General features: G+C 48.3%; 1 pseudogene across 1 annotated transcript; it reads right to left on the bottom strand.

Moving 5' to 3' along the window:
- Positions 1–23871: 23871 nt before the first annotated feature.
- On the bottom strand, positions 23872–24967 carry LOC307095054 (protein SET-like; annotated as a pseudogene). The gene is made up of 2 exons: positions 24218–24967; positions 23872–23891 (listed from the first exon to the last, which is right to left on the bottom strand). The product of its transcript is annotated as a protein SET-like (transcript).
- Between the last annotated feature and the right edge of the window lie 46365 nt (positions 24968–71332).

Here is a 71332-nt window from a genome sequence, read left to right as displayed (position 1 = left end):
TACACAGGTATTGCCTGATAAGACCAGTATCAAATCACTCATACTCCCTGTATGGCCGAAATCTCTTCCTACCCTATGTTCTTGACACCCACTCTACTGTCAAGAGGAAGTGTGGTGTACATGTGAATCCCAGAGGTCAGTTATCTTCTATCTGCTCAACTGCCTTTATTGTGGGAAGACAAATTGGCAGTAGAAATATAACATGACAGTGACTTTCATGAGATGAAGCCCTGGTATCTTCTCTGCTGTGTGGAGTGGAGAGAGCAGATTGATGTGGAGGGTGGCAATATGACAGAGTTGGAACCTTAGGAGTGAATCTGATTGTGGGCTGTACTGTCCACATTATGACGATATATGAACGTTGAAGATGTGGCCATTTTCTTCTCTCAGGAGGAATGGAGACTTCTTGGTGAGCCTCAGAGACTTCTGTTCTGCAATGTGATGCTTGAAGTTTTTGCATTTGTATCATCTGTAGGTAAGTCCTTCACATTCTCCCAGTGTCCTGGGATGATGTTCTCTCTTCCTTTATTCCTCTGATGTAGCTTTCACTCTTCTACAGCCAGACCATGGGCTCTGCTCATTTCCCGCACTGTCCTGTCAAATGTGCTGTGGCTGACATTGGTGAGGTCTTTGGAGAGCCCTGAGCGAAGGACTCCACAAACATTGCCTCAGACAGTGCAGGATGTGTCTGCGAGTAAGGAGTCTTACAGACAGCTTACTGGGTCCCACCAGCTATTCCTCTCCCTGGCAGGGTGACTATGTCCAGATCCATGGCTTCCATTTCTACCTCCTTCCTCTAGGCAAAGGTCGTTGGTGACTGCCTGTGTCAGGTTATGGTCTTTATTTACATGAACCTTGAGCTGTTCTTAAAAGATCCCACTTCCGTTGTTTGTAATATTATCTTCCTTAAATACGATTGGAATCCGAATGGCTCTAGGCCAGTGCTGGCTGCCCATCTCTGTCATATTTCATTAATACTTGGAATATTTCTGTTGTACATATTTGTATAGAGAAATATGCAAGATGAACCCTGATTTATTTTACAGGGTGAACATGCAAGATGGTCTCAGAAGAGGCCTAGCCATGTTGAATTGAACATGTGGGTGAGATATGGTATAAGGGTGGTGTTTAGATCATACCAACCACCTGCTCGTTTCCAACGGTGTTTAGGCGCAAATACCATGAGCAATAGCACATTTCTACCTTTTCTCTGCCATACTTGACGTTGTGCTTACTTGTCATTTAACCTGTGACCTCCTGGCCTTTGACTACCTTCACCTGTGTGGCCTTTTTGCATCACCTGTTCCTCTGCATTGCTCCGTCTTCAGTATTCTCTAACATTGACCTGTACATGTGTTATGAGATGTACCTACGAGCTTAAATAGTTCTTCAACACAAGCTACTAATTTATTGAATACTAGAGGCCTGGCGCATGTAATTTGTTCATGGGGTCCCTAGGCCTGGCCAGCGATCAGGGCCAGTCACATTCCCTGCCTCCCCACCTCCTCCATCCCTTATTGCTCGTGTACTGCCACGGCATAGTTCCCCCCACCTGCCCTCCTCCTCCTTTCCTCGCTCCCTCAGCGCCCTGCTGCTGCCATTGGTCACCTATCATGTTCCGCACCGTCCCCTGGTGGTCAGCGCACGTCATTGTTCTCCTGGTTGAACTCCTGAGGGGACAATTTGCATATTACCCTTGTGTATGTATATATAGATATAGATATAGATATAGAGATAGAGATAGAGATAAGATAGAGATAGATATTCAGAGAGAGAGAGAGAGAGAGAGAGATAGACACAGAGAGAGAGAGTTTACTTGCAATGAGAATAATCATATTTCAGCACAGCTTTCCATGTCAGCAGCGGGCAAACCATGCTGAACATTGTTAGCAGAAGAATGAGCTGACAATCCTGCTTCTCTTCCATGTGGTGCTTGCCATGTGTGTGTCATTTCGTTTGAGGTCTTCCTTGTTTTGTGATCTTCAGTAGCATGACCTTTATGAAGTGAATTATAAGTGTAAAAAATGTGGGAAATCTTTCAGAGAAATCTTTAACCTCATTCATCATAGAAGTATTTACACTGTATAAAAGCCATAGGAGTGTAGTGATCATGGGATGTCCATCATCCTGAGGTCCAAACTCATTCCACAACAAAGTCTACACTGGAGAAAGGCTGTATGAGTGTCGTGATTGCACGATGTCGTTTTTTTTTTTAATTTCTTTATTGATTAAGGTGTCACATATTTGTCCTCATCCCCCCATTCCCATGCCACACCCCTCCCCACGGATGCCCCAACCCTCTGTTGAACTTAACCATTGGTTAGGCTCATATGCATGCACACAAGTCCTTTGGTTGATCTCTCCCCCCTCCCCCCACCCTCCCCTATCCTCCATCTGAGGCCCGACAGTCCGATCAATGCCTCCTTGTTTCTGGGTCTGTTCTTGTTCATCAGTCTATGTTGTTAATCATTTCCCCTAGATGAGCGAGATCATGTGTCATTAGAGATATACTTATATGAACTGAATGTGAGTCGAGCAATAATAGTTATGCAGACAGGCAAATGAATCAGTCTATAGTGAATTTCTTTCTGGACCAACAGTTCTTTTGAGACCCAATATCAATGTCCACCAGTTCCTTATGTGTACATGTCGGCACTGACCCCTCAGCTCTGGATGGTGGACAAATGGTGGTAATGCAGGTTCGATTCCCTCTGGTTGGGTCTCGGCCGGACCCAGGGGCACGACTTCATCCAGACCCAGGGGCACGTGGCCTCACCCGGACCCAAGGGGTGCGTGGCCTCACCTGGACCCAGGTGCGCGCGGCTTCCCCCGGACCCGGGACCCAGCCTCACCCGGATCCAGGGGCACACGGCCTCACCCGGACCCGGGACCCAGCCTCACCCGGATCCAGGGGCACACGGCCTCACCCGGACCCGGGATCCAGCTTCACCCGGACCAAGGGGTGCGTGGCCTCACCCGGGCCCGGGACCCAGCCTCACCCGGATCCAGGGGCACACAGCCTCACCCGGACCCGGGATCTAGCTTCCCCCGGACCCAGGGGCGCGTGGCCTCACCCGGACCCAGGGGCGCCTGGCCTCACTCGGACCCAGGGACGCGTGGCCTCTCCCAGACCCAGGGCCGTGTGGCCTCACCCGGATCCAGGGGCCCAGGGCCTCACCCGGACCCGGGACCCAGCCTCACCCGGATCCAGGGGCACACGGCCTCGCCCGGACCCGGGATCTAGCTTCCCCCGGACCCAGGGGCGCGTGGCATCACCCGGACGCAGGGGCGCGTGGCCTCTCCCAGACCCAGGGTCGCGTGGCCTCACCCGGATCCAGGGGCGCACGGCCTCACCCGGACCCGGGATCCAGCCTCACCCGGATCCAGGGGCACACGGCCTCACATGGACCCAGGTTCCAGCTTCACCCGGACCCAGGGGCGCATGGCTTTACCCGGACCCAGGGGCGCGTGGCCTCACCCGGGCCCGGGACCCAGCCTCACCCGGATCCAGGGGCACACGGCCTCACCCGGACCCGGGATCTAGCTTCCCCCGGACCCAGGGGAGCATGGCCTCACCCGGACCCAGGAGCGCGTGGCCTCTCCCAGACCCAGGGTCACGTGGCCTCACCCGGATCCAGGGGCCCACGGCCTCACCCGGACCCGGGACCCAGCCTCACACGGCCTCACCCGGCACACGGCCTCGCCCGGACCCAGGATCTAGCTTCTCCCGGACCCAGGGGCGCGTGGCCTCACCCGGACCCGGGATCCAGCTTCACCCGGACCCAGGGGCGCGTGGCCTCTCCTGGACCCTGGGGCGCATGGCCTCACCCAGACCCAAGTGCGCGAGGCCTCACCCGGACCTGGGACCCAGCCTCTCCCGGATCCAGGGGCATACGGCCTCACCCGGACCCGGGATACAGCTTCACCCGGACCCAGGGGTGCGTGGCCTCACCCGGACCCAGGGGCGTGTGGCCTCTCCCAGACCCAGGGTCGTGTGGCCTCACCCGGGTCCAGGGGCGCACGGTCCCACCCGGACCCAGGTACCAGCCTCACCCGGAACTAGGGGCGCATAGCCTCACCCAGACCCAGGGGGGCGGCCCCACCCGGACCCGGGACCCAGCCTCACCCGGACCCAGGGGCGTGCAGCCTTACCTGAATCCAGGGGCGTGTGGCTTCGCCCGTACCCGGGACCCAGCCACACCCTGACCCAGTTCCCAGCCTCACCCGGACCCAGGGGCGCGCGGCTTCACCCGGATCCGGGACCCAGCAGGGTTTCGTCTTCTTGATCCCAATTCCTGTTGGTCAATTCCATCTCAGCAATTCCTTCGGCCATTTTCTCAGAGCTCCAGGGCAGCTGCCGCAGAACTCGTTGGGCGGCGGACTCGGCGAAGCTCCGGTGTGCCCGGTGCGCGGCGGTGGGCTGGTCCGGGGTGGCTGCGTCGGCCCTTGGGTCTGCAGCGGTGGCTGGTCGCCGAGTGTGCGCACCTGGACGCTTCCGGGCCGTTGAGATTCTTGCAGGACTCGGAGGTCAGCAAGCGCGGAGTCTCCCACCCCATGTCTCCCAGGGGCTCGTCTCTCCGTGCTCGGCAGCAAGTGGAGCTGTCCCCTCAGCCAGAGACCGCCGGGGGAACTGCGCCGATCACGTTCCAGGCCGCCATTGTGTCGCCTGAGCCGTAGTTCTTAAAGTGTGATCTTTGGGTCACCGGCATCAGCATCATCCCGCGTACCCCTCTCTTTTATTCTAGTTATAGAGCATCTGCTCAGCCAGCCCTCCGGTGGTTCTGGATGGTGTCTGCTCTGCTCTCCCGTCGTAGACTCAAAATTGTTGTGGTAGGCAACAATCAGGCTTCCGCCCTATGCCTCCATCTTGGTCCTCCTTTGTATAGTTAAGTCTTGATTGTTGTTGGTGTTGCTGGGAGGAATTGTCCTCCAGGCCAATTGGCCATGCGGCCCCTCTGTGTCTATAAAGGAAGAGTTGCTGTTCCTACTGACTTTATCAGAGCTTCATTCTCAGCCTATAAAATAATTGATGCAATAATACAGTCTGACAGGGATATAGCTTACTTTAAATATTTCCTTGGAAAAAAGATACTTTTGAAATCCCATGAATGCTATTCTAGCCTTCCACCACTATCTAAGTCATCATGATGGTTTTTGTATCTATCTATTCTCAGGTACATTATTGGGTTGTTACTTAAAATGTCACATATGTCTGACCGAGGCCAAACAGCTAAGTGGGTCAGCGATTAATTTCAATAACGGAAGATTGCAAGTTTGAACCCTGGTCACATCAATTACAAGAGTTAATCAAACAATGTATAAAATTAATGGAACAAAAAATAGATGTCTCTCTCTCTCTCTCTCTCTCTCTCTCTCTCTCTCTCTCTCCAGACAGTCCTCTTGTTACTTCGGACTCAACATAACGTCGTTTTGTGGTTTCGTCGCCATCTTCAATTTATTTATAAAAAAAAAAGTTCTGTCATTCGATGTAAGGCGTTTACACGAAGTTCGCCGGGGAACTAGTTGGCCAGCGGAGTGGATGAATAAGTCACCACGTGGCGCTATACAAGGAAGACGCTGTCATTCAGTTGCCGTTTATAAGCCGTTTTGGATCGTGCTTCATTCGCTCTCTTTTGTTTGTATTGTTATTTTGAACACTTTTTGCCCTTCCTTATGACTCCTAAGCATAAGGCAGATTCTTCTGATGGCAGTGCTACAAAAAGAAGAAAAGCCATGACAATGGAAGTGAAAGTAGACACAATAAGACGCTCGGAAAAGGGCGAAATACCTACGAACATCGAAAGTTTGCTTGGCCAAAGTCCTACAACTGTCTCAACAATCATCAACGATCAAAAGCGTATACTTGATCATGTGAAAGGATCTGTTCTTATGAAATCAACTGTGGTTACAGAGCAGCGTAGTGGTCTCATTATTGAGATGGAAAGATTATTAGTGCTTTGGCTGGATAAACAGTATCAATGGCGTATCCCAGTTAGCCTGATGTTGATTCAGGAGAAGGCTAAAAGATTGTTTGAGGCCTTGAAAAAAGAAAAGGGGGAAGGGAGTGAAAGGGAAGAGTTTGTGGCTAGCAAAGGCTGGTTTATGGGTTTTAAGGATCGTGCTAATTTGCATAATCTTAAGCTGCCAGGGGAAGCTGCTAGTGATGATGCTAAAGCAGCAAGTGATTTTCCTAGTGCGTTGGCTGAGATAATTAGGGAGGGGGGTTATTGTGATAAACAAGTGTTTAGTGTGCATGAGACAGGCTTGTTCTGGAAGCATATGCCTACACGTAAGTACATTGGCAAGGAGGAGAAGACAGCATCAGGCCATAAAGCCAGCAAGGAGAGATTGACTTTACTACTTGGGGCTAATGCTGCTGGTGACTTCAAGCTGAAGCCCTTGGTGTGTCTGGCCGAGAATCCAAGGGCAATCAAGGGCATATGGAAGGGTCTACTACCTGTCATCTGGAAATCTAACAAGAAGGCATGGGTGACACTCAGCGTATTTGAGGACTGGTTCACCAACCATTTTGTGCCAGAAGTCAAGGACTACTGTGCTTCCAGGGGGCTTCCCTTTAAGGTGTTGCTAGTGCTGGACAATGCCCCTTGTCACCCTGCCGATTTGAATGACATTCATCCAAATGTCAAGGTGGTTTACCTTCCACCTAGCACCACCTCCCTTTTACAACCTATGGACCAAGGTGTCATTGCCTCTTTCAAGGCCTACTACCTCCGAAGGACACTTGCTATGGCTTTTATGGCAACGGAGAAGGATAAAGAGTTGACTCTCAATGACTTTTGGAAATCTTACCATGTTCTGGCTGCTGTAAAAAACATTTCTGATTCTTGGGATGAAGTTAAGCAGACGACCTTGAATGGTGTTTGGAAAAAATTGTGTCCCCAGTTTCTTAATGATTTCCATGGCTGTGAGGATTCAGTTGAGGTTGTCATCAAGAATGTTGTTGAGTTGAGTAAGCAGCTTGATTTGGAGGTGGAGGCTGAGGATGTCACAGAGCTGCTGGCATCTCATTCAGAGAAGCTGTCTGCCGATGACCTCACTCAACTGAAAAAGCAGTTAATTGAAGAGGAAGACACACCAACCCCAGAGCCCAGGAGATTTACAAGCAAGCAATTAGCGAGGGCCTTTGCCATGATAGAGGATGCCTTAGCAAGGTTTAAGGCTCAGGACCCCAACATTGACAGGTACACTAAGGTTGCCAGAGAGGTTATGGATATCCTGGGGTGTTACAAGGAGATGTGGGAGGACAAGAAGAAGGTATCCTTCCGGAGTAGCCTCGAGCATTATTTTAAGAAGGTGGAGAGGCCTGCAACAGATTCCGTACCCTCTACCTCATATGCTTCTCCAGACTCACCTGACCCAGTATCTCCAGCACCTTCTTCAGGTTCTGCCTCTCCAGACTCACCTGACCAAGGATTTCCAGCACCTTCTGCAGGTTCTGCCTCTCCAGACTCACCTGACCCAGGATCTCCAGCACCTCCTGCAGGTTCTGCCTCTCCAGACTCACCTGACCAAGGATCTCCAGCACCTCCTGCAGGTTCTGCCTCTCCAGACTCACCTGACCCAGGATCTCAAGCACCTTCTGCAGGTTCTGCCTCTCCAGACTCACCTGACCCAGGATCTCCAGCACCTCCTGCAGGTTCTGCCTCTCCAGACTCACCTGACCAAGGATCTCCAGCACCTCCTGCAGGTTCTGCCTCTCCAGACTCACCTGACCCAGGATCTCAAGCACATTCTGCAGGTTCTGTCTCTCAGGACTCACCTGACCCAGGATCTCAAGCACCTTCTGCAGGTTCTGCCTCTCCAGACTCACCTGACCCAGTATCACATGCACCTTTTGCAGGTTCTGCCTCTCAAACTTCCTCCCCACCGCAGCCTAGTGTAAGCTTGTCTTTCCTCACTTTGCAACGTTCATTGTGCAAGCCAACAACAGTAGTAAAGGTAAGTATAATCCAGTATTTTCCCTTATATGTACATATGTGCTTTATGCTTTTTATTTTTTATTTACCACTAGGGGCCCAGTGCACGAAATTCGTGCACGGGTTGGGGGATGGGATGTCTCTCAGCCAAGCCTGCCCCCTCTTACATACTGGAAGCACTCAGGGTATGTCCTACATCTGCTTAGGTCCACTCCCTGTATGGAGGCAACTGGGCTGATCAGGGGAAGGCACCAGCCCCATCACCCCGCTGCTGCAGCCACAGCCAGCCAATGCAACCACCAAGGTGTTTTCATCAACATGGACTCCAGTCCCTTCATCATGAAAAAATGACAAATTTCTTTAGGCATTTTCAAGATGTGTCTTTCATAGCATATGACATTTCGTTCTTTTTTTTTTTTTTTGATTCTCACCTGAGGATATGTTTCCATTGATTTTTAGAGAATGTGGAAGACAAAGGGAGAGACAGAGAGAAACATCAAAGTGAAAGGAAAACTTTGATTGGTTGCCTCCTGCATGAGCCCTGACCTGGGCCCTGGCCAGGGAGGAGCCTGCAACGTAGGTACATGCCCTTGATCAGAATGGAACCCAGACCCTGCTGTTGGTAGGCCAATGCATTATTCACTGAGCCAATCCAGCTAGGGCAGGATATGACATTTCTTAGCCCTCCAGCAGCAGACCTTTTTTTTTTTTTTTTTTTTTTTCTCCAGGAGTATAGTGGAAAAACCCTAGATCCCCTTTTTGGATTCTTATTACCCAAGTTACTAAGAATATTACCAGTGGCATACAGGGAGCTTAGCCTCTGAGCAATCAGAAAAGGTACATATATCAAGTAGATTAGAAACTCAGTTCACACTGATCTCCGGCTCTGCCCCTGCTCTGGGACATAAAGTCTTGGGCCTGGGCAGGTGCCCTCCAGCACCCTCCAATCACTGGCTCTGCCCCTGCCCATGCCTAAAGCCTATGGGGCCCTCCAGCTCCTTCCAATCACTGGCTCTGCCCCTGCCCAGGCCTAAAGCCTATGGGGCCCTCCAGCTCCCTCCAATCACTGGCTCCATTTCACTCTGATCACTTGTTCCCTCTCGCTCCAATCTCTGGCTTCCTCTCCCTCCAATGGCTGGCTCCCTCTCCCTCCGATAGGTGGCTCCCTATCCCTCCAATGACTGGTTCCCTCTCTCTCCAATGGCTGGCTCCCTCTCTCTCCAATTGCTGTCTCCATCTCACTTCGATCGCTGACTCCCTCTCTCTCCTAGGCTGGCTTGCTCTCCCTCCGATGCTGGCTTGCTCTCCCTCCTATGTCTGGCTCCCTCTCCCTCCTATGGCTGGCTCCCTTTCCCTCTGATCGCTGGCAACCATTGGCTCTGATCACTGGCTCCCTCTCTCTCTCTGATTGCTGGCTCCCTCTTGCTCTGATGGCTGGATCCCTATCTCTCCGATCACTGGCTCCCTCTCTCTCCGATCACTGGCTCCCTCTCGCTCGGATGACTGGCTCCCTCTCTCTCCGGTCACTGGCTCCCTCTTGCTCCGATAGCTGGCTCTGATGGCTGGCTCTGATAGCTGGCTCTGATGGCTGGCTCCCTCTCTCTCTGGTCACTGGCTCCCTCTCGCTTCGATAGCTGGCTCTGATCACTGGCTCCCTCTCTCTCTGATTGCTGGCTCCCTCTCCCTCTGATGTCTGGCTCCCTCTCTCTCCGGTCACTGGCTCCCTCTTGCTCCGATAGCTGGCTCTGATGGCTGGCTCTGATGGCTGGCTCCCTCTCTCTCTGGTCACTGGCTCCCTCTCGCTTCGATAGCTGGTTCTGATCACTGGCTCCCTCTCTCTCTGATTGCTGGCTCCCTCTCGCTCTAATGGCTGGCTCCCTCTCTCTCTGATTGCTGGCTGCCTCTCGCTCTGATAGCTGGCTCCCTCTTGCTCAGATTTCTGGCTCCCTCTCGCTCTGATCACTGGCTCCCGCTGGCTCTGTTTTCTGGCTCCCTCTCGCTCTGGGTGCTGAGGATGTTCCCTGTTCCCGGGTGAAGGCTGCTGGGTACCTACTTATGCAAATTAGCTGCCATTTTAGTTGGGTTAATTTGCATACTCATTCTGATTGGCTCTGGGAATATCCAAGGTATGGTCAATTTACATGTTTGTCTATTATTAGGTAAGATAAGTAAAGGTCAGGAATTGTTATTTTTCTTTTAAAGTTTTTTTACTGTTTCACTTCATTTCTGCTGTGTATGTGTGCCATGTGAGTGATGTAGGTGCTTATGTAGGTGGGTTTTGACTTACAGCGAAAATTGCATTATGTCGCGCCATAGGAACAGATCTCCGACGTAACCCAAAGTCCTACTATATATATATATCAATTACAACAATGTATAAAATTAATGGAACAAAAAATAGATCTCTCTCACTCTCTCTCTCGCTCTCTCTCTATACATACACACACACACACACACACACACACACACACACACTCACGCACAGTGGACAGATTATTATGATCTCTGAATGCATAATAATCTGGCCACTTAGTGTGTATATATATAAGACCCCTGGTGCATGAATTCATTCATGGGTGGGGTCCGGCCAGCCTGACCAGGAGGAGGGGACATGGGCAGTTGGCCAGCCTTCCTGCTGGTTGAACTCCTGGTCGAAGTGACAATTTGCATATTAACCTTTTATTATATAGGATATATACTGAGTGGCCAGATTATTATTCATTCAGAGATCATAATTACCTGGCTACTCAGTGTGTATATATATATATATATACTAGTGGCCCAGTGCATGCATTTCGTGCTTGGGGGCGGGCGGGTGGAATGTCCCTCAGCCTGGCCTGCACCCTCTCCAATCTGGGATCCCCTGTGGGATCAGGCCTAAACCGGCAGTAGGATATCCCTCTTGCAATCCAGGACTGTTGGTTCCTAATCGCTCACCTGCCTGCCTGCATGATTGCCCCTAACCACTCTGCTTTCTGACCTGCTGCTCCCAACTATCCCGTCCCGCTGGCCTTTTCGCCCTAAACTGGCCCCCCTTGCCAGCCTGTTCACCCCCAAATGCCCCCCCCCCCCCCCCCGCCAGGCTGCTCACACCCAACTTCCCCCCCTGCTGGCCTGCTTGCCCCCAACTGTCCCCCTGATTGCCCCCAACTATCCCCCTGCCAGCCTGCTTGCCCCCAACTGCCCCCAGCCGCCAGCCTACTCACCCCCAACTGCCCCCCTTGCTGGCCTGATCACCTGCAAATGTCCTTTCCTCCTGGCCTGATCACCCCTAACCACCTCTGTCTTAGCCCTGCCACCATGGCCTTGTCTGGAAGGATGTCTGGAATGTCTCCTGGTCTAATTAGCATACTACCTTTTTATTAGTATAGATAGGGGCTTGGTGCATGGGTGAGGGCCGGCTGGTCTGCACTGAAGGAGGTCCTGGTTTAGGGTAGGGGTCCACTTGGGGAGCGGGGATGGCCTGGGTGAGGGGTCTGGGGTGGTTTGTAAGCCGGTCATGTCCACATTGGGGTCGGGGTCCCCACTTGGGGTGATGCCAGCCTGGGTGAGGAACTGGGGCAGTATGCAGGCCAGCCACGCCCCCATCGGGGTAAGGTTCTAAGATGGTGGCCATGGCCAGTCTGGGCTAGGGGCTGAGGGCAATTGCAGGCTGGTCACGCCCCCATTGGGTTGAGGGTACGTGCTGGGGGGTGTGGTCGGCCTGAGCCAGGGGCTGAGGGCCATTTGTGGGTTGCTTGCAGGCCAGCCAAATCCCCAGCTTTTTCCAGAAGGACATCCGAATGGTCTCCAGGTTGTATTAGCATATTACTCTTTTATTAGTATACTAGGGGCCCAGTGCAAGAAATTCGTGCTCGGGGGGCGACAGGGAGGGTGTTCCTCAGCCTGGCCTGCACCCTCTGCAATCTGGGACCCCTGGTGGGATAACCTGCAGTTCGAAGTCCCTCTCACAATTTAGAACTAATGGCTCCTAACAGCTCGTCTGCCTGCCTGATTGCCCCTAACTGCTTCTGCCTGCCAGCCTAACTGCTCCCCTGCTGGCTTGATTGCCCCTAACACCTCTGCCTCAGCCCACACCCGGTACCCAGGATTCCCTTCTCTAGCCGACCACAGGCACCCGGAATCCGGGCTTCCCTCTCTCTGGTCACCATAGACGCCCAGGCTGAATGCAGCCTCAGGGGATGGTGGATAGGTGGCTTCGCTTGTGCTGCAGCCGCAAGTGCTAGCGCCAAGGACCGCAGGGTAGGCGGCTTCTCCGTCACCCAGGCCACAGCCAGCCGCAGGTACTGGTGCCCGGGACTGCGGGGTGGGCGGCTTCTCCGTCACCCAGGCTACAGCCAGCCGCAGGTTCTGGTGCCCGGGACCGCAGGGTGGGCGGGTTCTCCACCTCCCAGGCCAAAGCCCGCTGCAGGTCCTGGTGCCCGGGACTGCGGGGTGGGCAGCTTCTCCGTCTACCAGGCTGTAGCCAGCTTCAGGTGCTGGCGCCTGGACCACAGGTGGACAGCTGCTCCATCTTCCCTCGGATGCAGTGTAGGCGACTTCGGCTGGCTGCGGCCTGGGATCATAGGGCAGGCGGCTTCTTGGTCTCCGTGGCTGCAGCCAGCCTCAGGCGCTGGGGCTGGTTTCTCAGTCTCCCCCAGGATGTGAGGCGGGTGGACATGGAGTGGGCAGCTTCTCCAGCTGGTTGTAGCCTGGGATCCCGGGGCAGGCGGCTTCTTCGTCTCCCGGGCCGCACCCAGCTGGGGCCCGTTTCTCAGTCTCCCCCAGGACATGGGGCAGGCGGACCTGAGGCTTCTGAGGCTGGCTGCAGCCTGGCATCACGGGGCAGGCAGCTTCTTGGTCTCTGGCTGCAGCCAGCCTCAGGCGCTGACGCCTATCTTCTCCAAATCTCACAGGCCAGGAGTGGCTGGGGGGCGGGGCTGCCACCATGTTTTTACTTTATTTTGCATACTCACTCTGATTGGCTGTGGGTGTAGCGAAGGTACGGTCAATTTACATGTCTATTATTAGGTAAGATATACTGAGTGGCCAGATTATTATGACCTCTGAACGCATAATAATCAGGCCACACATTGTGTGTTTGTGTGTGTGTGTGTGTGTGTGTGTGTGTGTATTAGAGGCCCGGTGCATGAATTATGAATTCGTGCATAGGGGATGGGTGGGGTCTGGCCAGGGGGTGGGGACATGGCGGTTGGCTGGCCTGACTGCTGGTTGAACTCCAGTTCAAGGGGACAATTTACATATTAGCCTTTTATTGTGTACGATATACACTGAGTGGCCAGATTATTATGTGTTCAGAGATCATAATAAACTGGCCACTCAGTGTGTGTGTGTGTGTGTGTGTGTGTGTGTGTGTGTGTGTGTTAGTAGACCAGTGTGTCTGCGTTTGTGTGTATGTATTAGTGGACCAGTGCATGAGTTTCATGCACTGGAGGTAGGGGGTGTTCCTCAGCCTGGCCTGCATCCTCTCTAATCTAGGACCCCTTAGGGGATGTCAGTCGGACATCCCTCACAATCCAGGACCGCTGGCTCCTAACCGGTCACCTACCTGCCTGCCTGATCTCCCCTAACCATTCTGATGCCAGCCTGCTCGTGCCCAAATGCCCCACGCCGCTGGCCTTCTCGCCCCCTACTGACCACCTTGCTGGTCTGATCGCCCCCAACTGTCCTCCCGCCAGCCTGCTCGCCCCTAACTACCCCCCTCCTGGCCTGGACCTCCAACTGGCCCCCCCACCTGCCTGATCACCCCAAATGCCCACCCCTCCTGGACTGATCACCCCTAACTGCCTCTGCCTTGGCCCCGCCACCATGGCTTTGTCCTGAAGGACATCCAGCATGTCTCCCAATCTAATTAGCATAGTACCTTTTTGTTAGTATAGATAGAGGTCTGGTGCACAGGTGGGGGCCGGCTGGTATGCCCTGAAGGGAGTCCCTGATCAGGTTGGGGGGTCCCCTTGCGGGGGCAGGGCTGGCCTGGGTGAGGGGCCTGGGGCAGTTCGCATGCCAGCATGCCCCCATCAGGGTGAGGATCCCCACTGGGAGCGGTGCCTGCCTGGGTGAGGAACTGGAGTAGTATACAGGCCAGCCATGCCCCCATCGGGTTGAGGGTCCCCAATTGAGGGAATTGCCAGCGTGGGTGAGGGGCTGAGGGCTACTTGCAGGCTGGCCACGCCACCATCGGGGTGAGGGGACCTGCTGAGGAGTATGGCCGGCTTGGGCAAAGGGCTGAGGGTCGTATGGGGGTGGTTTACAGGACAGCCAAGCCCCAGGCTTTATCCAGAAGGATATCCGGAAGGTCTCCCAGTTGAATTAGCTTATTACTTATTTATTATTGTGCATATATATATATATATATATATATATATAGTATATCCCCATATCTCTCTCTCTGTAATCAATATATATGTTTTAATCACCTAGTCAGTCCACACACATCTGAACACCAGCACAGCCTAGGGACCTGTGAGGACAAGCAGCCAAGGTTCTCTTGAGGGCAGAGCATGCAGTGACCCAGAGAACAGTATGGGACATGCCCTCTATGTCAGTGTGGCAGGTGGGGAACCCGGGCTGAGCGGCACAATCACACAATCACACACAGGGGATGATGACATCAGTGTGGTCCCTGGGACTAAAAGCAAAGCGGCCTGACACTAACAATGATGTTCAAATGAAAAAAAAGGAAGTCCATCTCTGATGGTGTCTTTATGGCATGATATGGGGAATTTTAGGATAATTTCTAACAGGATGGGTTGCTGTGATGCTACATGACAGGTATAGAGCTTAGAGGCCATATATGTGCCCACCTGCCATTTCTTGTTGAGGGCTGACCCAGTGAACACTAGGAATGAGACAGCATACATCAGTGTCATCTGCACTTAAAAATCCACACCGGCATGGGGAAAGGAGAAGCGAGAACGGTGAGAGAGAAATGTATTACAGAGGTGGTGAACTAGAATTTAGGGAAGGAAGCTGATTAAAGAACACCCTGTCCTTGTGATGGCTCATTTGTGTTACCAGTGAAGTTGTGCCTTTTGGAATGAAGCTGTGTGAGACAAGTGTGGATCACAGAACTATGGGCAGCGGGTAATGCAGAGTGACGTCCTCAGCAAACTGGGATTGGAGTCAGAAGTGTAATGGGCATTACCATGTCGTTTGGTGTCTTGGAGGAATAATTTTCAGGACAACATGGGTATTGCATGACAAGATCAGAGTCAAATCCATCACATACCCATTATGTGCAACATCTCCTCCTACCCTATGTTCCGGACACCAACTATTATTGAAAGGGGGCAGTGTGACTCCTATTTGAGGATGAGAGCACAGGTAACTTGTATCTGTTCCTCTGCCTTTATTGTTGTGGGAAGACACAGCATCAGTAAGAATATAAGGAGAGATTGACTTTAATGGGACCAAGGGCTGCTTTCTTCTCTGATGTGGGGAGTAGGGGAGCATATGCATGTGCAGGGTGGGTAGTATGGCAAACTTGGAATCTCAAGAGAGAATCTTCTCATGGGATGTTCTGTGCCCATTATGACAGGATATGAACTTTGAGGACGTGGCCATTGCCTTCTCTCAGGAGGAGTGGGAGATCCTTGACGAGGCTCAGAGACGTCAGTACTGTGATGTGATGCTGGAAGTGTTTGCACTTGTATCATTCGTAGGTAAGACCTTCACATCTCTCCTAGTGTCCTGAGGTGATGCCCACTCGTTATTTATTCTCCAGACTTAGCACTCTCTCTCTCTCAAAGCCAGACCATGGGCTCAGCTAATTTCCCCCACTGTCTTGTCAAATTGGCTGTGGCTGCCAGTGCTGAGCTGTGCAAAGAGCCCTGAGCAATAGACTCCATGAACCTCCCTAACACTGAGTTGCCTCAGAAACTGCAGGAAGTGTCTGGGTGTCAGCAGTCTTACAGACTGCTTAATGGGTCCCTCCTGCTCTTCCACTCCAGGGAGGGTGACTCTATCCAGATCCACGGCTTCCAATTCTGCACCTTTCCTGTCGATAAAGACCCTGTGTCAGTTATCTTCTTTACATACATGAACCAGGGGCTGTTCTTGTAAGACCCTCCAATTATTATTTGTAATATTACCTTCCCTGAATACTATTGCACGCTCAATGCTATGGGCAAGTGATGACTGCTCACCTCTGTTGTCTTTTCATTGATACTCAGAATATTTAGTTTGTACATATTTCTAGAAAAGGAGGTGCAGAGAGAACCGTGGGTTTCTCCAGTGTGAACGTACAGGATGGTCCTAGAGGATGCTTAGCCCAGCTGAGTGGCAACTGGTGGGAGGTATGACGTAAGGATGGTGTTCAGATTATACCGGGATCCTGCTCCTGTACAACAGTGTTTGGTGCAGGTTTCAATGGCCACACCTCATTTATACTTTTCTTTTCCACACTTGACACTTTGCTGACTTGTCATTTCATCAGTGGCTTCCTAGCATTGTCTACCTTCGCCTTTGTGTCCTTTTTATATCACCTATTCCTCTGCACAACTCTTTCTGCAGTATACTACAACATGGACCTATGCATATGTTATAAGGAGCACATACATGCTTAAATACCCCTCAAACACCAGCTACTTGTTTATTGAATTTTACTTGGAATGAGATGTAACCAACACACAGCTTGCCATGTCACCAGCAGAGAAGATCTACTGAATGCTTTCGCAGCAGAATGAGCTGGACAGTACGCTTCTCTTCCATGTGGTGCTTGCCATGTTTTTGCTCTATTTCTGTTGAAGTCTCTCTTGTTTTGTGATCTTCAGTGGTCAAGAACTTCACAGTTGCATCTTATTAGTTCATCTGTCAGGTGTTTTATTTTCAGCCAATTGCATGAGACCAATGTATTAGGTGCAACACAGTTTTATATTGGGACTTCCTTCTGTCACCACAGTCACCATTCATTTCCGCATCATTCCTCTGTTTTCAGGTCCTTGGCATAAAATGGATGATGGAGAGGCCTATACTGAGCACAGTGTATCTGTAGGAGATTCTCAGGTCAGGGCTTCAAAATCAGCTGCAGCCACCCACAGGACCCATCTTTGTAAGCCGTGCTTCTCGGTGTTAAAAGGTATTTTGCACCTGACTGAGTTACAAGTGGCATACTTTGAGAAGAGTGTGTTCTTAAGTGATGCATGTGTGAGAGATTTGTGTTTCAGTGCAAACCCTCTCCAGCAGCAGAAGGGTGCCTGTGGAGAGAAGCCCTGGAAAGAATATATGGAGAGTGCTTCGCTTGTGACAACTTGCTTGTTCTACTTCTCTGGGATGCCTGGAGCTCGTACTGAGGTTGAGGTAGACTCCCCAGTCATCTCAGGGCTTCTCCAGCACCAGGCAACTGTGAACACTGAGGAGCCACACAGTAACAATGAGAGTTCACAGGAACGTCTCCGTGGAAAAAGACATCACCAGTGGGGTGAATGTGAAACAGCTGCCAGCCAGAAACAGAAAGTTGCTTATCAGAAAGGTCTCTGTTCCAGAGATATGATTAATGAGTCTAATAAATGTGGTAATTTGTTCAGACAAATCTTTAACCACCTACAACATGGGAGAGTTCACACTGTAGAAAAGCCCTGTGAGTGTACTGATTGTGGGAAGGTCTTCAGTGAAAGCCCTGCTCTCATTAAACACAACAGAGTTCACATTAGAAAACAGTGTTATACATGTACTTATTGTGGGAAGCCCTTCAGTCAAAGGTCTGACTTCACTAGACACCATAGAGTTCACACTGGAGAAAAGCCATATGAGTGTAATGAATGTTGGAAGCATTTCAGTGAAAGGGCTTCCCTCAATATACACCACAGAGTTCACACTGGAGAAAAGCCATATGAGTGTAGTGAATGTGGGAAGCATTTCAGTCGAAGGTCTCACCTCACTAAACACCACAGAGTTCACACTGGAGAAAAGCCATATGAATGTAGTGAATGTGGGAAGAATTTCAGTGAAAGGTCTCACCTCACTAGACACCACAGAGTTCACACTGGAGAAAAGCCATTTGTGTGTAGTGAATGTGGGAATCATTTCAGTGAAAGGGCTGACCTAACTAGACATCACAGAGTTCACACTGGAGAAAAGTCTTATGAATGTAGTGAATGTGGGAAGCATTTCAGTCAAAGGTCTCACCTCACTAATCACCACAGAGTTCACACTGGAGAAAAGCCATATGAGTGTAGTGAATGTGGGAAGCATTTCAGTCAAAGGTCTCACCTCACTAAACACCACAGAGTTCACACTGGAAAAAAGCCATAAATGTGCAGAGAATGGTTTATTTTTCTCACTTATTATAAGAACACTTAAGGGGCTCTATGAGACCCTTTCCATGAATGTAAACCCCTTTTATGGGAACATACACTCTGCTAGATTCCTCATAAATATGAGGTACAAGTGAGACTTGAAGGAGCTGCATTGTACTTGCTAACATGCCCAGACCTACCACCCAAATGAGGTCACTGTCTCTTTGTCGCTGAAGAGATTTCACCTCTAACACCTGACTACCTGAGGTGTGTGCATCGGTCACCACCCCTGGGTGCTCAGGGGAATGTATTCTATGTTATCACTTCTGCTGGAAGTAATTATGGTTCCTCCAAGCTCTTGGCAGTATCTTCATTCATTTCTCTGTGACGAGAAAATGGACCTGACCCAGGATTCATCCAGAGCACCCCTTCTCAGCTAAGAAGTGCCACCTGTCTCAGGGACATAGTGGTACTCACATTATGCTTTGATAATTTTTGGGGGATTCTTATTCACCAACCTGCAAACCCGTTGTTCTCCTGTGGTCTAGTTTAGAATCTTTTTAAAGGTATTTTTACATTTGTACCTTTAATTTTGGTTTAATCACTGCCAGAGATGATTTGCAAACACAAATGTGATCTTTCAGAATAAAGAGATGAATAGACACTGTGTTTATCCAAAAGTGTATGTGTTTTGAAAGGGAGAACATAATGTCCGGAAATCACTTTTTGTCCAATATTGGCTTATTACTTTTTGCGATCCATGGGCCTGAAAAGAAAGACCACGTGACTTTGTGCATTTAATTTTCAGCCTAGTGCCTCGAATATTGGTGAGGGCAAAGGTCAGTCTGAAGATGAGACCTTTGATCTGCTTCTGTTACCAATATGAATCATGTTCTCTGTTCACAGTATGTACTACATAAGCCTCAGCAATGTTTAGGGAACCTTCTCTCCATGTACTACAAAGGAGACATGTGCCAGGAAGTATGACATTTCATAGGCTTGTGTCATTTGTTGTAAGTCTCTGAGGTGGAACCACAATGAGGACAGAAACAGTGTTTCAATAGTGAGTGGGGAAGCCTGCAGTAAATTAGATGATAAGTGCCTCTTCTGAACATAAGGCCACAGATGTTCTGGGGCCTGTGGCTTGTGTGGCCTTTATGTACAGACATTCTCAGGACCTCCAAAACCGTTCCCTGTAGATGACGTCATTGGCAGAATAATCTAATGGTGTTGTGTATTCCCTGGCCCCTCCAGGGTATTCACATAATGTAGTTGCTCAACAGGCAAGAAGTCAAAGGTAGAGGAAGGATAACCCTGCAATCTGTCCCAGGATGTCTTTTGTATGTAGTCAGCATTCCTATTGAATTTGATGGCAATAGTTTTTTTTTTAGGATATACTTTTATGGTTTCATAGAAAGAGAGAGAGAAAGGGAGAGAGATCAATGAGAGAGAATCATTGATCAGCTGCCTCCTGCATGCCCAACTCTGGGGATCCAGCCCACAACCTGGGCATGTGCCCTGACCTGGAATCAAACCAGTGGTTTTCCGTTAATGTGATCATGCCCAGGAAAATGAGGCACAGTGGCCATGGAGAGTTTAAATTTTGTGTTCTTCTTTATTAATTATTGTATTATTTTCAGTAGCAACAACTTTCAACCTACTTAGCCACACACTGTATTTATCTCCAGTTCTTTTGTAATCTTTCTTCCTCCAAGCCCTCCATGCAGCCATTGATTTACCTTCCTGTACAATAGAGACGTTCATATTTTTCATAATTTTATTGGTACTAAAAGGTGTATTCTCTTTAAGAAACACTGGCTTCCTTCATGCTAAACAGATATTTTGAAATTCGACACTAATGTTTATGTAAATATTTATTTCCAGGAAATATTGTATTCTATTGGTAACCACTTTACTATTGAGCTGCCTGTGGTTTCAGTAATTTCTATGTTTGGGGTTTTATAAATAAAACAGTTGGGAATATTGTGTGGAGTTCTTTCTACAGGTGTATGTGTTACTTACCAAACTGTTCCAGTGTCAGTGTATGTGTTATATTTTAACATCTGGGGAACTATGATCTAAAATGGTCAATCAGCCGAAACCAGTTTGGCTCAATGGATAGAGCGTCGGTCTGCGGACTGAAAGGTCCCAGGTTCGATTCCAGGCAAGGGCATGTACATTGACTGTGGGCACATCACTGGTAGGGGGTGTGCAGGAGGCAGCTGGTCGATGATTCTCTCTCATCGATGTTTCTAGCTCTCTATCCCTCTCCCTTCCTCTCTGTAAAAAATTAATAAAAAAAAAAGTGAAAAAAGAATTTAAATAAATAAATAAATAAATAAATAAATAAATAAATAAAATGGTCAATCACTTTGCCTCCTGACCCACCCACAGTAATGAAAATTCCATTTTTCTGCAACCCCGCCAGCACATGTGAAGGTTAATTTTTTTAAATACCAGCCCTATCAGCGAGTATTGTTAACTTGCTTTTGTTTTCATTCCATTTCTGTTAAATTGTTTGATGGTGACCATTTCTTATGCATTTCTTTACATTGTCTTTATCTCCTTTGTTAAAATGTCTGCTCAGGATTTTTGTCTACTTTAAAGTTAATTTATTATCCTAACCAATAGGAGGATAGTGCAGCCTCTAAGACATATGTTTGAATTTCACTCATTCCTCAGTGACTCTAGTGACTTCTTTGCCATATGGAATTCTTGCTTTTGAATTCTAAAAACAGTATATTTTTTAATCAATTTTTACCCTATGTACTATTTATAGCCTACTTGTACCATACACTTAAAAGTTTATTTTATTTTTTTAAAATAAATCGTTATTGTTCAGATTATTACAATTGTTTCTCCTTTTTCCCCCCCATATCTCCCCATCACCCGGTTCCCTCCCCCCGGTTGTCCTTATCCATAGGTGTATGATTTTTGTCCAGTCTCTTCCCATACCCCCCATACAGACACCCCTTTCCCCCTGAGAATTATCAATCCACTCCCATTCTATGCCTCTGATTCTATTATGTTCACCAGTTTATTCTGTTCCTCAGATTTTTAATTCACTTGATTTTTAGAATCACTTGTTGATAGATATTTGTTGTTCATAATTTTTATCTTTTTTCTTTTTTTTCCTCATTTTAAAGAATACCTTTCAGCATTTCATATAATACTGGTTTGGTGGTGATGAACTCCTTAGCTTTTTCTTATCTGTGAAGCTCTTTATCTGCCGTTCAATTCTGAATAACTTTGCTGGGTAGAGTAGTCTTGGTTATAGGTTCTTGCTATTCATCACTTTGAATATTTCTTGCCATTCCCATCTGGCCTGCATAGTTTCTGTTGAGAAATCAGCTGACAGTCGTATGGGTGCTCCCTTGTAGGTAACTAACTGTTTTTCTCTTGCTGCTTGTAAGATTCTCTCTTTGTCTTTTGCCCTTGGCATTTTAATTATGATGTGTCTTGGTGTGTTCCTCTTTGGATTCCTCTTGTTTGGGGTTCTGTGCGCTTCCTGAACTTGTAAGTCTATTTCTTTCACAAGGTGGGGGAAGTTTTCTGTCATTATTTCTTCAAATAGGTTTTCAGTATCTTGCTCTCTCTCTTCTGGCACCCCAAAAATTCGTATATTGGTACGCTTAAAGCCATCCTGGAGGCTCCTTATGCCTTCCTCACACTTTTGGATTCTTCTTTCTTTCCGCCTCTCTGGTTGGGTGTTTCTTTCTTCCTCATATTCCAGATCTTTGGTTTGACTCTTCGGGTGTGGTGGTCTACTCTGTATATTCTTTATTTCAGACAGTGTATGCATAATTTCTGACTGGTCCTTTTTCCATTTTTTTGGTATTCTCATTAAGGTCCTTGAAGGTCTCTTCAAGTTTCTCAGCGGTTTTTAGAATATTCTTGAGCAACCTTATAAATATGGTTCTGAACACTGTGTTGTCCATTAGTTTGCTTTCATCTATCTCTCCTACTTGTGACATACTTAGATGTCTCCACATTTTGGCTGCCTCCCTGTGTTGATGGAGTGGCTTTGTGTGGTCGGTGACCTATAGGGGCCGGTAGCTCAGCTTCCCCAATCACCCTAGGTGGTCGCTCTTGGTACTCCCCTTTGTGGGCTGAGTGGAAAGTCTTGGTGTAGTTAAAAGCCCTGATTGCTGTTGGTACACTGGGAGGAATTGACCTCCGGTCCAATTGGTTGTGAGGGCCTGCTGTGTCTATAACGGAAGAATTGCTGTGCTGGAGACACAGTAGGGCTTTGGTGCTCACTGAGTCTGCCTCTTGAATGAGTCCCTTATGAGAGTGGTTGAAATCTGGTGTCGTCCACACCGACAGAAAAGTCACTCTCTGACCGATGGCCGAGAGTCCCGTAGGCATCTGGGTTCCCCACGTGTCCCCAGAAACTGGAGTTCAGAATGGTTGGGATTGTTGGTATCACTGGCGGGAATTGATCTCAAAGCCAGTTGGCTGTGAGGATCAGCAGTATCTCCACTGGGAGAGCTTCTGTGCTCAGCTTGGATGGGGCGGAGTCTCAGTGTGGCACAGACAAGCTTTGGTTTCCCATCTGCTCCTCCCTAAGAGGGGCGGTTACTCTGTGCCCTAATCAATGGCTGCGCGCCTCTGAGAGAAGGCAGCTTTCAAGCCTCTTCCGCTGCCAAACAGACCAGTTTCTCCCCGACTGCAGCTGGATTTCAATGCACTCAGGAAGTTTTGTTTTTCTCCCAAACGAGAAAGCTAGCCACGTAGCGTCTGCTGCCCTCCCTCTCTGTGTGCTGCGAGCAAGCCTGCCGTGTATTCAGCCTCCCGCCCTTTCTGCGCTCACGGATCTCTGCACCTCCACAGCTCCTGAGGATCAGCATCCCCTTCTCTTTTTTTCTGTAGTTGTAGGTTTTCCACTCTGCCAGCTTTCCAGTGGTTATGGACGGTGTGCGCTCTGTTTTCCAGTTGTAGTTTCAAAATTGTTGTGGTAGGCAACAGTTAGGTGTTTACCTTATGCTGCCATCTTGGTTTCTCTCCTTTCCATTTTAAGTTACACTTAAAAGTTTAATCTGCATTGTTAACATCCTCCACCAGTGTTCTTTAAGTCTAAGGATTTAATAATACAGTAAGTGAAGTCTAGGTTAGCAGTAGTTGACAATTTCATCACATTCAAACTGTCAAAATGATGGCATTGCACATGGACATAAGATATTTCATTAGTACATCATTATATTTTACTAGTGACCGTGTATATGAATGCGTGCACATTGAAATGAAATTAATCTGAAAGTGTGTGGTGAGGCAGGAGTTGGTGAGATCGGCCCCACACTCCCTAGTGCCAACCTCTCACAGTCCCTCCTTGGCCGGCGGCACCTGGGGCTTGAAGGGCATCTGTGTAATGGGTGGGGTCCCTCAGCCACTGGTTTGATTCCAGGGCAGGGCACATGCCTTCCAGAATCCCCTGGAGTGGTCATGCATGAGGTAGATAATTGCTGTTTCTCTCCTTCTCCCTTTCAAAACAAGTGCCGGGCCTGTGGAGATTGGGCTGAAACAGGCTCTCTGCCATCCCCCAAGGTGTCCTGAATTTCGAGAGGGCAGTTCTTGGGTGACACAACCCAGAATCAGGCTCCCTCCTCTCTAATTCTGGGGTGCGTTACCTGTGAACCACTGCTGTCAAGTAACCATAACTCACTGGGCAGCTCCTGTGTTGAGCATCTGAATCAGGCTGATCATTGCAGGTCATAGGTACCTGTGAGGGCATTGGGCGGTTGCTTAGCCTTTCATATAAATAGATTTTTAGCATACTTACACAGTAGCAATGAATGTGCTCAAGAACATTCATAATTAAACAGCTGAATTATTGGAAATGTAAGTTTTAAACATTTTTCAAAGTTTGATATATATGTAACTGATTTAAAACAAGCTTTAATATATATATAAAAGCTTGTTTTAAATCAGTTAAATGTATGTATGTATATATATATATATATATATATATATATATATATATATAGAGAGAGAGAGAGAGAGAGAGAGAGAGAGAGAGAGAGAGAGGCCCAGTGTATGAATTCGTGCATGCATCATCATCTTCTTCTCCTTCCCCTTCTTCATCATCCATGTCAGGAACCAAGTAGTACTGTAAAGGATTTGGCCAAATGTCATCTTTGATGACTTCCCCTAACTCATCTGCACCTGCATCAGAATGGTCAGTAAGCCAGGTACAGCAGCTCTCTGGTTCCTCATGCTGTCTCTTCCTTCTGGCTTTATTCTGTGTTTGACTTGAACGTTTCGTCAAATGCTTTCCAGATTTCCATTTGATGTCAGCGGACTTTGAAGATGGATCACCACTCTCATTCAGATGAAACTCTTTGGAGATAACTTTATTTTCAAAGTAAGGATTTTCATCCCAATAAAAATCTATTCTCTAACCTGATTTAATATCTTCAAATAGTCTCACTTCAACTCTTGTCAAATAATGCAGCGCCTCTTCATTCTCTTCCCCAAGAGGTGCAGACACTTGTGGATGGTTGACAAATGTTATTACCCCCAAATTTGGGACTTTGGCGGTCAATTCTGACCTCTTCTGAAAAAATGGTTGGCGGAGTTTGTTATATTTCTGTTCTACTTTCAAAATCTCCTCACTGTCTTGTTCATTGAGTTGTCTATTTCATTTTGTACTTCACCAATATGTTCAATCGCTTCTTGCTGTTCTTTTTCTCCATTCGGCATATCCAGAGGGGTAGGATTCTTCTCCTGCTTGGGGACTGGAGCCAGTTTTGGTTTCTTTGTTTGAGGTGAGAGCTAGGACTGGCGTTTGGGGGCCATGCTGTGAGGCAAGTCCAAGGATCTGATCAATGGGAAGTCCCCAGGCTCAAAGGCGTTGCTGAGCACTCATTTTTCAATTTTTAAAATGAATTTAGGATTTAACCAATAGGAGGGCAGTTCAGCATCTAAGACATCTCTATTCACTTCACCCATTCCTTAAGGACTCAATTGGTTTCTTTTCCATTTGGAACTGTACAGTATGTTTTGAATACTGGAAGGAAAATTGTTTTTCTCACATGTTATCTTATGCACAATTTAATGCCCACTTGCATGATACACTTTTAAGTTATATCTATGTTGATAACATTCTCCACCATTTATTCCTGGTGGTAAATACTCTCATCATGATTAGTTTCAAAATGATAAAATGTTGGCACTGAACATGGGCCTGCTAGGATATCTCAGTAGCACGTCATTATATTTTATTACAAACATGCTGATGCATAAGGTACAAATATACTCAAGAAAATTTATGATAAAATAGTAAAATAATGGGAAGTGACAAGTTTTAATCATTTTTTTAAACTTTGATGTAAGTGTAATTCATTTAAAATATACATTCAAAGGCCTATGTTTTTTCATTATCCTCTGTTTCCGTTAATGTACCCTCAAAATCTTCTGAACTTGTGCAGTGAAATCTTTTTGAACATGAAGTAATGAACTCTAACAGTACAGACCAAGGTGAGGCCGACCTGCTTCAGATGCTTCCTGTTCCTGAACACAGGTGTGCCTGGGACATCTTCTACAAAACAGACCAAGGCATGATTTTGCTTAGAGGACCTGGCAGAAAAGTGATGGTCTTCACTCAAATTGGTGTTGTTGAATCAAATCAATTTTAAGTCTCTTCTTTTTTTTTCATTGTTTTTTTAGAGAGAGAGGGAGACAGAGACACATCAATGATGAGAGAGAATTATTGATCAGCTCTCTCCTGCATGCCCCCTACAGGGATGGAGCTCCCCAACCTAGGCAAGTGCCCTGACTTGGAATCCAACTAGAGATACCTTGTTTCATGGGTCCATGCCTAACCACTGAGCCATGCCATGTGGGCAAACTCTTTTTTGTAGGCTCTATTACAAATAGACCCAATTTCCCCCATCTTCATCCCCCTTTGCTTCCCTCTACCCTGCCCCCACTATTTCTAGGCACTCAGTACATTATTGTCTATGTCCATGGACTATGCATATATGTACATACTTATTTTTTGCTGCATTTCACATTACTTTGCACAAAATGAATACAACCAATTGACTAAGCAGCTCCAGAACTGTTAGTGTTCATTAATCAAGAAGTAAACGATGTAGGAAGCAACACTTTATAATTCCTCCCATACACATATTGTAAAGACAACAGAATCCTAACATGTGTGACACAGGCTGGTTTCGACACATAGAAAGCCTAAGCAAGAAGGGTGAGTAATGAATATCCACATGGTCAGACCAGGAGCCATTCTCCAAGAACTAGACTACACCTAGCCTGTTATTCACGCTGCCCGCATATACTAGAGAAGAACCAAGCAACACTTAGAGAGATGGAGTTACATTTATTACGCGCGGGTCCAGAGGAAAATGTCTCTCAAATGCTGGGCCCCACCCTGGAGGAATTTTCTCAATTTATATGTTCCCTAACCATAAATACAACCAGGACCTCATGGATCATAGATCAGTGCTCAACCATTGTGCCACACCAGCTGGGCTATATTATATATTTTTAAAAAATGTAATATGTCTTTTTGATCGTTGATAGTATTACAGATGTCTCCCATTTTAGCCTGTGCATATATTCTTTGGGGGAACTCCTCCGTTCTCCCCACACCCCTCTCCTAGGAGATCTGCCAGTTTGTCCCAGTTAACCAGGCCTCTGGCCCCATCTTGTCCTTCCCCAGGGCCACTTGCTGAACCACATCACCTTTATTCACCAATGTCATTGGCTGGGATGCTAGCCCTCCCTTTGGCGTTTGAGAAAACTACATTACCCAGAAAGGAATGCGAGTACATAGGCGGAGCCAAAGGACACTTTGTGTCAGTGCATCCGGTTAGGGCGGGACATCTGCCTTCCTCCTCCTGGCGGGCATTTTGATCTCCTCAGTTTCTTCCAGGACTCACAGGCTTCAGCCCACTAGTGGTGAGTAGGAGGAGGCCTAGGAGGCAGCGTCCTTGCTGTGCAGGGTGTGTTTGAGGCTTGTTTTAGCACCATCAGGCCGGGTTTGGGGCCTCCGCGCCTCCCAGACTCCTCTTTGCTTACCGCGTTCTTTCAGCCAGACCCCATTGAACCCTGCAGCACCAGGGGAGGGGAGGTCTTCATACCTGACATCTGACTGTGGTTCTTCATAGGTTAGATTTAAGGGAAAAACAGTCCTGGAGAGAGGCCTACATAGCAGGACTCAAGGCTGCCTCTATGAGTGTAGACTATCAGAGTCTGGGCAGTACTTGATCCTGTTTGAATTTGGCAAGCATTCTCTTGACCACACATGCTGAATAATAAGTAAGAGGGTGAGGAGATGATTATAGGTGGCAGGACTGTAGCAGTGCAGGTGTGAGAGAGGTGTGGTAGAAAGAGTGATGAGCACTTGGAGAGGGAGTGTGACTTCTTGGCCAGAGCACCTTGATATTGACATAAAAGTGAAAGTAGGGAGAGTCCATTACTGGTGGAGTCTTGACGATAAAATAAGGGTGATTTTTGGATAATGCCTGGAAAGAGTGATGTTTTGGTGCTACCTGCCATGTTCAGGGCTTGGATGACATTCATGTACCCACCTGCCTTTTGTAGTTGGGGGTGACACACTGATGGTTAATAATGAGATAGTATACTTCAGTGTTCCCCAGGCTTGAAATTCTCCATGGGCATGGGTAAGGGAGAAGGGTAAGAGAGAAATGGATTATGGAGTTGGTAATCAATAAATTTGGAAAATAAGGTAATTCAGAAACAACCTGTCCTCGCCAATGCAAATTTGTGTTACCTTTGAAGTGTGCCTCTGGGAAAGAAGCAGTGTGAGAGAAGTGTTGTTCAAAGAACTATGTGCAGCAGGTAATACAAAGCTATGGCCTCAGCATTCTGCGATTGTGCTTGTAAAGGTGAAGTTTGACGCAATGTATTTGGTGTCTTTGAGGAACAATCTGAGGGACTACACAGGTATTGCCTGATAAGATCAGTATCAAATCACTCACCCTCCCTGTATGGCTGACATCTCTTCCTACCCTATGTTCTTGACACCCACTCTACTGTAGGAAGTAGTTATACGTGTGAGCCTCCGACTGACATGCTGGCAAAGTTGCAAACAAGTCCCAGCTTGGAGGGCAGCTTAATGGGTCCCACCTGCTATTCCTCTCCCTGGAATGGTGACTATGTCCAGATCCATGGCTTCCATTTCTACCTCCTTCCTCTAGGCAAAGGTCTTTGGTGACTGCCTGTGCCAGGTTATGGTCTTTACTTACATGAACCTTGAGCTGTTCTTAAAAGATCACACTTCCGTTGTTTGTAATATTATCTGCCTTAAATATGATTGTAAGCTGAATGGCTCTAGGCCAGTGCTGGCTGCCTATCTCTGTCATATTTCATTAATAGTTGGAATAGTTCTGTTATACGTATTTGTAGAGAAGAATATGCAGGATGAACCCTGATTTTTTTCACAGGGTGAACATGCAGGATGGTCTCTGAAGAGGCCTGATCCTGTTGAGTTGCAAATGTGGGCTAGATATGGTATAAGGGTGGTGTTTAGATGATACCAAGCACCTGCTCATTTCCAACAGTGTTTAGGTGCAAGTACCATGGGCAATAGCACATTTCTACCTTTTCTCTGCCATACTTGACACTGTGCTGACTTGTCATTTCACCTGTGACCTCCTGGCCTTTGATACCTTCACCTGTGTGGACTTTTTGCATCACCTCTTCCTCTGCATTGCTTTGTCTTCAGCATTCTCTAACTGTACATGTGTTATGAGATGTACATAGGAGCTTAAATAGTTCTTTAACACCAGCTACTAATTTATTGAATACTAGAGGCCTGGAGCATGAAATTTGTTCATTGCATCCCTAGGCCTGTCTAGTGATCAGGGTCAATCAGATTCCCTGCCTCCCCACCTCTTCCATCCCTCACTGCACGCGTACTGCCACGGCATGGTTCCCCCCACCAGCAAGGCTCCTCCTTCCCTGGCTCCCTCAGCGCCCTGCTGCTGCCATTGGTCACCTATCATGTTCCGCACCGTCTCCTGGTGGTCAGTGCACGTCATTGCGAGCGATTGTTCTCCTGGTTGAACTCCCAAGGGCACACTTTGCATAATACCCTTGTGTATGTATATATGAATATCGATATAGAGATAGAGATAGATATATAAACAGAGAGATAGAGACAGACAGAGAGACAGAGAGAGAGAGAGAGAGAGAGAGAGAGAGAGAGAGAGGATTACTTGCAATGAGACATAATCATATTTCAGCACAGCGTTCCATGTCACCAGCAGACAAACCGTGCTGAACACTGTTAGCAGAAGAATGAGCTGACAATCCTGCTTCTCTTCCATGTGGTGCTTGCCATGTGTGTGTCATTTTGTTTGAGGTCTTCCTTGTTTTGTGATCTTCAGTAGACTGACCTTTATGAAGTGAATTATAAGTGTAACAAATGTGGGAAATCTTTCAGAGAAATCTTTAACCTCATTCATCGTAGAAGAGTTTACACTGTAGAAAAGCCTTAGGAGTGTAGTGATCATGGGATGTCCATCATCCTGAGCTCCAAACTCATTCCACAACAAAGTCCACACTGGAAAAAAGCTGTATGAGTGTCGTGATTGCAGGATGTCCTTGCATCACAGCATTACCATCACTCCACACCAGAGAGTTCACACTGGTGAAAACCTTATGAGTGTAGTGAATGTGGGAAAGCTTTTACCCACAATAATCACCTCCTTATCCACAGGAGAGTTCACACTGGAGACAAGCCATGAGCATAATGACTGTGGGAAGTCATTTACACACAGGTTTACCCTCATCCAACACCACAGAGTTCACACTGGAGAAAAGCCCTAAGAGTGTAGTGACTGTAGGAATTCCTTTAGGCAACACAGTAACTTCACTCAATACCAGAGAGTTCACAGTGGTGCAAAACCTTATGAGTGTTGTGAATGTGGGAAATCTTTTACCTGCAATAATCACCTCCTTATCCAGAAGAGAGTTCACATTGGAGAAAGGCTATACGCCTGTACTGATTATGGGAAGTTTTTAATCTTTATTAATATCCGTGGTGTAAATACTCACATCCTTGTGAGGTTCAAACAGCCAAAATGATGATTTTGAACATGGACATAATAATATATTTCAGTAGCACATCATTATATTTTATTTTCAATATGCTGATTCAGTAGCACCAAATATGTTCAAAACTTTTCACAATAAAACAATAAAATTATTTGGAAGCATCAAGATTAAACCTTTTCTAAAATTGATTTAAGTAGAATTTATTTAAATGGACATTAAAAAAAATACACTTTTGTTGTTTCCCTGCATGCCTGCATTGCTGATACCAAGTTCCTACTGACCTCATCAAGCTTCATTCTCGGCCTATAAAATATTTGATGCAATCATTCAGTCTTACATTGATATAGCTTACTTTAATTATTCCCTTGGAAAAAAGACACTTTTGAAATCCCATGAATGGTATTCTAGCCTTCCACCACTATCTAACTCATCCTGATGGTTTTTGTATCTAACTATTCTCAGGTACATTATTGGGTTGTTACTTAAAATGTCACGTATGTCTGACCGAGGTGAAACAGCTAAGTGGGTCAGCCAATAATTTCAATAATGGAAAGTTGCAAGTTCCAACCCTGATCACATCAATTACAAGAGTTAATCAAAGAAAAAATATAAAATTAATGGAACAAAAAATAGATATCTCTCTCTCTCTCTCTCTCTCTCTCTCTGTCTCTCCAGACGGTCCTCGGGTTACTTTGGACTCGACATACATTGTTTTGTGGTTACGTGCCATTTGCAATTTATTTATATAAAAAAAAGTTCTGCATTTCGATGTAAGGCGTTTGCACGATGTTCACCGGGGAACTAGTTGGCCAGTGGAGTGGATGAATAAGTCATCACGCGGCACTATACAAGGAAGATGCTGTCATTCAGTCGCCGTTGATAAGCCGTTTTGGATTGTGCTTCTTTCGCTCTCTTTTGTTTGTATTGTTATTTTGAACACTTTTTGCCCTTCCTTATGGCTCCTAAGCATAAGGCAGATTGTTCTGATGGCAGTGCTACAAAAAGAAGGAAAGCCCTCACAATGGAAGTGAAAGGAGACATAATGAGACGCTCAGAAAAGGGCGAAACACCTACGAACATCGGGCGGTTGCTTGGCCTAAGTCCTACAACTGTCTCGACAATCATCGACGATCAAAAGCATGTACTTGAACATGTGAAAGGATCTGCTCCTATGAAATCAACTGTGGTTACAGAGCAGCATAGTGGTCTCATCATTGAGATGGAAAGATTATTAATGCTTTGGCTGGATGAGCAGCATCAACGGAATATCCCAGTTAGCCAGATGTTGATTCAGGAGAAGGCTAAAAGATTGTTTGAGGCCTTGAAAAAAGAAAAGAGGGAAGGGAGTGAAAGGGAAGAGTTTGTGGCTAGCAAAGGTTGGTTTATGGGTTTTAAGGATCGTGCTAATTTGCATAATCTTAAACTGCCAGGGGAAGCTGCTAGGGATGATGCTAAAGCAGCAGGTGATTTTCCTACTGCCTTGGCTGAGATAATTAGGGAAGGGGGTTACTGTGATAAACAAGTGTTTAATGTTCATGAGACAGGTTTGTTCTGGAAGCATTTGCCTACACGTAAGTACATTGGCAAGGAGGAGAAGACAGCATCAGGCCATAAAGCCAGCAAGGAGAGATTGACTTTGCTACTTGGGGCTAATGCTGCTGGTGACTTCAAGCTGAAGCCCTTGGTGTGTCTGGCCGAGAATCCAAGGGCAATCAAGGGCATATGGAAGGGTCTACTACCTGTCATCTGGAAATCTAACAAGAAGGCATGGGTGACACTCAGTGTATTTGAGGACTGGTTCACCAACCATTTTGTGCCAGAAGTCAAGGACTACTGTGCTTCAAGGGGGCTGCCCTTTAAGGTGTTGCTAGTGCTGGACAATGCCCCTTGTCACCCTGCCGATTTGAATGACTTTCATCCAAATGTCAAGGTGGTTTACTTTCCACCTAGCACCACCTCCCTTTTACAGCCTATGGGCCAAGGTGTCATTGCCTCTTTTAAGGCCTACTACCTCCAAAGGACATTTGCTATGGCTTTTAGGGCAACTGAGAAGGATAAAGAGTTGACTTTCAATGACTTTTGGAAATCTTACAATGTTCTAGCTGCTGTAAAAAACATTTCTGATTCTTGGGATGAAGTTAAGCAGACGAACTTGAATAGTGTTTGGAAAAAATTGTGTCCCCAGTTTGCGAACGATTTCCATGGCTTTGAGGATTCCATGGAGGTTTTCATCAAGAATGTGGTTGAGTTGAGTAAGCAGCTTGATTTGGAGGTGGAGGCTGAGGATGTCACAGAGCTGCTGGCATCTCATGGAGAGGAGCTATCTGCTGAGGACCTCACTCAACTGAAACAGCAGTTCATTGAAGAGGAAGACACACCAACCCCAGTGTCCAGGAGATTTACAAGCAAGGAATTAGCAGGGGCCTTTGCCATGATAGAGGATGCCTTGGCAAGTTTTGAGGCTCAGGACCCCAACAGTGACAGGTACACTAAGGCTGCCAGAGGGGTCATGGATAGCCTGCGGTGTTACAAGGAGATTTGGGAGGACCAGAAGAAGGTATCCTTCCAGACTAGCCTCGAACATTATAATAAGAAGGTGGAGAGGCCTGCAACAGATTCCGTACCCTCTACCTCATATGCTTCTCCAGACTCACCTGATCCAGGATCTCAAGCACCTTCTGGAGGTACTGCCTCTCCGGACTCACCTGACCCAGTATCTCCAGTACCTTCTGCAGGGTCTGCCTCTCCGGACTCACCTGACCCAGTATCACATGCATCTTCTGCAGGTTCTGCCTCTCAAACCTCCTCCCCGCAGCAGCCTAGTGTAAGCCTGTCTTTCCCCACTTTGCAACATCCAGTGTGCAAGCCAACAACCGTAGTAAAGGTAAGGATAATCCAGTATTTACCTTTATATGTACGTATGTGCTTTATGCTTTTTATTATTTATTTTCCACAAGTAAAGGTCAGGAATTGTTATTTTTCTTTTAAATTTTTTTTACTGTTTCACTTCATTTCTGCTGTGTATGTGTGCCATGTGAGTGACGTAGGTGCTTATGTAGGTGGGTTTTTACTTACAGTGAAAATTGCATTAATTCGCGCCATAGGAACAGATCTCCGACGTAGTCCTACTATATATATACCAATTACTAGAATGTATAAAATTAATGGAACAAAAAATAGATCTCTCTCTCTCTCTCTCTCTCTCTCTCTCTCTGTACACACACACACACACACACATGCACACAGTGGACAGATTATTATTATCTCTGAATGCATAATAATCTGGCCATTCAGTGTGTATATATATAAGACCCCTTATATATATACATGAATTCGTTCATGGGTGGGGTTCGGCCAGCCTGACCAGGGGGAGGGGATATGGGCAGTTGGCCAGACTGCCTGCTGGTTGAACTCCTGGTCGAGGCGACAATTTGCATATTAACCTTTTATTATATAGGATATATACTGAGTTGCCAGATTATTATGCATTCACAGATCACAATTACAAGGCCACTCATTGTATATATACTAGTGGCCCAGTGCATGAATTTCGTGCATGGGGGTTGTCCCTCAGCCTGGCCTGCACCCTCTCCAATCTGGGATCTCCTGTGAGATCAGGCCTAAACCGGCAGTAGGATATCCCTCTCAGAATCCAGGGCCCCTGGCTCCTAACCGCTCATCTGCCTTCCTGCCTGATTGCCCCTAACCACTCTGCTTGCTGACCTGCTCGCTCCCAACTATCCCGCCCCGTTAGCCTTCTCACCCTCAACTGGACCTCCCTTCCAGCCTGTTCACCCCCAACTGTCCCCCTGCTGACCTGATTGCCCCCAACTGTCCCCCTGCCAGCCTGCTTGCCCCCAACTGCCCCCCCCGCTACCGGTGACTGGCCCCCTCTGCTGGCCTGATCACCTGCAAATGCCCTCCCCTCCTGGCCTGATCACTACTACCGCCTCTGCCTTAGCCCTGCTACCATGGCGTTGTCTGGAAGGATGTCCGGAATGTCTCCTGGTCTAATTAGCATACTACCTTTTTATTAGTATAGATAGGGGCTTGGTGCATGGGTGAGGGCCGGCTGGTCTGCCCTGAAGAAGGCCCTGATTCAGGGTAGGGGTGCACTTGGGGAGCGGGCGTGGCTTGGGAGAGGGTCCTGGGGTAGTTTGTAAGCCGACCATGTCCCCATTGGGGTGTGGGTCCCCACTTGGGGTGTTGCCAGCCTGGGTGAGGAACTGGGGCAGTATGCAGGCCAGCCATGCCCCCATCGGGATAAGGGTCTCTGATGCGGGGGCATGGCCGGCCTTGGCTAAGGGGTGAGGGCCGTTTACAGGCTGGTCACGCCCGCATTGGGTTGAGGGTACCTGCTGGGGGGGTGTGGTCGACCAGGGCCAGGGGCTGAGGGCCGTTTGTGGGTTGTTGCAGGCCAGCCAAACCCCCAGATTTGTCCAGAAGGACATCCGGAAGGTCTCCAGGTTGAATTAGCATATTACTCTTTTATTAGTATATACACTGAGGGTCCAGATTATTATGACCTCTGAACGCATAATAATCTGGCCACTCATTGTGTGTGTGTGTGTGTGTGTGTGTGTGTGTGTGTGTGTGTATGTATTAGAGGCCCGGTGCATGAATTCGTGCGTGGGTGATGGGTGGGGTCTGGCCAGCCTGGCCAGGGGGAGGGAACATGGGTGGTTGGCTGGCCTGCCTGCTGGTCGAACTCCAGGTCGAGGGGACAATTTACATATTAGCCTTTTATTATGTACGATATACACTGAGTGGCCAGATTATTATGTGTTCAGATATCATAATAATCTGGCCACTGTGTGTGTGTGTATTAGTGGACCAGTGCATGAGTTTCCTGCAGGGGGGGTAAGGGGTGTCCCTCAGCCTGGCCTGCACCCTCTCCGATCTGGGACCCCTTGGGTGATGTCAGTCGGACATCCCTCTTGCACTCCAGGACCGCTTACTCCTAACCGCTCAACTGCCTGCCTACCTGATCGCCCCTAACCACTCTGAAGCCAGCCTGCTCATGCCCAACTGCCCCACGCCGCTGTCCTTCTCGCCCCCTACTGCCCCCCTTGCTGGCCTGTTTGCCCCCAACTGTCCTCCCACCAGCCTGCTCGCCCCCAACTGCCCCCCCTGCCTGCCTGATCACCCCCAAATGCCCTCCCCTCCTGTCCTGATCACCCCCAAATGCCCTCGCCTCCTGGCCTAATCACCCCCAAATGCCCACCCCTCCTGGCCTGATCACCACCAAATGCCCTTTCCTCCTGGCCTGATCACCCCTAACTGCCTCTGCCTTGGCCGCGCAACCATGGCTTTGTCCTGAAGGAGGTCCAGAATGTCTCCCAGTCTAATTAGCATACTACCTTTTTGTTAGTATAGATAGAGGTCTAGTGCACAGGTGGGGGCCGGCTGGTGTGCCTTGAAGGGGGTCCCGGATCAGGGTGGGGGTCCACTTGCGGGGGAGGGGCTGGCCTGGGTAAGGGGCCTGGGGCAGTTTGCGTGCCGGCCATGCCCCCATCGGGTTGGGGGACCCCACTGGGAGCAGTGCCTGCCTGGGTGAGGAACTGGAGTAGTATGCAGGCCAGCCATGCCCTCATTGGGTTGAGGTTCCCCAATTGGGGTCATTGCCGGCCTGGGCAAGGGGCTGAGGTCTGTTTGCAGGCTGGCCCCGCCACCATCGGGGTGAAGGGACCCGCTGGGGTGTGTGACTGACCTCAGCAAAGGGCTGAGGGTCCTTTAGGGATCGTTTACGGGACAGCCAAGCCCAGGCTTTATCCAGAAGGATATCCGGAAGGTCTCCCAGTTGAATTAGCATATTACTTTTTTATCAGTGTATATATATATATATATATATATATATATATATATATATATACACACACATTATATCCCGATTTCTCTCTCTTTGAAGTCAATATATATCTTTTAATCACCTAGTCTGTCCACAAACATCTGAACACCAGCACAGCCTAGGGACCTGTGAGGACAAGCAGCCAAGGTTCTCTTGAGGGCAGAGCATGCAGTGACCCAGAGGACAGTATGGGAGGTGCCCTCTATGTCAGTGTGGCAGGTGGGGAACCCGGGCTGAGCGGTACAATCACACACAGGGGATGATGACATCAGTGTGGTCCCTAGGACTAAAAGCAAAGCGGCCGAACACTAACAATGACGTGCAAATGAATGAAAAGGGAGTCCATCTCTGATGGTGTCTTTATGATATGATATGGGGGATTTTAGGATAATTTCTAACAAGATGGGTTGCTGTGATGCTACATGACAAGTGTAGAGCTTATAGGCCATATATGTACCCACCTGCCATTTCTTGTTGAGGGCTGACCCAGTGAACACTAGGAATGAGACAGCACACATCAGTGTCACCTGCACTTGAAAATCCCCACCGACATGGGGAAAGGAGAAGAGAGAAGGGTGAGAGAGAAATGTATTACAGAGTTGGTGAACTAGAAGTTTGGGAAAGAAGCTGATTAGAAAACACTCTGTCCTTGTGATGTCTTATTTGTGTTACTAGTGAAGTTGTGCCTTTGGGAATGAAGCTGTGTGAGACAAGTGTGGATCAATGAACTAGGGGCAGCAGGTAATGCAGAGTGATGGCCTCAGCAAACTGGGATGTGAGTCAGAAGGGTAATGGGCGTTACCATGTCGTTTGGTGTCTTGGAGGGACAGTTTGGAGGACAACATAGGTATTGCCTAATAAGACCAGTGACAAATCCATCACATTCCCATTATGTGCAACATCTCCTCCTACCCTATGTTCCTGACACCAACTATTATTGAAAGGGGGCAGTGTGACTCCTATTTGAGGATGAGAGCACAGGTAACTTGTATCTGTTCATCTGCCTTTATTATTGTGGGAAGACACAGCATCAGTAAGAATATAAGGAGAGATTGACTTTAGTGGGAACAAGGGCTGCTTTCTTCTTTGATGTGTGGAGTAGGGGAACATATGCATGTGCAGGGTGGGTAGTATGGCAAACTTGGAATCTCAAGAGAGAATCTTATCATGGGATGTGCTGTGCCCATTATGACAGGATATGAACTTTGAGGACGTGGCCATTGCCTTCTCTCAGGAGGAGTGGGAGATCCTTGATGAGGCTCAGAGACGTCTGTACTGTGATGTGATGCTGGAAGTGTTTGCCCTTGTATCATTCATAGGTAAGACCTTCGCATCTCTCCTAGTGTCCTGAGGTGATGCCCACTCCTTATTTATTCTCCAGACTTGGCACTCTCTCTCTCTCTCTCAAAGCCAGACCATGGGCTCAGCTAATTTCCGCCACTGTCTTGTCAAATGGGCTGCGGCTGCCAGTGCTGAGCTGTGCAAAGAGCCCTGAGCAATAGACTCCATGAACCTCCCTAACACTGAGTTGCCTCAGAAACTGCAGGAAGTGTCTGGGTGTCAGCAGTCTTACAGACTGCTTAATGGGTCCCTCCTGCTCTTCCACTCCAGGGAGGGTGACTCTATCCATATCCACGGCTTCCAATTCTACACCTTTCCTGTCAATAAAGACCCTGTGTCAGTTTTCTTCTTTACATACATGAACCAGGGACTGTTCTTGTAAGACCCTCCAATTATTATTTGTAATATTACCTTCCGTGGATACTATTGCAAGCTGAATGCTATGGGCAAGTTATGGCTGCTCACCTCTGTTGTCTTTTCATTGATACTCAGAATATTTAGTTTGTACATACTTCTAGAAAAGGAGGTGCAGGGAGAACCCTGTGTTTCCCCAGGGTGAATGTACAGGATGGTCATATAGGATACTTAGCCCAGCTAAGTGGCAACTGGGGGGAGGTATGACGTAAGGATGATGTTCAGATTATACCAGGAACCTGCTCCTGTCCAACAGTGTTTGGTGCAGGTTCCAATGGCCACACCTCATTTATACCTGTCCTCACTAGACACTTTGCTGACTTGTCATTTCATCAGTGGCTTCCTAGCATTGTCTACCTTGGCCTTTGTGTCCTTTTTACATCGCCTATTCCTCTGCACATCTCTTTCTGCAGTATACTACAACATGGACCTATGTAAGTGTTATAAGGAGCACATTCTGCTTAAATACCCCACAAACACCCGCTACTTGTTTATTGAATTTTACTTGGAATGAGATGTAACCAACCTTCTGCACAGCTTGCCCATGTCACCAGCAGAGAAGATCTATTGAATGCTTTAGCAGCAGAATGAGCTGGACATTCCGCTTCTCTTCCATGTGGTGCTTGCCATGTTTTTGCTCTATTTCTGTTGAAGTCTCTCTTGTTTTGTGATCTTCAGTGGTCAAGAACTTCACAGTTGCATCTTATTAGTTCATCTGTCAGGTCTTTTATTTTCAGCCAGTTGCATGAGACCAATGTATTATGTGCAACACAGTTTTATAAAGGGACTTCCCTCTGTCACCACAGTCAACATTCATTCCCTCATCATTCCTCTGTTTTCAGGTCCTTGGCATAAAATGGATGATGGGGAGGCCTATTCTGAGCACAGTGTATCTGTAGGAGATTCTCAGGTCAGGGCTTCCAAGACAGCTGCAGTCATCCAGAGGACCCATCTGTGTAAGCCGTGCTTCTCAGTGTTAAAAGGTATTTTGCACCTGACTGAGTTACAAGTGGCATACTTTGAGAAGAATGTGTTCTTAAGTGATGCATGTGTGAGAGACTTGTGTTTCAGTGCAAACCCTCACCAGCAGCAGAAGGATGCCTGTGGAGAGAAGCCCTGGAAAGAAGATATGGACAGAGCTTCGCTTGTGAAAACTTGCTGGTTCTACTTCTCTCGGGTGCCTGAAGCTAGTACTGAGGTTGGGGTAGACTCCCCAGCCACCTCAGGGCTTCTCCAGCACCAGGCCACTCTTATCACTGAGGAGCCACACAGTAACAATGAGATTTCACAGGAATGTCTCATTGGAAAAAGATATCACCAGTGGGGTGAATGTGAAATAGCTGCCAGCCAGAAACAAAATGTTGCTTATCAGAAAGGTCTCAGCTCTGGAGATATGATTAATGAGTATAATAAATGTGGTAAAGTGTTAAGACAAATCTTTAACCACCTACAACATGGGAGAGTTCACACTGTAGAAAAGCCCTGTGAGTGTACTGATTGTGGGAAGGTCTTCAGTGGAAGCCCTGCTCTCATTAAACACAACAGAGTTCACATTAGAAAAAAGTGTTATACATGCAGTGACTGTGGGAAGTCCTTCAGTCAAAGATATCATCTCACTGTACACCACAGAGTTCACAGTGGAGAAAAGCCATATGAGTGTAGTGAATGTTGGAAGCATTTCAGTGCAAGGGCTGCCCTCACTAAACACCAGAGAGTTCACACTGGAGAAAAGCCATATGAGTGTAGTGAATGTGGGAAGTCCTTCAGTCAAAGGTATAACCTCACTGTACACCACAGAGTTCACACTGGAGAAAAGCCATTTGTTTGCATTGAATGTGGGAAGCATTTCAATCTTAGGTCTACCCTTACTATATACCACAGAGTTCACACTGGAGAAAAGCCATATGAGTGTAGTGAATGTGGGAAGCATTTCAGTCGAAGGTCTTACCTCACTAAACACCACAGAGTTCACAGTGGAGAAAAGCCATATGAGTGTAGTGAATGTGGGAAGTCCTTCAGTCAAAGGTATAACCTCACTGTACACCACAGAGTTCACACTGGAGAAAAGCCATTTGTGTGCATTGAATGTGGGAAGCATTTCAATCTTAGGTCTACCCTCACTATACACCACAGAGTTCATACTGGAGAAAAGTCATAAATGTGCAGGGAATGGTTTATTTTTCTCACTTACTATAAGAACACTTAAGGGGCTCTATGAGACCCTTTCCATGAATGTAAACCCCTTTTATGGGAACATACACTCTGCTAGATTCCTCATAAATTTGAGGTACAAGTGACTTGAATGAGCTGCATTGTACTTGCTAAATACCCAGACCTACCACCCAAATGAGGTCACTGTCTCTTTGTCACTGAAGAGATTTCACCTCTAACACCTGACTCACCTGAGGTGTGTGCATCGGTCACCACCCCTGAGTGCTCAGGGGAATGTATTCTTTGTTCTTACTTCTGCTGGAAGTAATTATGGTTCCTTCAAACTCTTGGCAGTATCTTCATTCATTTCTCTGTGACGAGAAAATGGACCTGACCCAGGATTCATACAGAGCACCCCTTCTCAGCTAAGAAGTGCCACCTGTTTCAGGGACATAGTGGTACTCACATTATGCTTTGATAATTTTTGGGGGATTCTTATTCACCAACCTGCAAACCCGTTGTTCTCCTGTGCTCTAGTTTAGAATCTTTTTAAAGATATTTTTACATTTGTACCTTTAATTTTGGTTTTATTCACTGCCACAGATGATTTGCAAACACAAATGTAATCTTTCACATTGTAGAGATGAATAGATATTGTGTTTATCCAAAAGTGTATGTGGTTCGAAAGGGACAACATAATGTCCGGGAATCACTTTTTGTCCAATATTGGCTTATTACTTATTGCAGCAAGTGGCCTAAAAAGAAAGACCACGTGACTTTGTGCATTTAATTTTCAGCCTAGTGCCTCGAATATTGGTGAGGGTAAAGGTCAGTCTGAAGATGACACCTTTGATCTGTTTATGTGACCAATATGAATTATGTTCTCTGTTCACAGTATGTACTACATAAGCCTCAGCAATGTTTAGGGAACCTGCTCTCCATGTACTACAAAGGAGACATGTGCCAGGAAGTATGACATTTCATAGGCTGGTGTCATTTGTTGTAAGTCTCTGAGGTGGAACCACAATGAGGACAGAAACACTGTTTCAATAGTGAGTGGGAAAGCCTGCAGGAAATTAGGTGATAAGTGCCTCTTCTGAACATAAGGCCACAAATGTTCTGGGGCCTGTGGCTTGTGTGGCCTTCATGTGCAGACATTCTCAGGACCTCCAAAACTGTTTCGTGTAGCTGACATCATTGGCAGAATAATCTAATGGTGTTGTGTATTCCCTGGCCCCTCTAGGGTGTTCATGTAATGTAGTTGCTCAACAGGCAAGAAGTCAAAGGTAGAGGAAGGATGACCCTGCCATCTGTCCCAGGATGTCTTTTGTATGTAGTCAGCATTCCTATTGAATTTGATGGCAATAGTTTTGTGTTTTTTTTTTTATATATATATATACTTTTATGATTTCAGAGAAAGAGAGAGAGAAAGGGAGAGGGATCAATCAGAGAGAATCATTGATCAGCTGCCTCTTGCATGCCCACCTCTGGGGATCCAGCCCACAACCTGGGCATGTTCCCTGACCTGGAATCAAACCAGTGGCTTTCCGTTAATGTGATCACGCCCAAGAAAATGAGGCACAGTGGCCATGGAGAGTTTATATTGTGTGTTCTTCTTTATTAATTATTGTATTATTTTCAGTAGCAACAACGTTAAACGTATTTTCCCTCACCCTGTATTTCCCTTTTGTAATCTTTCTGCCTCCCAGTCCTCCATGCAGGCACTGATTTACCTTCCTGTACAATAGAGAAGTTCATATTTTTCATAATTTTATTGGTACTAAAAGGTGTATTCTCTTTAAGAAACACTGGCTTCCTTCGTGCTTCTCAGATATTTTGAGATTCGACACTAATGTTTATGTAAATATTTATTTCCAGGAAATATTGTATTCTATGGGTAACCACTTGAACTATTGAGCTGCCTATGGTTTCAGTTATTTCTATGTTTGGGGTTTTATAAATAAAACAATTGGGAATATTGTGTTGAGTTCTTTCTACAGGTGTATGTGTTACTTACCAAACTGTTCCATTGTCAGTGAATGTGTTATATTTTAACATATGGGGAACTGTGATCTAAAATGGCCAATCACTTTGCCTCCCGACCCACCCACAGTAATGAAAATTCCATTTTTCTGCAACCCTGCCAGCACATGTGAAGGTTAATCGTTTTAAATACTAGCCCTATCAGTGAGTATTGTTAATTTGCTTTTGTTTTCATTCCATTTCTGTAAAAATGTTTGATAGTGATCATTTCTCATGCATTTCTTTACATTGTCTTTTTCTCCTTTGTTAAAATGCCTGCACAGGATTTTTTGTCTACTTTAAAGTTAATTTATTATCCTAACCAAGAGGAGGATAGTGCAGCCTCTAAGACACATGTTTTAATTTCACTCATTCCTCAATGACTCTAGTGGCTTCTTTGCCATATGGAATTCTTGCTTTTGAATTCTAAAAACAATATACTTTTTCTCAATTTTTACCCTATGTACTATTTATAGCCCACTTGTGCCATACACTTAAAAGTTCAATCTGCATTGTTAACATCCTCCACCAGTGTTCTTTAAGACTAAGCATTTAGTAATACATTAAGTGAAGTCTACGTTAGCAGTGTTGACAATTTCACCACATTCAAACTGACAAAATGATCGCATTGCACATGGACATAAGATATTTCAGTAGTACATCATTATATTTTACTAGTGATCAGGTACATGGATTCATGCACATTGAAATTAAATTAATCCGAATTTGTGTGATGGGGCGGGACTTGGAGAGATCGACCCCACACTCCCTATTGCTGACCTCTCACAGTCCCTCCTTGGCCAGCGGTGCCAAGGCTTGAAGGGCATCTGTGTAATGGGTGGGGTCCCTCAGCCACTGGTTTGATTCCAGAGTAGGGCACATGCCTTCCTGAATCCCCTGGAGTGGTCGTGCAGGGGGTAGATGATTGCTGTTTCTCTCCTTCTCCCTTTCAAAACGAGGGCCGGGCCTGTGGATATTGGCCTGAAACAGGCTCTCCGACATCCCCCGAGGTGTCCTGGATTTCGAGAGGGCAGTTCTTGGGTGTCACAACCCAGGATCAGGTTCCCTCCTCTCTGTTTCTGGGGTGCGTTACCTGTGAACCACTGTTGTCAAGTAACCACAACTCACTGGCAGCTCTAGTGTTGAGCGTCTGCTCCCTGGTTGTCATTGCAGGTCATAGCTACCTGTCAGGTAGTTGGGCGGTTGCTTAGCCTTTCATATAAATAGATTTTTAATATCCGGATACAGTAGCAATGAATGTACTCAAGAAAATTCATAATTAAACAGCTGAATTATTGGAAACTGGTAAGTTTTAAACATTTTTTAAAGTTTGATATATGTGTACTTGATTTAAAACAAGTTTTAATATATATAATTTATATATGTAAAACTTTAAATTATATATATATATATATATATATATATATATATATATATATATATATATATATATACTAGAGGTCCGGTGCACGAAATTCGTGCACAGAGGGGGATTGTCCCTCAGCCCAGCCTGTACCCTCTCCAATCTGGGACCCCTCTAGGGATGTCTGACTGCCCGTTTAGGCCCGATTCCAGTGGGTCGGGCCTAAATGGGCAGTCGGATATCCCTCTCACAATCCAGGACTGCTGGCTCCCAACTGCTTGCCTGCCTGCCTTCCTGATTTCCCCTAACCGCTTCTGCCTGCCAGCCTGATCACCCCCTAACCACTCCGCTGCCAGCCTGTTTGCCCCCAACTTCCCTCTTCTGCTGGACTGGTCACTCCTAACTGCCCTCTCCTGCAGGGTTGATCACCTCCAACTGCCCTCCCTTGCAGGCCTGGTCCATCTCAACTTCCCTCCCTTGCAGGCTTGGTCCTTCTCAACTGCCCCCCCTTGCAGGCCGGGTGCCTCCCAACTGCCCTCTCCTGCTGGCCATCTTGTGGTGGCCATCTTGTGTCCACATGGGGGCAGGATCTTTGACCACATGGGGGCAGCTATATTGTGTGTTGCAGTGATTATCAATCTGCATATTACTCTTTTATTAGATAGGATAGAGGCCTGGGGCAGGAGTGGGGGCCAGCTAGTTTGCCCTGAAGGGTGTCCCAGATCAGGGTGTGGTTCCCTTGGGGCATGGCGAGGCCTGAGTGAGGGGCCTGTGGTGGTTTGCAGGCCGGCCACGCCCCCTGGCAAATCAAGCAGAGGCCCTGGTATCTGGAATTTATTTTCCTTCTACAATTGAAACTTTGTAGCCTGGAGCAGAGCCAAGCCTGGGGCTCCCTCCGTGGCCGGCAGCCATTTCTGTTGGGGTTATAATGGAAACTTTGTAGCCTTAAGCGGGTGGGCCCGGCCAGGGTGTGCGGAACACTTTGCTTCCCCTGTTGCCGGGAGCAACCCTGGCCTGCTCTCTCAACCTCCATTCTGCCGCCATTTCTGTTTGAATTGTTTACCTTCTATAATTGAAACTTTGTAGCTTGAGTGGAGGTTTAGGCCTGGCAAGGACAGGCGGAAAGCTTGGCTTCCTCTGTTACCTAGGAAACCTTGCTCTCTGTGGCTGTAGCCATCTTGGTTGGGTTAATTTGCATACTCACTCTGATTGGATGGTGGGCGTGGCTTTGTCGGTGTGTCAGATGTATGGTCAATTTGCATATTTGTCTATTATTAGGTAGGGGAGATATATATATATATATATATATATAACTTTAAATATATATATATAAAACTAGAGGCCCAGTGTATGAATTCATGCATGGGTGACGTCCCTCAGGGTGGCCTGCAGGAATTGGGCTGAAACCTGCAGTTCAAAGCAGCCTCCTGCTGCTCCTGCCTCCCACTCCCGCTTGTCCAGCTTCCACTGTACTTCCTGAGGGCTCACACCCAGTCAGTCCTGATCAGGAGAGGCTTGCTCTTCTGCAGAAGCACTCGCCAGCTGGGAGCCCTGTGTCTGGCACCTGTCCCGAGGGAGATGGTTGGGAGCTTAGACGCCATTAGCCCTTGGTGGTCCCTGGGACACTTGCTATGCCGGGATCCAGATCCGTCCTGCTGATGTTCACGGTGGTTGTTGGCAGCCACCTGGCAGCTGCTTTCAGGGAAAGTGGCCATGGTGCCCAGGGCCAACTTCCAGGAGGCCTGCAGCACTTTCAAGATCTTGCCAGCGACATCTGTCCATCCGGGCCTGGCCCATTCTCGAGATAGGACCTGCAGGAGTACCGAGGGAGTGAATGGCTGCTGCGGGGCTAGTGGGCCACTGGTATAGGGTGGTCAGCTGAGCAGTGCTCCCAGTGTGGGAGCTCACTGACCAACAGGGGGCAGCTCCTGCATTGTGCATGTGCCCCCTGGTGGTCATTGTGCATCATAGCAACCGGTCTTTTGGTTGCTTAGGCAGATAGATATAGATAGATAGATAGATAGATAGATAGATAGATAGATAGATGATAGATAGCTATAGATATGTTTTTTATTTATTTTATAGAGGAAGGTAGAGAGAGTGAGAAACTTTAATGATGTGAGAGAGTCATTGATCAGCTGCCTCCTGAAGACCTACACTGGGTAACATGGCTACAACCCGGGTATTTGCCCTGACAATAATCCAACTGTAACTTCCTGGTTCATAGCTTGATCCTGAACCACTGAGCAACACCAGCCATGGTAAAACACATTTTTTAACATGCACTTTTATGTTTCCATACATACCTGCATCCCTAAAACCAAATCCTCCTCCCCTTTTCAGTGCTCCCTAATCGGCATATGAAATTACTAATGTAAGGACACAATCCACCTTTGTAATAGCTTATTTCAAATATATCCATATAAAGAAAACACTTTGGAAACTTCATGAATCCCAGTCTATCCTTTCATCACTCTCTCTCATCTCAGTATTTCTGTTATCTATCCATTCTCTGATAGCTTCATTGATTAAAGCATCATTTTAATAAGACCAAGGTTGCAGGTACCATACTCGGTCAATGTCCATGCAAGAATCAAACAATCTACACTGATAAAAGAGAAACATGCAAATTAACCATCACTCCACTATGCCCACAAGCCACGCCCACAAGCCAATCAGGAGCAAGTATGCAAATTAACCCAACCAAGATGGCGGCCGGCCACAGAGCTGGAGCAAGTAGGAGGCTTGGGTTGCCCCTGGCAATGGAGGAAGCCAAGCTTCCCGCCTGCCCTGGCCGGCCCTGGCCTCCACTCAAGGCTACAGAGTTTCAATTATAGAAGATAAGTAAATCCCAACAAAAATGGAGGCGGCCACTGAGCTGAAGCAAGCAGGAGGCTTGGGTTGCCCCCGGCGATGGAGGAAAGCCAAGCTTCCCACCCGCCTTGGCCGGCCCTGGCCTCTGCTCAAGGCTACAAAGTTTCAGTTATAGAAGATAGATACTTGCTTCCAGCCAGCCCTGGCCTCTGCTCAAGGAGGTGCTGAAAAAAAAATAAAGAAAAAGAATAAAAGGAGGGGCTGGGACCTTGGGTCGCTGGGGGTGATCAGGCCAGGATGGGACAGCAGGGGCCGTTGGGGATAAGCAGACCAGCAGGGGGGCCAGTGAGGGTGAGCAGGCCGTCAGTGGGGGTCCATTGGAGGTGATCAGGACAGCGGGGGGGGGGGCAGTTTGGAGTGAGCAGGCCAGCAGGGGGGCAGTTGGGGGTGAGCAGGCCAGTGGGGAGGGAAGGTGGGGGTGAGCAGGCCAGCAGTGGGGGTGCAGTTGGGGGTGATCAGGCTGGCAGGGGTGGCAGTTTGGGGCAAGCAGGCCGGCAGGCAGAGTGGTTAGGGGCAATCAGGCAGGCAGGCAGGCAGGTGAGCGGCTGGAGCCAGCAATCCCGGATTGTGAGAGGGATGTCTGACTGCCGGTTTAGGCCCGATCCCTGTAAACCGGCAGTAGGACATCCTTCGAGGGGTCCCAGATTGGAGAGGGTGCATGCCAGGCTGAGGAACACCCCCTCCCACCCCCTGTGCATGAATTTCATGCACTGGGCCACTAGTGAATGTATAAAATTAGTAGAACAACAAATGGGTGTTTCTCTATCCCTAGTCTTCAGTCTCTCTCTAATCAGTATATTTGTGTGCATTTTTTTCACCAAATGAGTCACACATGTGAACACCATTACAGACCAGGGACCCTGTGGTGAGCCAACCATAAGGCTTCTCATGAAGGCAGAGCTCACAGTGAGGGAGAGCTCTCTCTCTCTCTCTCTCTCTCTCTCTCTCTCTCCTCTCTCTCTCTCTCTCTCTCTCTCTCTCTCTCTCTCTCTCTCTCTCTCTCTCTCTCTCTCTCCTCTTTCTCCAGACAGTTCTCAGGTTACTTCGAACTCAACTTAAGTTGTTTTGTGGTTACGTCGCCATTTGCAATTTATTTATATAAAAAAAAAGTTCTGCAATTCGATGTAAGGCTTTTGCACGAAGATTCCCTGGAACTAGTTGGCCAGCGGAGTGGATGAGTAAGTCACCACGCGGCGCTATACAAGGAAGACGCTGTCATTCAGTCGCCGTTTATAAGCCGTTTTGGATTGTGCTTCATTCGCTCTCTTTTGTTTATATTGTTATTTTGAACACTTTTTGCCCTTCCTTATGGCTCCTAAGCATAAGGAAGATTCTTCTGATGGCAGTGCTACAAAAAGAAGGAAAGCCCTCACAATGGAAGTGAAAGTAGACATAATAAGACGCTAGGGAAAGGGCGAAACACCTGCAAACATCGGCCGGTTGCTTGGCTTAAGTCATATGACTGTCTAGAAGATCATCAGTGATAAAAAGCGTATACTTGATCATGTGAAAGGATCTGCTCCTATGAAATCTACTGTGGTTACAGAGCAGCGTAGTGGTCTCATTATTGAAATGGAAAGATTATTAGTGCTTTGGCTGAATGAGCAGTATCAACAGCGTATCTCAGTTAGCCTGATGTTGATTCAGGAGAAGGCTAAAAGATTGTTTGAGGCCTTGAAAAAAGAAAAGGGCGAAGGGAGTGAAAGTGAAGAGTTTGTGGCTAGCAAAGGTTGGTTTATGCGTTTTAAGGCTCGTGCTAATTTGCATAACCTTAAGCTGCCAGGGGAAGCTGCTAGTGATGATGCCAAAGTAGCAGGTGATTTTCCTAGTGCGTTGGCTGAGATAATTAGGGAGGGGGGTTACTGTGATAAACAAGTGTTTCATGTGGATGAGACAGGCTTGTACTGGAAGCATATGCCTACACGTAAGTACACTGCCAATCAGGAGAAGTCAGCATCAGGACATAAAGCCAGCAAGGAGAGATTGACTTTCCTACTTGGGGCTAATGCTGCGGTGACTAAAAGCTGAAGCCCTTGGTGTGTCTGGCCGAGAATCCAAGGGCAATCAAGCGCATATGGAAGGGTCTACTACCCGTCATCTGGAAATCTAACAAGAAGGCATGGGTGACACTTCGAGTATTTGAGGACTGGTTCACCAACCATTTTCTGCCAGAAGTCAAGGACTACTGTGCTTCAAAGGGGCTGCCCTTTAAGGTGTTGCTAGTGCTGGACAGTGTTGTGGAGCGAACGCGAGTAAAGACCACTGGAGTCCAAACCAAATTAAAATTTAGGGAACCTTTATTGCCGGCCGGCGGCTGATCTGCCTTCCAGATAGGTAGGGCAGAGAGCAGCCCCGACCCTTTGTGTAGGACCACTTTTAAGCACATTAACCACATCCTGTTTTTGCAGAACAAGTAATCCTAAGACAAAACAGTTTTTCCCAAGTAACATCAAGATTATGCCAATGACGACCATGTTGCTCACAGGGTCATCCTGTTCTTCAGAAAGCTGACAGTGTTCTATCTAGCAAGGCTATTTTGTGAGGTGCAAGGGGAAGGGGCCATGAAGCCATATCTCAAGGCCTGGCCTGGTGTCAACACTGGCAACTCTATCTGGGGTATAGTCTACGGCCTCTGGCAACTCTATCTGGGGTATAGTCCACGGCCTCTCCGGAGTGCTCAAAAATTCCCACTCTCCAACATTCCCCACTGGTTTTATGGGAGAATCAAATCATTGTTTCTCCATCATCAGTGCAGACATGATGATAGTGGGTGCGCAGGACCATCAGCTTTACTGCCTGTATTCGCCTTTGTACATAGTTGGTGAGACTATTTATAAGACAGGGTCCAAATGTTGCAGCTATTAACAATAAGATCAAAGGTCCTGCTAGAGATGTTAGGAGTGTTGTTAGCCATGGGGACCAAGAGAATAGATTTTCATACCAGTTTCCCTCAGTTCTTTGCCTCTCCTCTCTATCTTGGAGTCTCTTTCTGAGTTGACTTAGGCTTTCTCTGATGACCCCAGAATGGTTGGTATAAAAACAGCAAGTTTCTCCTAAGGCCATACAGAGTCCTCCTTGCTTCATGAATAATAAGTCTAAACCCCTTCTATTTTGTAGGACTACCTCTGCTAACGAACTGAGAAAATCCTCTAGGCAGTTTACATTCTCCTCTAGGGTGCTTAGATCTAGATCTACTTGGCTGCTAAGTTCCTTAAAGTTTTTGTCTCCCGTGACCAGTGCTGTAATGCCTATTGCAGCTGATCCGGCTATTCCCAGACCGACAAGCAGGGGGATAATTACTGGAGCTCTACGAACTTGCCCAGGGGCTAGACCCAGGTGCTCGTGCCCCCCCTCCCCAGAATAGTAATACACCTGGGGTAGGATATGAGCTAAGATGCATAAGGAAGGCTTGCGGGGGTACATCAGTGTCAGAGGAGAGACACAAGGGGTGATTCCTGTGGTGCACGTGAACCAGGTGCCTTCAGGGGCCACTAGGTACCGGTCTGTCTCCTCTTCACTGTCCTGACTAAACCTCAGTACTGAGGAACAGGATTCACCGTAGGGGGATTTTGATAAATCAAACTCTGAGGACATACACAAGTACCTTGTCCCTGGAAATCCCCAAGGGTTAATTTTGGGGTTTGTCCCCATCTGCACACCCCTTGTGGGGGGTTTGTAATTGAAACATTTCTAATGTCTGACGAATCTGAACCAACAGTGGCATTTGCCCCTATCCCAACATAGTAGGGGGGTTCTGGGTTTAAACACAACCAACAGTCTCTGGTGGCATTTGGGGAGGTCTGGTTTAGAAAGTTAAAGACCGCATCCAGAGTGTCCAGGATAGGTCTCCGGCCTGGTTTGGTAGTATGAGTCCTAGGAACAAGGGTCGCCAACACCTTGGTCAGAGAAGTTAACTCAGTATTGTTCCGGGCAGGAGGTGGTGGTGTGGGACGGGGCCTCAGTGGCTGTACTGGAGGCAGCCCCTGGTCTAAGGGTCTTAAAGGCCCGATGGGGTTTTTCTTTTGGATCCGCTGGGTTCTCTGGAGGGTGAAGAGGACCCCGGGATCTCTTCCAGCTACATAGAGTCTCAGTCCCCAAGTTTTCCCTGCATCCCAGTATTTCTCCCACCAGTTTTGGGGGGTGATAACAACGGGATTGCAGTCTCCTACCATACAGTTATTGGAAGGGGCCCCTGGGCGGACTATTCTCTTAAACCGGATGGCGGGATCTCTGTTAGTCCATAGTGCCATAGTCTCACAACCCCACTGGGCACAATAATAGTCCCCGTCAGTTCCACATTCAGGGCTACCTTCGGCTGGGCAGACGTAATGTTGAGTTCGCCAAAGTCCTCGTTCTAAGATGAGGGTGCCACACCCATAACTAGTTCCCATATGATATGTCCCATGTGCTACTGGGGAAATGTAGTGGTTATTGCTTTCTGGCTTATTCCAAGTTTCCCCAAATAATCGGCATAAGTCAGTCTCTATGGAGGGGGGCCCTGGGGTTGTGATGTGACCTATGACAGCCCCATCCACAGTCCGGGTCAGTTCCCAAGTGTAATTAGTCCTCAGGTGGGGATTACTCGCCGTGACGGGCCACAAGCACATCAGGATTAGGAGGACTGCCTTCGGAGTCGGATTTTCAGGGGGTCCTTGGTGCGCAGGATGGTCCATCTCTCTGGCTGGTCCTCTGCTTCTGCCTTCTTGATTTGGGTTCGATGTATCCAGTGCTTTTTTCCCGCAACCTTCACCGCTGATGGGGTGCTGAGGACAACAGTGAAGGGTCCAGCCCACCTGGCCTCCAGGGATGATGGCTCGTGCTTCCACACCCACACTAGGTCTCCTGGCTGGAATGCAGGTGGTGCAGGTGTAGTCCCAGGGGATGGGTCTCAGTGAGCCTCTCGGACCAGCCGGTGGTGAAGTCTGGAACTCAACTGTAAGGCCTGTAGGGACTGTGGGAGGTCATGATTAGAGAGGGATGCCAACACTTCTTCCCCTAGCTTGGGAAGCAGCGGTGGGGGTCGACCAAACAGAATCTCAAAGGGGGTAAGGCCCTTTACGTAAGGGGTACAACGGGCCCGGAGAAGGGCAAAAGGAAGGAGGCTTACCCAGTTTTTGCAAGTCTCCAGTTTTAGTTTTGTTAAGGTTTCCTTTAGGGTCCGATTCATCCTCTCTACCTGCCCTGAACTCTGAGGTCTATAGATACAGTGTAATTTCCAACTTACGCCTAACATTTTTGCCAATAGTTGAGTGATGTGGGCAATGAATGCCGGGCCATTGTCGGACCCCATCGCAACAGGTAGGCCAAACCTGGGGATAATTTCTGAGACTAATTTCTTAACTACTATCTGTGCTGCTTCAGACTTGGTAGGGTAGGCTTCTGGCCAGCCGGAGAACGTGTCAATAAAAACCAGCAGGTATCGATATCCTCCCTGCCCTGGGGGCAATTCTGTAAAGTCTACTTCCCAATGTTCTCCAGGACTTCTTCCTCTGAGTCTGGTTCCTTGGGCCCAGGGGAGTGTCTCCCAGGGTTTACCTGTGCACAGACGTGGCATCTCCTTGCAATGTCCTTCGAGACCTGGAAGAGCTTAGGAATATAATAGTCTCATTTAAGCAATTCTACCAGCTTGGTTCCCCCTAGATGGGTGCTCTGATGGACCTGAGAAATGAGTTTCCGTCCCAGGGCCTCCGGAATGAACAGTCTGGTGTTGGGAAATTCTCTCCATCCTCCAGATACCTCCTTAACCTGGAGTCTCTTCCCCAGTTCGTTATCAGTCTCTGCATAGACGGGGGTCTCTTCGAAGACCTTTGCCGGGAGAGCTGGCAGGATATGTAGAGGCCCCACTGGTTTGGGGACTGCCTCTTTCGCTGTTTTATCTGCAAATGCGTTTCCTCACGCCTCCGGAGTGTCAGCTGATTGGTGTCCCTTGCAGTGTATGACTGCTACTGCCTTTGGCAGCCAGAGGGCTGCCAGGAGGGCAAGGATCTCCTGGACGTTTTTTGAGTTCCTTTCCCCCCCCCCCCACCCGATGTCAGGAGTCCTCTTTCCTGATATAGGGCCCCATGGATATGAACTGTAGCAAAAGCGTTTCGGCTGTCAGTATATATGTTTACTGTTTTTCCTTTTGCTCACTGCAACGCTTGGGTGAGGGCAATTAATTCTGCCTTCTGAGCCAATGTCCCGTGCCCCAACGCCTGCGCCCAGACTACCTTATCGGCTGTCACGACCGCTGCTCCTGCATACCTGGTCCCTCCATCCACGAAGCTGCTCCCATTTGTGTACAAAGTCTCATCTGGGTCTCGGAGGGGTTGGTCAGTCAGGTCCTCTCAAAGATTTTTCAACGAGGACAGGGTTTCATCGCAGTTGTGGAGAGGCTGTTCAGGATCATCATCCAGCAGCAGGTTGCAGGGTTTACAGCTGCTGTCTTAAGAAAACTCACCCGCGGAGGGTCGAGCAGGAGCACTTGGTACTGGGTAATATGGGTATTTGAAAGCCACCGCTCAGGTGGGCTTCGCAGAAGGGTTTCCACGGCAGGGGGCCCACCACCTGCAAGTCCTGCCCAAGGGTGAGCTTTGAGGCTTCTCTGACCAGTGTGGCGGTGGCCACTACCGCCCTCAGGCAGCCTGGCCATCCTGCAGCTACAGGGTCTAGTCTCTTGGATAAGTATGCCACAGGCCTTTTCCATGGCCCCAAGAGCTGGGTTAGCACCCCCTTCACGATTCCCTGGGCCTCTGCCACATGCAACTGGAATGGCTTAGTGAGGTCTGGCAGCGCCAATGCTGGGGCACTGACTAAGGCTTGTTTAAGGGCCTGAAAAGCCTTAGTCTCATTCTCAGTCCAATTTAGTTCTTCCATCTTTCCCTCAGTGCAGGTGTAAAGGGGTTTTGCCATCTCTGCGAAACCTAATATCCAAAGGTGGCAATACCCTACTGCCCCTAGGAATTTCCGCACTTGCTTCTTTGTTTTGGGGACCGGGATTTTCAAGATAGCCTGTATTCGGCTAGCAGATAAAGTTCTCTTTCCTTCGCTGAGTTCATACCCCAGGTAAGTGGCTTTCGGGGTGCAAAGGTGGGCTTTCTTAGCGGACACCCAGTAACCCAATTTGTCTAGAGTCCTCAACAGGGTCTCAGTGGCTTCCGGGCACTCACTCTGAGTCGCCGTGGCAAGGAGGAGGTCGTCCACATATTGGGGTAGGGTGACCTCTGGATGTTCTTTCCAGAACGTGCCTAAGTCCTGGCTGAGAGCCTCATCAAACAGAGGAGAGTTTTTAAATCCCTGGGGCAACCGGGTTCAGGTCAGCTGTTCCCCTTCTTCAGGGTCCGTCCACTCAAATGCAAAAATAGGCTGGCTGGACAGGGCCAGTGGCAAGGAGAAAAAGGCATTCTTTAAGTCCAGGACTGTATATATTTGATGACTTGGCGGTAACAGGCTCAGGAGAGTATAAGGGTTGGGTACTGTTGGGTGTATAGTCTCTACCCTCTTGTTGACTTCTCTTAAATCTTGTTGACTTCTCTTCAACCCTCCTTCCCAGGTTTTTGTACAGGGAGCAAAGGTGTATCCCATCAGGAGTGACAGGGCACCAAGATCCTGGCCTCCTTTAGTCTTTTGTTTTTTTAAAATATATTTTATTGATTTCTTACAGAGAGGAAGGGAGAGGGATAGAGAGTCAGAAACATCGATGAGAGAGAAACATTGATCAGCTGCCTCCTGCACGCCTCCTGATGGGGATGTGCCCACAACAAAGGTACATGCCCTTGACCGGAATAGAACCCGGGACCCTTCACCACGCAGTCTGAAGGTGCCATGGAGAAGGCTGTGTTCCAGCGTCCTAACCTCCAGAAGGTGCCATGGAGAAGGCTGTGTTCTGGAGTCCTAACCTTCAGAAGGTTCCATAGAGAAGGCTGTGTTCTGGAGTCCTAACCTCCAGAAGGTGCCATCGATAAGGCTGTGTTCCTGCGTCCTTACCTCCAGTAGGTTCCATAGAGAAGGCTGTGTTCTGGAGTCCTTACCTCCAGAAGATTCCATAGAGAAGGCTGTGTTCCAGCGTCCTAACCTCCAAAAGGTTCTATAGAGAAGGCTGTGTTCTGGAGTCCTAGCCTCCAGGGGTTCCATGGAGAAGGCTGTGTTCCAGAGTCCTAACCTCCAGAAGGTGCCATAATGAAGGTTGTGTTCTGGAGTCCTGACCTCCAGAAGGTTCCATAGAGAAGGCTGTGTTCTGGAGGCCTAACCTCCAGAAGGTGCCATTGAGAAGGCTGTGTTCCAGCGTCCTAACCTCCAGAAGGTGCCACAGAGAAGGCTGTGTTCCAGCGTCCTAACCTCCAGAAGATTCCATAGAGAAGGCTGTGTTCCAGCGTCCTAACCTCCAGAAGGTTCCATAGAGAAGGCTTTGTCCAAGCGTTCTAACATCCGGAAGGTTCCATAGCGTAGGATGTGTTCCAGCGTCCTAATCTCCAAAAGCTTCCATAGAGAAGGCTGTGTTCCAGCGTCCTAACCTAAAGAAGGTTCCATAGAGAAGGCTGTGTTCTGGATTACTAACCTGCAGAAGGTGCCATAGAGAAGGCTTTGTTTTGGAGTCCTAACCTCCAGAGGTTCCATACAGAAGGCTGTGTTCTGGCGTCCTAACCTCCAGAAGGTGCCATAGAGAAGGCTGTTTTTTTGCAGTCCTACCCTCTAGAAGTTTACATAGAGAAGGCTGTATTCTGGTGTCCTAACCTCCAGAAGGTTCCATAGAGAAGGCCATGATCTGGAGTCCTAACCTCCAGAAGGTGCCATTGAGAAGGTTGTGTTCTGGAGTCCTGACCTCCAGAAGGTTCCATAGAGAAGGCTGTGTTCTGGAGGCCTAACCTCTAGAAGGTGCCATCGAGAAGGCTGTGTTCCAGCGTCCTAACCTACAGAAGGTTCCGTAGAGAAGGCTGTGTTCTGGAGTCCTAACCTCCAAAAGGTGCCATAGAGAAGGCTGTGTTCCAGCGTCCTAACCTCCAGAAGGTTCCATAGAGAAGGCTGTGTTCCAGCGTCCTAACCTCCAGAAGGTCCCATAGAGAAGGCTATGATCCAGTGTCCTTACCTCCAGAAGGTTCGATAGAGAATGCTGTTTTCCGGAGTTCTAACCTCAAGAAGGTTCCATACAGAAGGCTGTGTTCTGGTGTCCTAACCACCAATAGGTGACATAGAGAAGGCTGTGTTCCAGCGTCCTAACTTCCAGAAGGTTCCATAGAGAAGGCCGTGATCTAGAGTCCTAACCTCCAGAAGGTGCCATAGAGAAGGTTGTGGTCTGGAGTCCTGACCTCCAGAAGGTTCCATAGAGAAGGGTGTGTTCTGGAGTCCTAACCTCCAGAAAGTGCCATAGAAAAGGCTGTGTTCCAGCGTCCTAACCTCCAAAAGGTTCCATATAGAAGGCTGTGTTCTGGAGTCCTAACCAACAGAAGGTTCCATAAAGAAGGCTGTGTTCTGGAGTCCTAACCTCCAGAAGGTGCCATAGAGAAGGCTGTGTTCCAGCGTCCTAACCTCAAGAATATTCCATAGAGAAGGCTGTGTTCCAGCGTCCTAAACTCCAGAAGGCTTCATAGAGAAGGCTGTGATCCAGGGTCCTAACCTAAAGAAGGTTCCATAGAGAAGGCTGTGTTCTGGATTCCTAACCTCCAGAAGTTGCCATAGAGAAGGTTGTGTTCAGGAGTCCTGACCTCCAGAAGGTTCCATAGAGAGTGCTGTGTTCTGGAGGCCTAACCTCCAGAAGGTGCCATCGAGAAGGCTGTGTTCCAGCGTTCTAACCTCCAGAAGGTTCCATAAAGAAGGCTGTGTTCTGGAGTCCTAACCTCCAGAAGGTGCCATAGAGAAGGCTGTGTTCCAGCGTCCTACCATCCAGAAGGTTCCATAGAGAAGGCTGTGAACCAGGGTCTTAACCTAAAGAGGGTTCCATAGAGAAGGCTGTGTTCTGGATTCCTAACCTCCAGAAGGTGCCATAGAGAAGGCTGTGTTCTGGCGTCCTAACCCCCAGAAAGTTCCATAGAGAAGGCTGTGTTCCACCATCCTAAACTCCAGAAGGTTCCATAGAGAAGGCTGTGTTCTGGAGTACTAATCTCCAGAAGGTTCCATAGAGAAGGCTGTGTTCCAGGGTCCTAAACTCCAGAAGGTTCCATAGAGAAGGCTGTGTTCTGGAGTCCTAATCTCCTGAAGGTTCCATAGAGAAGGCTGTGTTCCAGCGTCCTAACCTCCAGAAAATTCCATGGAGAAGGCTGTGTTCCAGCGTCCTAAACTCCAGAAGGCTTCATAGAGAAGGCTGTGATCCAGGGTCCTAACCTAAAGAAGGTTCCATAGAGAAGGCTGTGTTCTGGAGTCCTAACCTCCAGAAGGTTCCATAGAGAAGGCCGTGATCTGGAGTCCTAACCTCCAGAAGATGCCATAGAGAAGGTTGTGTTCTGGAGTCCTGACCTCCAGAAGGTTCCATAGAGAAGGCTGTGTTCTGGAGGCCTAACCTCCAGAAGGTGCCATCGAGAAGGCTGTGTTCCAGCGTTCTAACCTCCAGAAGGTTCCAAAGAGAAGGCTGTGTTCTGGAGTCCTAACCTCCAGAAGGTGCCATAGAGAACGCTGTGTTCCAGCGTTCTAACCTCCAGAAGGTTCCATAGAGAAGGCTGTGTTCTGGAGTCCTAACCTCCAAAAGGTTCCATAGAGAAGGCTGTGTTCTGGAGTCCTAACCAACAGAAGGTTCCATAGAGAAGGCTGTGTCCTGGAGTCCTAACCTCCAGAAGGTTCCATAGAGAAGGCTGTGTTGTGAAGTCCTAACCTCCAGAAGGTTCCATAGAGAAGGCTGTGTCCCAGTGTCCTAACCTCCGGAAGGTTCCATAGAGTAGGCCGTGTTCCAGCGTCCTAACATCCAGAAGGTCCCATAGAGAAGGCTATGATCCAGTGTCCTTACCTCCAGAAGGTTCGATAGAGAATGCTGTTTTCCGGAGTTCTAACCTCAAGAAGGTTCCATACAGAAGGCTGTGTTCTGGTGTCCTAACCACCAATAGGTGACATAGAGAAGGCTGTGTTCCAGCGTCCTAACTTCCAGAAGGTTCCATAGAGAAGGCCGTGATCTAGAGTCCTAACCTCCAGAAGGTGCCATAGAGAAGGTTGTGGTCTGGAGTCCTGACCTCCAGAAGGTTCCATAGAGAAGGCTGTGTTCTGGAGTCCTAACCTCCAGAAAGTGCCATAGAAAAGGCTGTGTTCCAGCGTCCTAACCTCCAAAAGGTTCCATATAGAAGGCTGTGTTCTGGAGTCCTAACCAACAGAAGGTTCCATAAAGAAGGCTGTGTTCTGGAGTCCTAACCTCCAGAAGGTGCCATAGAGAAGGCTGTGTTCCAGCGTCCTAACCTCAAGAATATTCCATAGAGAAGGCTGTGTTCCAGCGTCCTAAACTCCAGAAGGCTTCATAGAGAAGGCTGTGATCCAGGGTCCTAACCTAAAGAAGGTTCCATAGAGAAGGCTGTGTTCTGGATTCCTAACCTCCAGAAGTTGCCATAGAGAAGGTTGTGTTCAGGAGTCCTGACCTCCAGAAGGTTCCATAGAGAGTGCTGTGTTCTGGAGGCCTAACCTCCAGAAGGTGCCATCGAGAAGGCTGTGTTCCAGCGTTCTAACCTCCAGAAGGTTCCATAAAGAAGGCTGTGTTCTGGAGTCCTAACCTCCAGAAGGTGCCATAGAGAAGGCTGTGTTCCAGCGTCCTACCATCCAGAAGGTTCCATAGAGAAGGCTGTGAACCAGGGTCTTAACCTAAAGAGGGTTCCATAGAGAAGGCTGTGTTCTGGATTCCTAACCTCCAGAAGGTGCCATAGAGAAGGCTGTGTTCTGGCGTCCTAACCCCCAGAAAGTTCCATAGAGAAGGCTGTGTTCCACCATCCTAAACTCCAGAAGGTTCCATAGAGAAGGCTGTGTTCTGGAGTACTAATCTCCAGAAGGTTCCATAGAGAAGGCTGTGTTCCAGGGTCCTAAACTCCAGAAGGTTCCATAGAGAAGGCTGTGTTCTGGAGTCCTAATCTCCTGAAGGTTCCATAGAGAAGGCTGTGTTCCAGCGTCCTAACCTCCAGAAAATTCCATGGAGAAGGCTGTGTTCCAGCGTCCTAAACTCCAGAAGGCTTCATAGAGAAGGCTGTGATCCAGGGTCCTAACCTAAAGAAGGTTCCATAGAGAAGGCTGTGTTCTGGAGTCCTAACCTCCAGAAGGTTCCATAGAGAAGGCCGTGATCTGGAGTCCTAACCTCCAGAAGATGCCATAGAGAAGGTGTGTTCTGGAGTCCTGACCTCCAGAAGGTTCCATAGAGAAGGCTGTGTTCTGGAGGCCTAACCTCCAGAAGGTGCCATCGAGAAGGCTGTGTTCCAGCGTTCTAACCTCCAGAAGGTTCCATAGAGAAGGCTGTGTTCTGGAGTCCTAACCTCCAGAAGGTGCCATAGAGAAGGCTGTGTTCCAGCGTTCTAACCTCCAGAAGGTTCCATAGAGAAGGCTGTGTTCTGGAGTCCTAACCTCCAAAAGGTTCCATAGAGAAGGCTGTGTTCTGGAGTCCTAACCAACAGAAGGTTCCATAGAGAAGGCTGTGTCCTGGAGTCCTAACCTCCAGAAGGTTCCATAGAGAAGGCTGTGTTGTGAAGTCCTAACCTCCAGAAGGTTCCATAGAGAAGGCTGTGTCCCAGTGTCCTAACCTCCGGAAGGTTCCATAGAGTAGGCCGTGTTCCAGCGTCCTAACATCCAGAAGGTTCCATAGAGAAGGCTGTGTGATGGAGTCCTAACCTCCAGAAGTTGCCATAGAGAAGGTTGTGTTCTGGAGTCCTGACCTCCAGAAGGTTCCACAGAGAGTGCTGTGTTCTTGAGGCCTAACCACCAGAAGGTGCCACCGAGAAGGCTGTGTTCCAGCGTTCTAACCTCCAGAAGGTTCCATAAAGAAGGCTGTGTTCTGGAGTCCTAACCTCCATAAGGTGCCATAGAGAAGGCTGTGTTCCAGCGTACTAACCTCCAGAAGGTTCCATAGAGAAGGCTGTGTTCTGGAGTCCTAACCTCCAGAAGGTGCCATCGATAAGGCTGTGTTCCTGCGTCCTTACCTCCAGTAGGTTCCATAGAGAAGGCTGTGTTCTGGAGTCCTTACCTCCAGAAGATTCCATAGAGAAGGCTGTGTTCCAGCGTCCTAACCTCCAGAAGGTTCCATAGAGAAGGCTTTGTCCAAGCGTTCTAACATCCGGAAGGTTCCATAGCGTAGGATGTGTTCCAGCGTCCTAATCTCCAAAAGCTTCCATAGAGAAGGCTGTGTTCCAGCGTCCTAACCTAAAGAAGGTTCCATAGAGAAGGCTGTGTTCTGGATTACTAACCTGCAGAAGGTGCCATAGAGAAGGCTTTGTTTTGGAGTCCTAACCTCCAGAGGTTCCATACAGAAGGCTGTGTTCTGGCGTCCTAACCTCCAGAAGGTGCCATAGAGAAGGCTGTTTTTTTGCAGTCCTACCCTCTAGAAGTTTACATAGAGAAGGCTGTATTCTGGTGTCCTAACCTCCAGAAGGTTCCATAGAGAAGGCCATGATCTGGAGTCCTAACCTCCAGAAGGTGCCATTGAGAAGGTTGTGTTCTGGAGTCCTGACCTCCAGAAGGTTCCATAGAGAAGGCTGTGTTCTGGAGGCCTAACCTCTAGAAGGTGCCATCGAGAAGGCTGTGTTCCAGCGTCCTAACCTACAGAAGGTTCCGTAGAGAAGGCTGTGTTCTGGAGTCCTAACCTCCAAAAGGTGCCATAGAGAAGGCTGTGTTCCAGCGTCCTAACCTCCAGAAGGTTCCATAGAGAAGGCTGTGTTCCAGCGTCCTAACCTCCAGAAGGTCCCATAGAGAAGGCTATGATCCAGTGTCCTTACCTCCAGAAGGTTCGATAGAGAATGCTGTTTTCCGGAGTTCTAACCTCAAGAAGGTTCCATACAGAAGGCTGTGTTCTGGTGTCCTAACCACCAATAGGTGACATAGAGAAGGCTGTGTTCCAGCGTCCTAACTTCCAGAAGGTTCCATAGAGAAGGCCGTGATCTAGAGTCCTAACCTCCAGAAGGTGCCATAGAGAAGGTTGTGGTCTGGAGTCCTGACCTCCAGAAGGTTCCATAAAGAAGGCTGTGTTCTGGAGTCCTAACCTCCAGAAGGTGCCATAGAGAAGGCTGTGTTCCAGCGTCCTAACCTCAAGAATATTCCATAGAGAAGGCTGTGTTCCAGCGTCCTAAACTCCAGAAGGCTTCATAGAGAAGGCTGTGATCCAGGGTCCTAACCTAAAGAAGGTTCCATAGAGAAGGCTGTGTTCTGGATTCCTAACCTCCAGAAGTTGCCATAGAGAAGGTTGTGTTCAGGAGTCCTGACCTCCAGAAGGTTCCATAGAGAGTGCTGTGTTCTGGAGGCCTAACCTCCAGAAGGTGCCATCGAGAAGGCTGTGTTCCAGCGTTCTAACCTCCAGAAGGTTCCATAAAGAAGGCTGTGTTCTGGAGTCCTAACCTCCAGAAGGTGCCATAGAGAAGGCTGTGTTCCAGCGTCCTAACCTCCAGAAGGTTCCATAGAGAAGGCTGTGTTCCAGCGTCCTACCATCCAGAAGGTTCCATAGAGAAGGCTGTGAACCAGGGTCTTAACCTAAAGAGGGTTCCATAGAGAAGGCTGTGTTCTGGATTCCTAACCTCCAGAAGTTGCCATAGAGAAGGTTGTGTTCAGGAGTCCTGACCTCCAGAAGGTTCCATAGAGAGTGCTGTGTTCTGGAGGCCTAACCTCCAGAAGGTGCCATCGAGAAGGCTGTGTTCCAGCGTTCTAACCTCCAGAAGGTTCCATAAAGAAGGCTGTGTTCTGGAGTCCTAACCTCCAGAAGGTGCCATAGAGAAGGCTGTGTTCCAGCGTCCTACCATCCAGAAGGTTCCATAGAGAAGGCTGTGAACCAGGGTCTTAACCTAAAGAGGGTTCCATAGAGAAGGCTGTGTTCTGGATTCCTAACCTCCAGAAGGTGCCATAGAGAAGGCTGTGTTCTGGCGTCCTAACCCCCAGAAAGTTCCATAGAGAAGGCTGTGTTCCACCATCCTAAACTCCAGAAGGTTCCATAGAGAAGGCTGTGTTCTGGAGTACTAATCTCCAGAAGGTTCCATAGAGAAGGCTGTGTTCCAGGGTCCTAAACTCCAGAAGGTTCCATAGAGAAGGCTGTGTTCTGGAGTCCTAAACTCCTGAAGGTTCCATAGAGAAGGCTGTGTTCCAGCGTCCTAAACTCCAGAAGGCTTCATAGAGAAGGCTGTGATCCAGGGTCCTAACCTAAAGAAGGTTCCATAGAGAAGGCTGTGTTCTGGAGTCCTAACCTCCAGAAGGTTCCATAGAGAAGGCCGTGATCTGGAGTCCTAACCTCCAGAAGATGCCATAGAGAAGGTTGTGTTCTGGAGTCCTGACCTCCAGAAGGTTCCATAGAGAAGGCTGTGTTCTGGAGGCCTAACCTCCAGAAGGTGCCATCGAGAAGGCTGTGTTCCAGCTTTCTAACCTCCAGAAGGTTCCATAGAGAAGGCTGTGTTCTGGAGTCCTAACCTCCAGAAGGTGCCATAGAGAAGGCTGTGTTCCAGCGTTCTAACCTCCAGAAGGTTCCATAGAGAAGGCTGTGTTCTGGAGTCCTAACCTCCAAAAGGTTCCATAGAGAAGGCTGTGTTCTGGAGTCCTAACCAACAGAAGGTTCCATAGAGAAGGCTGTGTCCTGGAGTCCTAACCTCCAGAAGGTTCCATAGAGAAGGCTGTGTTGTGAAGTCCTAACCTCCAGAAGGTTCCATAGAGAAGGCTGTGTCCCAGTGTCCTAACCTCCGGAAGGTTCCATAGAGTAGGCCGTGTTCCAGCGTCCTAACATCCAGAAGGTTCCATAGAGAAGGCTGTGTGATGGAGTCCTAACCTCCAGAAGTTGCCATAGAGAAGGTTGTGTTCTGGAGTCCTGACCTCCAGAAGGTTCCACAGAGAGTGCTGTGTTCTTGAGGCCTAACCACCAGAAGGTGCCACCGAGAAGGCTGTGTTCCAGCGTTCTAACCTCCAGAAGGTTCCATAAAGAAGGCTGTGTTCTGGAGTCCTAACCTCCATAAGGTGCCATAGAGAAGGCTGTGTTCCAGCGTACTAACCTCCAGAAGGTTCCATAGAGAAGGCTGTGTTCTGGAGTCCTAACCTCCAGAAGGTGCCATCGATAAGGCTGTGTTCCTGCGTCCTTACCTCCAGTAGGTTCCATAGAGAAGGCTGTGTTCTGGAGTCCTTACCTCCAGAAGATTCCATAGAGAAGGCTGTGTTCCAGCGTCCTAACCTCCAGAAGGTTCCATAGAGAAGGCTTTGTCCAAGCGTTCTAACATCCGGAAGGTTCCATAGCGTAGGATGTGTTCCAGCGTCCTAATCTCCAAAAGCTTCCATAGAGAAGGCTGTGTTCCAGCGTCCTAACCTAAAGAAGGTTCCATAGAGAAGGCTGTGTTCTGGATTACTAACCTGCAGAAGGTGCCATAGAGAAGGCTTTGTTTTGGAGTCCTAACCTCCAGAGGTTCCATACAGAAGGCTGTGTTCTGGCGTCCTAACCTCCAGAAGGTGCCATAGAGAAGGCTGTTTTTTTGCAGTCCTACCCTCTAGAAGTTTACATAGAGAAGGCTGTATTCTGGTGTCCTAACCTCCAGAAGGTTCCATAGAGAAGGCCATGATCTGGAGTCCTAACCTCCAGAAGGTGCCATTGAGAAGGTTGTGTTCTGGAGTCCTGACCTCCAGAAGGTTCCATAGAGAAGGCTGTGTTCTGGAGGCCTAACCTCTAGAAGGTGCCATCGAGAAGGCTGTGTTCCAGCGTCCTAACCTACAGAAGGTTCCGTAGAGAAGGCTGTGTTCTGGAGTCCTAACCTCCAAAAGGTGCCATAGAGAAGGCTGTGTTCCAGCGTCCTAACCTCCAGAAGGTTCCATAGAGAAGGCTGTGTTCCAGCGTCCTAACCTCCAGAAGGTCCCATAGAGAAGGCTATGATCCAGTGTCCTTACCTCCAGAAGGTTCGATAGAGAATGCTGTTTTCCGGAGTTCTAACCTCAAGAAGGTTCCATACAGAAGGCTGTGTTCTGGTGTCCTAACCACCAATAGGTGACATAGAGAAGGCTGTGTTCCAGCGTCCTAACTTCCAGAAGGTTCCATAGAGAAGGCCGTGATCTAGAGTCCTAACCTCCAGAAGGTGCCATAGAGAAGGTTGTGGTCTGGAGTCCTGACCTCCAGAAGGTTCCATAAAGAAGGCTGTGTTCTGGAGTCCTAACCTCCAGAAGGTGCCATAGAGAAGGCTGTGTTCCAGCGTCCTAACCTCAAGAATATTCCATAGAGAAGGCTGTGTTCCAGCGTCCTAAACTCCAGAAGGCTTCATAGAGAAGGCTGTGATCCAGGGTCCTAACCTAAAGAAGGTTCCATAGAGAAGGCTGTGTTCTGGATTCCTAACCTCCAGAAGTTGCCATAGAGAAGGTTGTGTTCAGGAGTCCTGACCTCCAGAAGGTTCCATAGAGAGTGCTGTGTTCTGGAGGCCTAACCTCCAGAAGGTGCCATCGAGAAGGCTGTGTTCCAGCGTTCTAACCTCCAGAAGGTTCCATAAAGAAGGCTGTGTTCTGGAGTCCTAACCTCCAGAAGGTGCCATAGAGAAGGCTGTGTTCCAGCGTCCTAACCTCCAGAAGGTTCCATAGAGAAGGCTGTGTTCCAGCGTCCTACCATCCAGAAGGTTCCATAGAGAAGGCTGTGAACCAGGGTCTTAACCTAAAGAGGGTTCCATAGAGAAGGCTGTGTTCTGGATTCCTAACCTCCAGAAGTTGCCATAGAGAAGGTTGTGTTCAGGAGTCCTGACCTCCAGAAGGTTCCATAGAGAGTGCTGTGTTCTGGAGGCCTAACCTCCAGAAGGTGCCATCGAGAAGGCTGTGTTCCAGCGTTCTAACCTCCAGAAGGTTCCATAAAGAAGGCTGTGTTCTGGAGTCCTAACCTCCAGAAGGTGCCATAGAGAAGGCTGTGTTCCAGCGTCCTACCATCCAGAAGGTTCCATAGAGAAGGCTGTGAACCAGGGTCTTAACCTAAAGAGGGTTCCATAGAGAAGGCTGTGTTCTGGATTCCTAACCTCCAGAAGGTGCCATAGAGAAGGCTGTGTTCTGGCGTCCTAACCCCCAGAAAGTTCCATAGAGAAGGCTGTGTTCCACCATCCTAAACTCCAGAAGGTTCCATAGAGAAGGCTGTGTTCTGGAGTACTAATCTCCAGAAGGTTCCATAGAGAAGGCTGTGTTCCAGGGTCCTAAACTCCAGAAGGTTCCATAGAGAAGGCTGTGTTCTGGAGTCCTAATCTCCTGAAGGTTCCATAGAGAAGGCTGTGTTCCAGCGTCCTAAACTCCAGAAGGCTTCATAGAGAAGGCTGTGATCCAGGGTCCTAACCTAAAGAAGGTTCCATAGAGAAGGCTGTGTTCTGGAGTCCTAACCTCCAGAAGGTTCCATAGAGAAGGCCGTGATCTGGAGTCCTAACCTCCAGAAGATGCCATAGAGAAGGTTGTGTTCTGGAGTCCTGACCTCCAGAAGGTTCCATAGAGAAGGCTGTGTTCTGGAGGCCTAACCTCCAGAAGGTGCCATCGAGAAGGCTGTGTTCCAGCGTTCTAACCTCCAGAAGGTTCCATAGAGAAGGCTGTGTTCTGGAGTCCTAACCTCCAGAAGGTGCCATAGAGAAGGCTGTGTTCCAGCGTTCTAACCTCCAGAAGGTTCCATAGAGAAGGCTGTGTTCTGGAGTCCTAACCTCCAAAAGGTTCCATAGAGAAGGCTGTGTTCTGGAGTCCTAACCAACAGAAGGTTCCATAGAGAAGGCTGTGTCCTGGAGTCCTAACCTCCAGAAGGTTCCATAGAGAAGGCTGTGTTGTGAAGTCCTAACCTCCAGAAGGTTCCATAGAGAAGGCTGTGTCCCAGTGTCCTAACCTCCGGAAGGTTCCATAGAGTAGGCCGTGTTCCAGCGTCCTAACATCCAGAAGGTTCCATAGAGAAGGCTGTGTGATGGAGTCCTAACCTCCAGAAGTTGCCATAGAGAAGGTTGTGTTCTGGAGTCCTGACCTCCAGAAGGTTCCACAGAGAGTGCTGTGTTCTTGAGGCCTAACCACCAGAAGGTGCCACCGAGAAGGCTGTGTTCCAGCGTTCTAACCTCCAGAAGGTTCCATAAAGAAGGCTGTGTTCTGGAGTCCTAACCTCCATAAGGTGCCATAGAGAAGGCTGTGTTCCAGCGTACTAACCTCCAGAAGGTTCCATAGAGAAGGCTGTGTTCTGGAGTCCTAACCTCCAGAAGGTGCCATCGATAAGGCTGTGTTCCTGCGTCCTTACCTCCAGTAGGTTCCATAGAGAAGGCTGTGTTCTGGAGTCCTTACCTCCAGAAGATTCCATAGAGAAGGCTGTGTTCCAGCGTCCTAACCTCCAGAAGGTTCCATAGAGAAGGCTTTGTCCAAGCGTTCTAACATCCGGAAGGTTCCATAGCGTAGGATGTGTTCCAGCGTCCTAATCTCCAAAAGCTTCCATAGAGAAGGCTGTGTTCCAGCGTCCTAACCTAAAGAAGGTTCCATAGAGAAGGCTGTGTTCTGGATTACTAACCTGCAGAAGGTGCCATAGAGAAGGCTTTGTTTTGGAGTCCTAACCTCCAGAGGTTCCATACAGAAGGCTGTGTTCTGGCGTCCTAACCTCCAGAAGGTGCCATAGAGAAGGCTGTTTTTTTGCAGTCCTACCCTCTAGAAGTTTACATAGAGAAGGCTGTATTCTGGTGTCCTAACCTCCAGAAGGTTCCATAGAGAAGGCCATGATCTGGAGTCCTAACCTCCAGAAGGTGCCATTGAGAAGGTTGTGTTCTGGAGTCCTGACCTCCAGAAGGTTCCATAGAGAAGGCTGTGTTCTGGAGGCCTAACCTCTAGAAGGTGCCATCGAGAAGGCTGTGTTCCAGCGTCCTAACCTACAGAAGGTTCCGTAGAGAAGGCTGTGTTCTGGAGTCCTAACCTCCAAAAGGTGCCATAGAGAAGGCTGTGTTCCAGCGTCCTAACCTCCAGAAGGTCCCATAGAGAAGGCTATGATCCAGTGTCCTTACCTCCAGAAGGTTCGATAGAGAATGCTGTTTTCCGGAGTTCTAACCTCAAGAAGGTTCCATACAGAAGGCTGTGTTCTGGTGTCCTAACCACCAATAGGTGACATAGAGAAGGCTGTGTTCCAGCGTCCTAACTTCCAGAAGGTTCCATAGAGAAGGCCGTGATCTAGAGTCCTAACCTCCAGAAGGTGCCATAGAGAAGGTTGTGGTCTGGAGTCCTGACCTCCAGAAGGTTCCATAAAGAAGGCTGTGTTCTGGAGTCCTAACCTCCAGAAGGTGCCATAGAGAAGGCTGTGTTCCAGCGTCCTAACCTCAAGAATATTCCATAGAGAAGGCTGTGTTCTGGATTCCTAACCTCCAGAAGTTGCCATAGAGAAGGTTGTGTTCAGGAGTCCTGACCTCCAGAAGGTTCCATAGAGAGTGCTGTGTTCTGGAGGCCTAACCTCCAGAAGGTGCCATCGAGAAGGCTGTGTTCCATCGTTCTAACCTCCAGAAGGTTCCATAAAGAAGGCTGTGTTCTGGAGTCCTAACCTCCAGAAGGTGCCATAGAGAAGGCTGTGTTCCAGCGTCCTAACCTCCAGAAGGTTCCATAGAGAAGGCTGTGTTCCAGCGTCCTACCATCCAGAAGGTTCCATAGAGAAGGCTGTGAACCAGGGTCTTAACCTAAAGAGGGTTCCATAGAGAAGGCTGTGTTCTGGATTCCTAACCTCCAGAAGGTGCCATAGAGAAGGCTGTGTTCTGGCGTCCTAACCCCCAGAAAGTTCCATAGAGAAGGCTGTGTTCCACCATCCTAAACTCCAGAAGGTTCCATAGAGAAGGCTGTGTTCTGGAGTACTAATCTCCAGAAGGTTCCATAGAGAAGGCTGTGTTCCAGGGTCCTAAACTCCAGAAGGTTCCATAGAGAAGGCTGTGTTCTGGAGTCCTAATCTCCTGAAGGTTCCATAGAGAAGGCTGTGTTCCAGCGTCCTAACCTCCAGAAAATTCCATGGAGAAGGCTGTGTTCCAGCGTCCTAAACTCCAGAAGGCTTCATAGAGAAGGCTGTGATCCAGGGTCCTAACCTAAAGAAGGTTCCATAGAGAAGGCTGTGTTCTGGAGTCCTAACCTCCAGAAGGTTCCATAGAGAAGGCCGTGATCTGGAGTCCTAACCTCCAGAAGATGCCATAGAGAAGGTTGTGTTCTGGAGTCCTGACCTCCAGAAGGTTCCATAGAGAAGGCTGTGTTCTGGAGGCCTAACCTCCAGAAGGTGCCATCGAGAAGGCTGTGTTCCAGCGTTCTAACCTCCAGAAGGTTCCATAGAGAAGGCTGTGTTCTGGAGTCCTAACCTCCAGAAGGTGCCATAGAGAAGGCTGTGTTCCAGCGTTCTAACCTCCAGAAGGTTCCATAGAGAAGGCTGTGTTCTGGAGTCCTAACCTCCAAAAGGTTCCATAGAGAAGGCTGTGTTCTGGAGTCCTAACCAACAGAAGGTTCCATAGAGAAGGCTGTGTCCTGGAGTCCTAACCTCCAGAAGGTTCCATAGAGAAGGCTGTGTTGTGAAGTCCTAACCTCCAGAAGGTTCCATAGAGAAGGCTGTGTCCCAGTGTCCTAACCTCCGGAAGGTTCCATAGAGTAGGCCGTGTTCCAGCGTCCTAACATCCAGAAGGTTCCATAGAGAAGGCTGTGTGATGCAGTCCTAACCTCCAGAAGTTGCCATAGAGAAGGTTGTGTTCTGGAGTCCTGACCTCCAGAAGGTTCCACAGAGAGTGCTGTGTTCTTGAGGCCTAACCACCAGAAGGTGCCATCGAGAAGGCTGTGTTCCAGCGTTCTAACCTCCAGAAGGTTCCATAAAGAAGGCTGTGTTCTGGAGTCCTAACCTCCATAAGGTGCCATAGAGAAGGCTGTGTTCCAGCGTACTAACCTCCAGAAGGTTCCATAGAGAAGGCTGTGTTCTGGAGTCCTAACCTCCAGAAGGTGCCATCGATAAGGCTGTGTTCCTGCGTCCTTACCTCCAGTAGGTTCCATAGAGAAGGCTGTGTTCTGGAGTCCTTACCTCCAGAAGATTCCATAGAGAAGGCTGTGTTCCAGCGTCCTAACCTCCAAAAGGTTCTATAGAGAAGGCTGTGTTCTGGAGTCCTAGCCTCCAGGGGTTCCATGGAGAAGGCTGTGTTCCAGAGTCCTAACCTCCAGATGGTGCCATAATGAAGGTTGTGTTCTGGAGTCCTGACCTCCAGAAGGTTCCATAGAGAAGGCTGTGTTCTGGAGGCCTAACCTCCAGAAGGTGCCATTGAGAAGGCTGTGTTCCAGCGTCCTAACCTCCAGAAGGTGCCATAGAGAAGGCTGTGTTCCAGCGTCCTAACCTCCAGAAGATTCCATAGAGAAGGCTGTGTTCCAGCGTCCTAACCTCCAGAAGGTTCCATAGAGAAGGCTTTGTCCAAGCGTTCTAACATCCGGAAGGTTCCATAGCGTAGGATGTGTTCCAGCGTCCTAATTTTCCAAAAGCTTCCATAGAGAAGGCTGTGTTCCAGCGTCCTAACCTAAAGAAGGTTCCATAGAGAAGGCTGTGTTCTGGATTACTAACCTGCAGAAGGTGCCATAGAGAAGGCTTTGTTTTGGAGTCCTAACCTCCAGAGGTTCCATACAGAAGGCTGTGTTTTGGCGTCCTAACCTCCAGAAGGTGCCATAGAGAAGGCTGTTTTTTTGCAGTCCTACCCTCTAGAAGTTTACATAGAGAAGGCTGTATTCTGGTGTCCTAACCTCCAGAAGGTTCCATAGAGAAGGCCATGATCTGGAGTCCTAACCTCCAGAAGGTGCCATAGAGAAGGTTGTGGTCTGGAGTCCTGACCTCCAGAAGGTTTCATAGAGAAGGCTGTGTTCCAGCGTCCTACCATCCAGAAGGTTCCATAGAGAAGGCTGTGAACCAGGGTCTTAACCTCAAGAAGGTTCCATAGAGAAGGCTGTGTTCTGGTGTCCTAACCACCAATAGGTGACATAGAGAAGGCTGTGTTCCAGCGTCCTAACTTCCATAAGGTTCCATAGAGAAGGCCGTGATCTAGAGTCCTAACCTCCAGAAGGTGCCATAGAGAAGGTTGTGGTCTGGAGTCCTAACCTCCAGAAGGTTCCATAGAGAAGGCTGTGTTCTGGAGTCCTAACCTCCAGAAAGTGCCATAGAAAAGGCTGTGTTCCAGCGTCCTAACCTCCAAAAGGTTCCATATAGAAGGCTGTGTTCTGGAGTCCTAACCAACAGAAGGTTCCATAAAGAAGGCTGTGTTCTGGAGTCCTAACCTCCAGAAGGTGCCATAGAGAAGGCTGTGTTCCAGCGTCCTAACCTCAAGAATATTCCATAGAGAAGGCTGTGTTCCAGCGTCCTAAACTCCAGAAGGCTTCATAGAGAAGGCTGTGATCCAGGGTCCTAACCTAAAGAAGGTTCCATAGAGAAGGCTGTGTTCTGGATTCCTAACCTCCAGAAGTTGCCATAGAGAAGGTTGTGTTCTGGAGTCCTGACCTCCAGAAGGTTCCATAGAGAGTGCTGTGTTCTGGAGGCCTAACCTCCAGAAGGTGCCATCGAGAAGGCTGTGTTCCAGCGTTCTAACCTCCAGAAGGTTCCATAAAGAAGGCTGTGTTCTGGAGTCCTAACCTCCAGAAGGTGCCATAGAGAAGGCTGTGTTCCAGCGTCCTAACCTCCAGAAGGTTCCATAGAGAAGGCTGTGTTCCAGCGTCCTACCATCCAGTAGGTTCCATAGAGAAGGCTGTGAACCAGGGTCTTAACCTAAAGAGGGTTCCATAGAGAAGGCTGTGTTCTGGATTCCTAACCTCCAGAAGGTGCCATAGAGAAGGCTGTGTTCTGGCGTCCTAACCCCCAGAAAGTTCCATAGAGAAGGCTGTGTTCCACCATCCTAAACTCCAGAAGGTTCCATAGAGAAGGCTGTGTTCTGGAGTACTAATCTCCAGAAGGTTCCATAGAGAAGGCTGTGTTCCAGGGTCCTAAACTCCAGAAGGTTCCATAGAGAAGGCTGTGTTCTGGAGTCCTAATCTCCAGAAGGTTCCATAGAGAAGGCTGTGTTCCACCATCCTAAACTCCTGAAGGTTCCATAGAGAAGGCTGTGTTCCAGCGTCCTAACCTCCAGAAAATTCCATGGAGAAGGCTGTGTTCCAGCGTCCTAAACTCCAGAAGGCTTCATAGAGAAGGCTGTGATCCAGGGTCCTAACCTAAAGAAGGTTCCATAGAGAAGGCTGTGTTCTGGAGTCCTAACCTCCAGAAGGTTCCATAGAGAAGGCCGTGATCTGGAGTCCTAACCTCCAGAAGATGCCATAGAGAAGGTTGTGTTCTGGAGTCCTGACCTCCAGAAGGTTCCATAGAGAAGGCTGTGTTCTGGAGGCCTAACCTCCAGAAGGTGCCATCGAGAAGGCTGTGTTCCAGCGTTCTAACCTCCAGAAGGTTCCATAGAGAAGGCTGTGTTCTGGAGTCCTAACCTCCAGAAGGTGCCATAGAGAAGGCTGTGTTCCAGCGTTCTAACCTCCAGAAGGTTCCATAGAGAAGGCTGTGTTCTGGAGTCCTAACCTCCAAAAGGTTCCATAGAGAAGGCTGTGTTCTGGAGTCCTAACCAACAGAAGGTTCCATAGAGAAGGCTGTGTCCTAGAGTCCTAACCTCCAGAAGGTTCCATAGAGAAGGCTGTGTTGTGAAGTCCTAACCTCCAGAATGTTCCATAGAGAAGGCTGTGTCCCAGTGTCCTAACCTCCGGAAGGTTCCATAGAGTAGGCCGTGTTCCAGCGTCCTAACATCCAGAAGGTTCCATAGAGAAGGCTGTGTGATGGAGTCCTAACCTCCAGAAGTTGCCATAGAGAAGGTTGTGTTCTGGAGTCCTGACCTCCAGAAGGTTCCACAGAGAGTGCTGTGTTCTTGAGGCCTAACCACCAGAAGGTGCCATCGAGAAGGCTGTGTTCCAGCGTTCTAACCTCCAGAAGGTTCCATAAAGAAGGCTGTGTTCTGGAGTCCTAACCTCCATAAGGTGCCATAGAGAAGGCTGTGTTCCAGCGTCCTAACCTCCAGAAGGTTGCATAGAGAAGGCTGTG

The sequence above is a fragment of the Cnephaeus nilssonii genome (genome assembly GCF_951640355.1).
Source record: "Cnephaeus nilssonii genome assembly, chromosome: 24".
Taxonomy (NCBI): domain Eukaryota; kingdom Metazoa; phylum Chordata; class Mammalia; order Chiroptera; family Vespertilionidae; genus Cnephaeus; species Cnephaeus nilssonii.
Note: the sequence above shows the minus strand (reverse complement) of the source record. Positions and strands in the feature narration are given on the sequence as shown.